A 72089-nucleotide genomic window follows, 5' to 3' on the forward strand; every position below is an offset into this window, starting at 1 on the left:
GTAAGAAACATGTGTTTGGCTATGGTAAGTGAATTGGAAACGTTAGAATTGTTTTGACAGGGGCTGGGGATTTAGCTCAGCGACACAGCGCCACCTGGAAAGCGCAAGGTCGTGAGTTCGATTTCCAGTACCGGAGAAAAAACAAAAAAAGAAAAAAAAAAAAAAAGAATTGTTGTGACAAATAGTAGAGTATTAAAAGGCTTAAGGAAATGGGCCTGCTGGAATGGTTACTACTATGTACAGCCATAAGACCCGCTAAAATATATATTCTATGGGAGAATCCCATAGAATTCTATGGGATTTTTAAATGTGCTCTATGGGAGCACAGTTTAAAAAGGCCATCAAGAATGCGTTGGTTAGAGGGCTATTAGTATCACTCAAACTTTAGTGGTGAAGGAGATGGAGGTATGCTGTGTGCACCAGTACACGGCTGTAGTCTGAGCTATTTGGGAGCCTGATGCAGGAAGATTTCTTGAGTTCAGGAATGTGAGGCTATCTTGGGCACCATAGGAAGATTTTATCTCAAAATTTTTTCAATGGTGGCCTCCTCTGAATGCCAGGACTGTTATAAAGGGCTGGGCTACAGCTCAGTGGTTAATTGCTTGCCTAGCATGTGCATGCCTAAAGTCTGAGTTCATTCCCCACCTCTTGAAAAAAAGCTGTTATACATGTAGTTCACTGATAGCACTGTAGATGATAAGATCCAAAACAGCATAGGCTAGGTTTTGGTGCTTAATAGCCAGAAACAAGGAAGTTGCAATTATTAAAATAAGATAAAATTTGTGTAGAAGTCAAGAGAGTCCAACCCAAGAGAGTTATGCAGATGATTACTAGAACATGGCATCTCTCATGGACAGAATTTGTGGGCAGCTAACCAAATGTACTAGCTTATAATAGAAAAATCTGGAAGGCTAACAGTGGACACTGTCCTTCAATAAAAAGTTACGAACCTCTGTGCATGTTCCAAATATGTGTAGCTTTCCAACTCAGAATTCAGACATAGGAAGGGTAACTGGATCCTTATGAGAAATGATCGTACCAAGATTCTCTTTTTTCCCTTCTGAAAGATAATTCTGGGTATTTATATGTGCAACTTTGCATCAGACAAAGAGAACTTTACACTTGGACATTTTGAGGACTGTTGGAGCTAGAGTCTGAGTTGACATATATACCCATAGATCCAAAGCATCATGATGGCTCATGTGAGACTGGGGACCAGGTAATAAAGTGAGTCCTGGCCAAAGCCCGTATTACAGGAAGCCCGCTGGATGCACAAACCAGTGGTGATTACCCCAAGAGTGACTGGCGCAACTACTTTGTGTCTTTGGTCAGTGAGTTAACAGCAATATCAGTGGGAAAGGCCAGATGAAAGTATCTGATACGAAATCACTCCCCAATCCCTGGCCAAGATAGTAAATCATCACATCCCTTGGGGTGGGGATGTGTACAGATTAGTGCCATCGTTAAGGATCTGAAGGATATAGAGGTAGTAATTCTCATCATATCTTGATTTAATTTAATTTTTCAGTCTTGAGTCTTCAAACACCAGATAGATCTTTGGACAGAAATTTAGACTACTGAAAGGTCAACTAACTAGTATCTCTGACCACAGTAACTGTGTCAGATCTGGTATATTTGTGAAGCCGATTAATATATCTTCAAATATATGTTGAGTGGCTGTTGATTGGAGGAACTTTTTTTCTACCTCTACCAGAAAAATGAATCAGGAGAGCTGGCATTTAGATAGAACAAACAGGAGTTTATATTTACAGTTTTGCCTAAGGGCTACATTAGCTTCCTTCACCTCTGCCATAATTTAGACTGAGGAGAGCAGGGCCATCTAGATATCTTATAGAACATGACAGGAACCTACTACACCAGTGATGTTTTGTTGATCAGATCAGATGAACAAGAGGTAGTTAATTTTTTATTTTTTTTGGTACCAGCAATCGAACTCAGGACCTTGTGCTTGCCAGGCAGGCCCTTGTGCCACTGAACTATATTCCCAACCCACAAGAGGTAGTTAGCATGCTACATGTCAGGAAGACACATAAACTCTGAGGGTAGGAAAGAAATCCCAGGAATATTCACAGGCTTATCAGACCCATAACCCTTTTGGAGGGCCTGTGGTCAAGGCATGCTGGGGCATTCCTTCTGAAGTAAAAGACACATTTTTGCACATTGTTTCTCCAGTCACAAAGGAGAAATCACAATACCTCGTGAGCCTCTTAAGGTTCTAGATGTAACATGTTCCAATTCGTCGGGCTTCTGTTCCATCCCTTATACCCAGTTATGAGAAAGGCTGCCAGCTGTGACTGGAGCTCAGAGCAGTAAAGCAGTCAGCGTCAAGTCCTGGGTGTCACTTGAACCACATAACCCAACAGATCATGTGATGTTAGAGGTATGAGCGGTAGAAAAAAGTGTAGCGTGGCATCTCAGGAGGATCACAATTTAGGCCTGAAGGGTTCTAGAATGAGACTATATTGTTTGTTGAAGAGGAGTACATACCTTTTGCAAAAGAGCTTCTGATATGCTACTGGGTCCTGGTAAAAATGGAACACCTGAACACAGGCCGCATGCAACTGGAACTATCTGTCATGAGCTGAGTCTTAACAGCTCTAGCAAATCATAAAGCCAGGTGGACATAGCACCAATCTATCAGCAGATGGAAAAGAGCTAGGCCAGGGGTGACCATGATCAGGACTAGAGGGAACAATTAAAGTGCAATTTCAGATAGCCTAGATCCCCATGGCGTACACCATTCTTTCGTCAGAGCTTGTCCTTTAATATATACTCTTTCTTTTAACCTGGTGTTGTTGTTGATGTTGTTGTGGTTGTGGCGGTGGAACTTCACCCATGAACCCAGCAGTGGATCAGCAAAGAAATCTTTTCTCTCTTACACACTACAGGATTAGAGGACTTGGTCCCCAAAGGGGATGCACCTTCCCCAGGGGCATAGCAGAGGACCCACTGAATGAACAGCTACACTGCTGCCTGAGAACCTTGAGGTTCTTGTATCCAAGGACCAGCAGGCCAGAAGAGGGGTCTCTACATAACAGGAGTAATTCACCTTAATTATCAGAAGGGGGCATGGATGCTTCCACAATGGGGATAAGGAGAAATATGCTACTTGGCCGATCTTAGTACTACTAGGCCCAATTGTGACTGTAAGTGGACCAGCACGGTAGCTCTTGCCTGAGAAAGGGCATACCGATCATGTAGCTCAGTCTCTTCAAAAACGAGGGTCTGGGTCAGGCCAGCCAGAAAGCTACCGAAGCCACCAGAGGGCAGTAGCTATGGGTAAGAGTGACCTGGACTGGACAGTGGAGGAGGCAGGTGCTGAGCATTAACTGCAACCCAGAGACCAGTGCAGCAGTGAGGGCTGTGTTTATCTCTAATGTCATCCTTCTAAGTTTCCCTTCTGGGAGAGAGGCTTGAAGGAATCCAGCAGGAGGAGACGAAGAATGAACTGTGGCCGACACAAAGATGTACCACCAAGGTCTACATCAAGGACTTGTTGCCCAATGATGGGGAGCGAGGATGACAGTCTCCATCTGTCGGCTCCTTCAAGGTCAGCCTGATCTGTAAAGAATCACTTGATCTCAACTTGCACCCTGCCAGAGGCGTCTGCATCTGGTCACTGAGGGAGGCAGAGGTATCCAGGCCAGGGCATTTCCACCCATGCCAGAGCTCCCTGATGGGGTTTTTGGAGCTCCACTGCCCTTGTATGATAAATCAGTCTCTCTGTGTCTCTGTGTCTCTGTCTCTCTCTGTCTCTCTGCTACTTCTTCCCCCTTTCATTCACAGCTTTGGATCCCTAATGAATCCCTCTTCCCAACAAACTCCAACTCAGTATCTTCTACCAGGGAATCCAGCGGGGCAAACTTGACATCTCACGCTTTTTATGGCACAACACTGCCCTGTGGCTTAAACATAGCCCTTTTGCTTGGAGCAATTTATTTGTAAACATGCTTTAATATACACTCAAAGGAAAAGATTTCAGATAACTCATGTTTTATGGGGGATGGAGTTCTTACACTATGTGCAAATATATTTTGTACTCATTAAAACCACATAAAAGTACATTATGAATTTTAAAAGGTTGATTACCTCAAATGCAGAAATGCCCTCCAGGCTCTCTGCTGACATAACCCACATTTATGATTGTCAAAATAGCTCTGCAGATTTTCTTCTATTTCATTATATGAAAGAGCAGTGTTGCTTTGTACAATCTTGAATAAATTTGTAAATTGTAACAAAAATATTTTGTCTTGTTATTGAAGATGTTTTAATAAAAAGATCCTGAAATATTGTTTTCAAGAGTTGCTTCAGTTAGGCGTGAACAGAATTAAATTCCTTTATTAGAAGTGTGAAAACTTACCAAGGAATCCAGGAAAGAATGAATGAGGAAAACATACAAATCATCAGGTATAATTAACAGTTTTTAAGTGGCAGTGGAGGCTTTAAAGTATTTCTTTTGCTCAAAAACTAATTGGCTTTCAATAACAACACCTTTGGAGGTAAAGATTCTAAAGAAACAATAGTTTTTGTTGACGTTACTGTCATGGTTCTTTTAGTCACTATATGAAGACAATGCTCTGCCCTACTAAGCTACCACCAGAGGACATGTATGCTTTATGATTTGTCCAATAAAATGCACCTTCATGGCTCATCTCAACCATTTGTGAGACAGCTAACTTGAGTCCAGGTTGCAGTGTTAAACCAGCTTGTCTTTGAGAACATTAAATAACTTCTCTGGTGATTGAACTTTGACCCATTAATTTTAATGCTGGTTTTTTTTTTTTTTTTTGGTACCAGGAATTGAACTCAGGACCTTGCACTTACCAGGCAGGCGCTTGTGCCACTGAGCTGTATCCCTGGCCCTGACCCATTAATTTGAGCAGAAAATGTGATCTGATATAATGGAACAAGCATCATAATGGAGTTGGACAGGCTGAGTTTGAATCCCAGACCCAGCACTTATTAGCTGTGTGATATTGATAACTGATTTAGGATCTCTGAGCCCCAGTTTCCTTATCTGTAACATGAAGAGAATCAGGGATTTTTATGCATACTGTATGAGATGCTGTACATGAAAATGTGTGATATAATAGTTTTGTAAGTCAGTTCCAATTCAATCAAAGTCAGTACAAATTCAATCAAAGGTATGAGTGTCATAAGTAAAATCTCTAAGACATACAACATACATGACAACACCTGTTTTGGGGTCAATAGTCATGGGCTAAAAGACAAGAGAAATGCTTCAAGAACACCCCAGAGCACATCTTCAGAGAACCAGATTTCCTGGGAAATGACAGTCTCCTGGGAAGTGACAACCCGAGCCCAGTGAAACATAGTCGTCATCAAAAGACTGTGCATGATCAAAGGTGTCAGAGATGTGGACAGACCTTGTGAGCAGTATTCTGACCACTAAACTGGGGAGACAGCAGCGTGACACTCAGTAGGGAAAGTAGTCTACCCTTGCAATATGTAGCTAGCTGCAGCTTCCATATCTTGGGAGTACAAAGAACAAGACAATGACATACTTTGATCAGAGCAGCTATCGTAGTGGCTCCCCAGCAGCACAGCTCCCTGTGCCAGCCCGAAATGGAAACCAGTGTAATAGCCACTCTTGTGGCCATTCCTTCTCCTCGATGTTTTCCCCACTAGACCACTAGAACAAAGCTTTCTTTCCTCTTCTGGTAGTCTGCCTTTTAGGGCCAACGGCTAACCTTATACAAACCTGACTAGACAGGAGCTGGGTAGGTTCTGACCCAAGAAACTCCCTTGACAGAATGAAAGGCCATCCAACAGATTCATTACTTTGGATTAAATTCAGCAAACTCAAATTATCTTCCCTGTAACTTGTTCTACCACCCTGAACATATACACATATTATCAATATACACATTATGAATGAGTCGACTGTATTCTCTCCAGAGAACCCAAGTTGAAAACAATAAGTGCAAAGAGCTTAGTAGGAGTAATAGCCAGGAGAAGACAGATGTTCTTGGTCAATTTCCCTTTGTCAGGCAGTAATAATGATAACAACAAAAGAGACATTTATTGACTCTATGTGATCTCCCCAGAATACTATTTATTAACCCCATCTTACAAGAAGAGGAAACTGAGCCGAGGGAATGATGCAATTTGCCCAAGGTCGCTCAGCTAATAAGTGAATAACCAGTTTGTGCACTTAATCTCTGTGCTGCAGTGCTACTTTGGAGAAAGGATCAACTGTGAAACAAGACTGCTCACAGTGGACTTGGTGGAATATTGCAACTGAAATTCCGTATGTCTTTTGTTTCCAAAACAAAAATGATGGCTTGCAAAGGTACAGTGAGATTAGCAAAATTGTTTTCTGTTCTTGTTATGTGAAACCTGGGTTTTATATCATGAGAACTTCATTTTCCAGTCTATCTTCAAATGAGCAGAAAAGTTGGAATTCGCAGTAATTTTCAGAATAGAACTTCAAATGAAATTTTAAAAATCAGTACCACATAACATCCCAGTATTCTAATACATCGCTGTGAAGAGTTCACTTCGAAGCCAAGCACACCTTCCTCATTCGCATTCCAGAAATGTGCCTGCCCCCCAACCCCATGCTTTGCCTGGAAAAAGTCCTCTTACTATTCAAGGACCAGCTCCAATGCCACCTCTTTTATGAAGTCGTTCTCAGTCCCACAGGCTGAATTAATTGGCCCTCCTCTGTGCTTCCGCAGCCCTTACATTATTATTGCTAGCATAGCTCTCACCACACTGTTTAGGTAATTGCTTAAGTAAGGTCCTTGAGACCATAAAACCTTTATTCCCATGCCCTTAGCCTAGAATATTTCATATTTTACCAAATCTAAACCTGCACTGATTAGCTGGGTGTGGTGGCTCACACTTGTAATTCTAGCACTCAGGAGGCTGAGGCAGGAGGATTGCCACAAGTTTAAGTGCAGCCTGAACTATGCAGCAAGACCCTGTCTCAAAAAAGAGCAGAAACAAAAGCAAAAACTGCATTCATTGTAAAATACATTATTATATTAGTTCATAAACTACTAAGAAAAAACACAGACAAGTGTGCTATAAGAAACTGTTAATTTTAAGATATATCCCAAATTCAGGAATACCCAAAATATTTTTAAAATACATTTATTAGAACTAATGAACTTGGGAATAAGTGATCAGCAAATGTTTACAGAATGAGAACCCAAGGTGAGGCATGGAGTTCTCTAAGAGCCCAGTCTTCTTAAGTAAGGAGTTGGGAGTTGAGAGGGAATAATGTGTGCTTACACTGCTGACTTCAAATATTTTACCCAACAGATTAGTTAAAGGGATGAATGCCCTCAAGTGCCACCCACATTAAAAAATAAAACACATCCATATGCCTCACTCAGTATTGGAAGGTGTTATAGTTTGTACCTAGATGCACCCCCCCCCCAGTCTCATATAGTCATAGGGCTTTTTCAGAGGTGGCTGAATCTAGAGTGTGTGGCTGGAATAAAGGCTGGGTGCTTCCTAAACGAGTCCTCTGATTGGTTTGACACAGCCCTAATTCCAGTAGTCTGGATAGGATAAAAGGGCAGAAAGACGCTGGTAAGTTCCCTGTCTTGTTGCTTTTACTGTCTTCCACCAGAATAAATAGTTGCCCCTGTGATATGCCACCCTGCCTTGGAGCCAGCCAATTATTGACTGAAATCTCTACAAACTGCAAGCTAAATAAACCTCTCCTCTCTTAAATTTGGGCAGCAGGTATTTTGTGTCAGCAACGAGAGAAAAGCAACCAAAACAGAAAGTATGACGACAATATATTCTGATCAAAATTAGGAGATGAGGGCCGGGGATACAGCTCAACAGCATAGTGCCTGCCTGGTAAGTGTGAGGTTGTGAGTTCCATTACTGGTATCAAAAAAAAAAGGGAGATGGCACCAAAGGCATAAAGTGAGAGCAGTTATAGAGCCAATGAACTCTGGTTCTTTAAACTGGTTCAACCCACCACTGTTTCCATCTGCCCAGGAAGAGGAGCACTCACTTCCTCACTTTACCCAAGACTACTCCAGCCCTGCTTTTATTTTGATGTGATTCCTTTTCCTCTGTGCGTTGGTGCAGTGACCTTGGCTTCTCTTTCTACTTGGCCTTCTGAAGTTGGTGACTGCATATCACCTCCCTGCTTCGTGTCTGGACCATGGCTTCCCATAGGGTCCTTCATTTAGGCAAACCTTGCTGGGTTTCGGTGTCCCAGGCCACTTCATCAAGAATCTGTACTCCAGTTCCATCTTAGAAATACAGCACCCCATGCCAAGGTGGGCTAGGCCGTGGACTTGTCTTCTCTAGACCTCCCTCCACACATTCCTTCCTAGCTTCCCAAGTACACAACATGCTGGGAAAGATAAGAAATCCTAAAGGTATGATTGGTGAATAGAAGTTCTCCTGGAGTAAACGTTCCTCTTTAAAAACAGAATTAGTGGGTCAGGGGTATAGCTCAGTGGCACCACTGCCTGCCGGGCAAGGGTAAGGTCCTGAGTTCGATTCCTGATACCAAGAAATAAAAAATAAAAATAAAATAAAATAAAATTAGTTCTAGGGGTGTGGCTCAGTGGTAGAGCATTTGCTTAGTATGAGTAAGGCCTGGTTTCTGACCCCCACCACCCTCTAGTGGCTTAATACAATGTGAACTATTTTAACCATCTAGGTAGCGTTTAGGGAATGAGTCTTTATGGGTCAATTTCAGGGATGGTTAAGGACGGCAGTGAATCGAATAGAGCAAAGAGTCCCCACTTTTTGCTCTTGTGCCTAGACCCTTGGTAGATGCCAGTGACCACCACCAACTTGGAAGTCATCTCCCTCTTTGAGGCACACGGCCAGGGCCAGTGTTAAGTTTATGAGGACTAAATCAGAAAACTCCAAAGAGTTCTACCTTCCAGGGGAGCTCAATCTCAGCTGCCCCGCCCAGTCCTGCTCAGTCTGCAAGTCAGCTTAGTTTATTTTCATTCAGTGCCTTCCCTAATCCTGATGAGTAAGGAGAAGAAATGACCCCATTTACTCACTCTGCTGATTTATTATTGACACAGTATTTGGAGATGTCAAAACTATCCAAAGAGCCTGTTTATACTTCCTTTGAAAGGGATATCTGCAAAGTAGGTCCCCTAAGATATTATAACTGACTGCACCTGATGCCACAATTTTATTTCATTACAGGTACAGTTATAGTTGAGTATTAACTCACTGAGGTGAAACAACTGAGCATTAAAATGGTTTACTTTTAAAAATTTTTTCATACTAGGAATCAAACTCAGGACCTTGCCCTTGCCAGGCAGGCGCTGTGCGGCTGAGCTACATCTTCAGCCCCTCAAATGTTTAAGAGACAAGGTTTTGCTATATTACCCAGCCTGGCCCCGAACTCCAGAGCTCAAGCAATCCTCCCACCTCAGCCTCCTAAGAAGTTGGGACTACAGGTGTCTGCGACCACGCCTAGCTCTGAATAGAATCTTGAGCACAGTTCTGCTCCCTCGGTTTACAGATGAGGACTTTTATGGCTGGAAGGCTAATTAACTAGTTAATCGAGGGCAGGTACTAGGAAGCAAGTGTCCTGGCTCCCAGTTTGGGAAAGTTCGCATCAGGGTAGATACCTAAAGCCCGAGAGTTGTGTAGTCTGTGATTACATTTAGTTAGTTGAGCTTTAAAACACCATGCACATAGAACTCTGATTATACGAAATCTTGACGATACAAACAAATAAAAAGAATCACCTGCCCCATCACTTCCACCATAGGATGGAGGCAGTATATTTCTACTCTAAGTATAAAACAAATTGTCATTGCCTGAGTCCCTTACAGTGCCATGTGACCATATAAATCAAGCCAGCTCAGCAAAAGTTTACCTAGATGACATCCAACACCCTTCACTACAGTCCTAGCCTGATGATATAAGCCAGGCAAAGAGCTTAGGAATTCCCCCCCGCCCCGCCCCCAGTTCAATTTGGGAAGACCTTTGTAACATCGCCCCTTGCTGGTCAACATGAGAAAATGCAAAAGCCACTGCCCACCAAAGCAGGTCTCTTAGGCAAGTTGCAGCAATATCTCTCAGTCCTCTTCTAGTCTATGGGAATAGTGGCCAGGCCAAAGGAGAAAGCAAAAGGAAAACAACAAGGAGGAGAAAAAACTGCATTTTTCCTGAGGTGTTTACATGTTCCCAATTAAGGTTAGACCCCAAAGAAAGCAGCTACATTTTAGGTATCCCATTGAGTTAGAACAGGGAGCTACAAGAGTCACAGACATATCCTATGCTTATACACCTAAACAAGATTTTCATTGTTAACATCAATGAACACAAATGGGAAAATATTCGTGGGTCAGGAACATATTGCTCACTAGATCACAAAATGACTGTTGATTTGTACTCATAAATGTCCTGGCCAATGACTATGTGTTTTTGAGTAAAATATATATTTACGTGTATATAAAAAGATTTCTGAAACTTCATTTACACTTGGAGCTTCTCAATGAGTTCATTAGAAAGAAAACACAGTAACTTTGTAGTTTACATCTATATGTTTTACAGATCCGCTGATTCAGCAAAAGTGAAAATTATATTCTATTACGTACATTTCGGGTAATACACAAAATAGTACAATAGACATTGGTTTGGCTCAGTAACTTGCCTGATGAAAGGCTTTATTCAATTTAGAGCTCCTCAGAAAAGTCATCAAAGGTACTTGATGAACCGACCACCGAAGCACAGTGTTTTCGGAGCAACTCCAGGGCTCTGTTGTTTCTTGCCTGCAGGGTTTTCTCAGCTGTCACTTCATTCTTGATGGCATTTAACTCACCACGAATCTTTTCCACCTCGACTTCATAGCACAATTTCATTTCTTCTTTCAGGAGTGCCTTTCGGAGTTCGGTTTGACGCTTTAGCTTCTGAACTTTCTTTTTTAAATCTCGGTTCTCTAGGTCCAATTTGTAGATGGCCTCTTTGGCTTCTTTGAGTTCTTCAGTTAAGTTTTCAGCATCTATTGCTTTTTCATGCAGGTCATTTCTTAAGGCTTGAAGTTCCCAGGCCATTTTCAAATCATCAGTCTCTGTTTCTTCAAAATTTAGGGATTTTGTAGAGCCTTCTTTTTTGGAGTCCAAAAATTCTTTTTCGGTCTTATCAAATTCTTCTTCTATTTCTCTGTATTTCTTATTGACTTCCTCCAGTTCTTCATTCAAAAGGCTCAGGCTAAGTTTTGGGGACATTTGTTCGGTCAGTTTCTTCTCTGTATCTTGTTGTGATACAGTTGGGAATTCTTTTTCGTACCAGGCAGATGGTTGTCCGATTCCGTTAAAACTTTCTTTGCTCACAACATCCACATTAAGTGATTCACAGGAGGCAGAATTTGTGACTGCTACATTCTTTGACATGTTAATCCCTCTGTCTCTTAAATTTGATTCTTGTTCTCTTTGATTTAGCTGGGAAATGTATTCTTTCCCCTTAAATTCATCTTCTTCTTGAAACTTTCTACTGGAGACATTATAAATCCCTTCCACTTTCTTGATCTTACCTACAGCTGTGTGTTCAGAGGAAGTTTTAGCCTGGGAAGCCTCTTCTAGAACATCCTTTGCATTAACCAGAGGCACAAACGTCTTTTCCTTCCACGGTTTTCCTTGAGTATCCATTTCTTTAGGCTCCTCTTCCAGTTCCTGAAAAACACAATTTAGAATCAAGACACATTATTTACTCTGGCAGAAAGAACTTAGAACTAATAATGCTTGCTCAACAACAAAGGGACTTCAACGCTTGAGGGCTGGCTCTCCCTTTAACTCAGAAGTGGTATGGGCCTCAGTTTCCTCATTTAGAAATTGAAAGAGCTGAACTACCTAAGTTCTGCAGACAATTCTAGCTTTGAAATTTTTCCATCCTATAAATGAACCAGCAAGTTAGCACATTTGGTTGTTCATTTTAGACAAAATAATTCTATGAGAAAGCAATTGTACCTATGAAAACAGCTTTGAAATCATGAGTGATTTGAAATTAATCAGCTAATGCTAATACCTGTATTTTCAGTGTGTCCAATTTTTCCTATGTCTTTTGGATAGAACTAATATTGAGTCATTCCTTAAAGTGAGTAAAACATTGGGGCTTAATGTAATGTGAGTTGCTTTTGGTAAAGTATACTAGGAAGATATCCTTATGACTAACTGCCAAATGTCCTTCTGCCTTGACCTATAAATTCTTGCTATTGCAGTCTTGAGTTTTGCTTTTAAGCAAGACTGCCAAGTGTAGAGAATGCTATCCACTTTGACAGCAATTTCAGGATGAGAACCTAATGTTAACAATTGAAAATATTAATGGCATCAAATGTGTTTTTCTCAAGATATTGACTCTGAGCTGAGTGCGGTTTTCAGGGGAAAACATTATACTAAAACAAAACTGGTATATAAAGTTATAAAACTTAGAGGAGGATTATTTGGTTTTAAAAAGAGCCTTCCCCATTCAAAGAGAATCATTAACATACAGCTTTCTCAAAGCTTGGAAATATTTGATTAGTAACTCCTCTGCAGGAGGACAGAAAGAAGGATCCAAGGAACATATCTAGGGGCTAATGAGCACCTGAAGTAACCAAGTGGGTAACTGCAATTACCCTGAAAGAGTGAGAAGGATGGGGTCATTGACCCAAAAACTCCACAAGAAGACTCCTTGAATTGATTGACAAATTCAGCAGTGTAGCTGGAAACAAAGTCAACACCCAAAAATCAACAGCATTCCTATACACACAGCATTCCTGTATACACACAACAGACAGAGTGAGAGAGAAATTAAGGAAACCATATCTTTCACAACAGCATCTAAGAAATTGAAATATATAGAAATCTATCTAACAAAAGAAGTAAATGATCTATTCAGTGAAAACTACAGTACTCTGAAAAAAGAGATGGAAGCAGAGTTCAATAAATGGAAAAACATTCCTTGCTCATGGATAGGAAGAACCAATACTGTGAAAATGGCATTACTGCCAAAATTGTTGTACAGATTCAATGTAATTCCCATTAAACTACCATCAGCATACCTCACAGATCTTGAGAAAACATGCCTTAAATTCATCTGGAACCAGAAGAGACCCACAATAGCAAAGGCAATCCTGGGCAACAAAGGCAAGTCACGTGGAATCACAATCCCTGACCTGAAATTATACTACAAGGCTACTGTTATGAAGTCAACATGATACTGGCAAAAAAAAGACCAGAGGATCAATGGAACAGACTGGAAGAAACAGCCACAACCAAAAAACACACTCAGCCACCTAATCTTTGACAAAGGGGCCAAACAAACTCACTGAAAGAAAGATAGCCTCTTTAGTAAATGGTGCTGGAAAAATTGGCTTGCCACCTACCAAAGACTGAAAATAGACACAAGTCTATCACCATGCACCAAACTCAAGTCAAAATGGATCACAGATCTCAATATTAAAACAGAAACACTAATCTATTGGAAGAGAAAATAGGTAAAAACCTTGAAGACATAGCGGTAGGCAGAGAGTTCATGAACAAAAACCAAACTGCACTGGAAATACTTCAAAGGATCAGCAACTGGGATCTCATCCTACTGAAAAGTTTCTGCACATCTAAATAAATCGCTAGCAGAGTAAAAAGAAAACCCATAAATTAGGAAAAAATTTCAGCTGACTGTCCCTCAGACAAAGGTCTTCTATCTAGAACATATAAAGAATTAAAAAACATCAGCCCCAGTGAGCCACTCTGGTGCCTCCCCGACTACTGTGTGAGGCACGTGGATCCCTGGACAGCTTCTGGGGCCTTGGTGGTCACTGAGAGAGCAACTCACATCCTGCCCTGGAAGCTCAGCTGAAACCTGAACATAGTCAGCAGCCTTGGGGAGCTCACCCTCACCCCTCCACTTCCAGTGTGGGAAGCAGGCTCTCTCCTGGGCAATATCTGAAGCCTCAGTGAACTCAACCTTCATCCTCCCTACTCTTGTGGAAGCTGGACCGAAACCCAGACAGTCTCAGAAATGCCGGCAAGCCTCCCCCGCCCTTCCCACATACTCCTGGGAGCCAATTGAATGCAAGAAAGGTTGGGAGCATCTGGGACTCCAACTTGCCACCACTCACCAGCACAGGAGCTGCACTGAGCATTGTGGATCTTCAGACTCTCGCCCTGCCACTCACACACAATCAGGACAGTGAGACTGCACTCCAGGGAGCCTCTGGATCTTCAAAAATGACAAAATGAAGGAGCAAAATGCAATCCCAGAACTCCACATCACCCAAAACAAGTCCAGGAGACATCAACATAGAAGAGCCTGGAAGTCATACACCAGAAATTTTCTAAAATGATAGCAATGGAAGTAAAGAAAGAAGTCTATCAAGCCATAGAAGAAATCAGATCAGAAATAATGTCTCAGGTAAGAATTGAAATAACAACAATAATGAAAGAAATGTTCAGCATATCCAAAGATGACAAGGATAAGAAAATAGAAGAGGATAGACAACTCATGGAAAACTTCAGGGAACAATATAGAAAAGAACTAGAACTAGAAGGTATGAAACATAAGCAAACAGAGATCCAGGAAATTAAAAATTCCATTGAAAGCTGGCAAAACTGCCTGAACGAAGCTGAAGATACACTTTCAGACCTTGAAGACAGCATTGCCACTAATAAACATGAATGGCAGGATCTCTTAAAAACAACAAGGAACCAGGAAATAGCAATTCAACAACTGCAAGACGAAGCAAAGAGAAACAATGTCAGATTAATAGGTATTAATACATTGCAGGTGCAAACACAAATGACATAAAAAGACTATTTGTAGAAATAATAGCAGAAAATTTCCCAGGCATGGAAAAAGGATCAGACATCCAGATGAGTGAAGTATATAGAACTCCAGTTAATCCTAACGAAAATAAATATACACCCAGACATACAGTGATCAACATCCTGGAAACTCAACAAAAGCTCAGAATATTAAAAGCTGCTAGAGAAAAGAAACAGATCACTTATGAAGGAAAGCCTATCAGAATCATGGTAGACTTTTCAACACAAACCATCAAGGCAAGAAGATCTTCGAGTGAAGTATTTCAGGTGCTAAAAGAAAACAACTTCCAACACAGACTGACATACCCTGCAAAACTATCTCTCCAATTTAATGGAGAAATAAAATATTTTCATGGTAAAGAACAACTGAAGAAATTCATGAGTGCCAAAACAATCCAACAAGGAGTACTAAAAGATACTCTAGAATGAGATAAAACAGGCTGCAACTTCAAGAATAACAACAGAAAGGAACCACCAAGCAGAGCAAGCAATAAAACAGAGGGAAAAAGGAGGATCCAACAGCAGGAAAATAGCATGACAAACATAAGCCAGTACATATCAATTATAACCATCAATGTAAATGGTCTCAATGCACCAACCAAAAGAAGCAGACTAGCAGAGTGGATTAGGAAACAAGAAACACATTTAACTCAAAAGGAAATTCATAGACTGAAAGTCAAAGGATGGAAAACAATACTCCATGTGACAGGAACCCAGAAAAAAGCAGATGTAGCTATTCTGTTTGCAGACAATGTGAACTTCAAAGCAAGAACAATCAAAAGAGATAAAGAAGGTCACTAGATATTTGTGAAGGGGAAGCTTCAAGAGGAAGAGGTAACAATCATAAACATCTATGCACCAAATATATGAGCATCCACCTATATAAGACAAACTCTAGCTGACATGAAAAATGAAATAAGTAGCAACACAATCATAACAGGGGACTTTAATACATCGTCACAAAGAGATAGATCAACGAGACAAAAAAAATTGGGAAAGAAATAACAGAACTTAAGCAAATGTGTGAACATATGGACTTAGTAGACTTTTACAGACTGTTCCACCCAACAGCATCAGAATAAACATTCTTCTCAGCTGCACATGAGACGTTCTCTCAAACATAGAACATGTTAAAATGCAAAGGAATTGAAATGATCCCATGCATACTATCAGACCGTAGTGCAATGAAATTGGAAATTAATGACAAAAGAAAACACAAAAATTCCATTAACAGTTGGAAGTTACATAATATCCTCCTGAACAACCAATGAATCACAGATGAAATCAAAGTAGAGGTTAAACACTATTTACAAACAAACGAAAATGTACATACAACCAACAGGAACCTGTGGGATGCAATGACAGCAGACCTCAGAGGGAAATTTATAGTGGTGAACTCCCACCTCAGGAAAACAGAACAATCACAAATAAACAATCTTATGCTGCACCTCAAGATTCTAGAGAAAGAAGAGCAAGTCACACACAGAGCCCAAAGAAGACAGGAAATTATAAAGCTCAGAGCAGAAATTAACACAATGGAGACTAAAAAACAATACAAAGAATTAATGAATCAAAGAGTTGGTTCTTTGAAAGAATAAATAAAATAGATAAACCCCTAGCCAAGCTTATCAAATAAAGGAAAGAAAAATTGAAATACACGCAATAGGAATGAAAGGGGTGAAATCACTACAGAGCCTGGAGAAATTCAGAAGATCATCAATACCTACTTTGAAAATCTTTACTATCATAGGATGGAAAGCACAGAGGAAATGGACAGATTTCTAGATACATCTGAGTTACCAAAGCTGCATGAAGAACATATAAAAATCCTAAATAACTCAATATCACTCAATGAAATTGAGACTGTAATTAAAAACTTGCCAATGAGGAAAAGTCCGTGTCCTGAGGGATTCACAGCTGAATTTTACAAGAAATTTAGGGAAGAGTTAACACCAATTCTTCTCAAACTCGTTAATGAAATTGAAAGGGAAGGAATTCTCCCCAACCCACTCCTGGAGGCAAGTGTTATCCTGATACCAAAAGCAGAGAAAGACCCAACATAAAGAGAAAACTACAGGCCAATCTCCTTAATGAATATAGATGGAAAAATTCTCAGTAAAATACTAGCAAACAGAATACAACAAATCATCAAGAAGATTGTACACCATGACCAAGAGGGATTCATACCAGGAACGCAGGGATGACTCAATATACACAAATCAATTAATGTAACACACCATCAATAGAGCCAAGGACAAAAATCTCATGATCATCTCCATCAATGCAGAAAAATCCTCTGATAAATTCCAGCACTCATTCATGTTGAAAAACGTACAGAAAATAGGAATAAATGGCCTTTACCTCAAGCTGATCAAAGCCATCTATGATAAACCAACAGCTAACATCATACTAAATGGTCAAAATTGAAAGCTTTCACTTTAAAATCAGGAGCAAGACAAGGAGGCCCACTGTCACCACTCTTATTCAATGTAGTTCTGGAAATATTAGCTAGAGCAATTAGAAAAGAGAGAAATAAAAGGAATAAAGATTGGAAAGAAGTGAAGCTGTCATTATTCACAGATGACATGACACTCTACATAGAAGACCCCAAAAACTCTACCAAAAGGCTCAAGGATTTAATAACCAAATTCAGTAGCATAACTGGATACAAAGTTAACACTCAAAAGTCAATAGCATTCCTGTGCACAAGTAACAATGAGACTGAGAGAAATTAGGGAAACCACGCCTTTCATAATAGCATCTAAAAAGATGAAATAATGAGGAATCAATCTAACAAAAGTAGTAAAAGATCTATACAGTGAAAATTATAGTACTCTGAAGAAAGAGATCAAAGAGGATATCAGAAAATGGAAAGATATTCCTTGCTCATGGATAGGAAGAGCCAACATTGTGAAAATGGCCATACTCCCAAAATTGTTGTATATTTTCAATGCAATCCCAATTAAAATACCATAAATATACCTCACAGATCTAGAGAAAACATTCTTAATGTTCATCTGGAACCAGAAGAGGCCTAGAATAGCAAAAGCAATCTTGAAAAACAAAGGAAAGGCAGGAGGCATCATAATTCCTGACTTAAAATTATCTTACAAAGCTACTGTGATAAAATCAGCATGGTACTGGCACAACAACATACCTGAAGATCAGTGGAATAGATTAGAAGATACAGATACAAATGCAAACACACTCAGTCACCGACAAAGTGGCCAAGCTTGTTCAATGGAAGGAGGATAGCCTCTTTAATAAATGGTGCTGGAAAAACTGGCTTTCCACATGCCAAAGAATAAAACTAGACCCATGTTTTTCACCATGCCCTACATTAAATTCAAAATGGATCAAAGATCTAAATATTAAAACAGAAACACTAAATTTGTTGGAAAAGAAAGTAGGTAAAAATCTTGACAATATTGGGGTAGGCAGAGAGTTCATGAACAAAAACCAAACTGCATGGCAAATACTTCAAAGAATCAACAACTGGGATCTTATCTTATTGAAAAGTTTTTGCACATGTAAAGAAATCACCAATAAAGTAAAAAGAAAACGCATGAATTAGGAAAAAATTTTAGCCAGCTGCCCCTCCGACAAAGGGCTTCTATCTAGGACATATAAAGAATTTTAAAAAGTTAGGCCCCCCAAATTCAAAGTCCTAATCCAAAAATGGGTATCTCAGATGAATACACACTTCTCTAATGAAGAGATACTAATGGCAAATAGATACATGACAAAATGTTCAACATCATTACTCATTCAAGAAATGCAAATTGTAACAACACTGAGATTCCATCTCACCCCAGAAAGAGTGGCTATCATCAAGAAATCAACCATAACAAATCATGGAGAGACTGTGGGGAGAAAGTAACCCTACTCCACTGCTGGTGGGAGTGTAGATTGGTGAAACCACTGTGGAAGTCAGTTTGGAGATCCTCATAAACCTAGGATTGGAAGTCCCATTTAACCCAGCTAGTCCCCTTCTAGGTATTTTCCCAGAAGAATTAAAGACATCATACCACAGGGATATATGTGCACCCATGTTTACAGCAGCACAATTTGTTATAGCTAAATCTTGGAAACAACCCAGATGCCCATCCACTGAGGAATGGATCACAAAGATGGGATATTTTTATACAATGGAGTATTACTCAGCTATTTAAAAAGATAAACTCGAAGCTTTTGTAGATAAATGGATGCAACTAGAGACCATACTCTTAAGTGAAATAAATTGGACCCACATGTGTAAACATTATATTGTCTCCTTGGTGTACGAACCTGAAAGACTAGGTAAAACTGAAAACGTACAATAGATGATAGGAAAGGGAAAGAAATTGCTCCAAGGAAGGAACGACTGGGATGAGGGAAAGAAGAAAAAAGAAGGAAGGAAGGAAAACATAAATATATATATGAATAGCTGGGATGACTCTATTGCTGTTGTCTGATGGTGTATTGAAATGAACAGTTAATGCTCACAATTTTTTATGCTCTGATCAACTTTGAGTGCTCGTGTCTGGTGGTCTGAGCAACTGATTTGAAGGTAACAATATGCAGTGGAATTACAATGGTGAACTCCTACCATCTGGTCTAGTGAAACTCTGTATCATCTCTAATGCTTTACTGAAGAATTATTTTCTTATTCTCTTTAATGGTTTGAGCAATCTTTCATTTTTACATCTGGTAATCTGTGCAATGTAATTGTGGATAGCTGCATGTAATGTAACAACCACTATTGATTTGTATTATTTTGTCTTGAGACCCTGTGTCACTTTGAATGTTCTTGCTTTGATTTGTTTATGTTCATGACACTGGTATGCTGCTACTGTTCTATTTTTTTGTTTGTTTGCTTCTCATTTAGTACTCTCTTTAAAATAAAAAAAAATCACATCAGGACCCCCACATTCAAAGACCCATTCCAAGAATCGGCGTCTGAGGTGAACACACACTTCTCAGATAAAGAAATACAAATGGCAATAAATACATGAGAAAATTTTCAACATCATTAGTCATTTGAGAAATACAAATTAAAGCAACACTGAGATTTCATCTCACCCCAGTAGGAATGGCTAGCATTAAGAATTCAACCAATAACAAATGCTGGCGAGGTTGTGGAGAAAGAGGAACTTTTCTCCACTGCTGGTGGGAATGCAGATTGGTGAAACCACTGTGGAAATCAGTTTGGAGATTCCTCAGCAAACTGGGACTAGAGGTCCCAAAACCCAGCTATTCCCCTTCTGGATATTTTCCCAGAAAATCTGAGAGCATCATATCACAACAATATATGTGCACCTATGCTTAAAGGAGCACAATTTGTAATTGCTAATTTGTGGAAGCAACCCAAATGTCCATCCACTGTGGAATGAATAAAAACATTGCAGTACTCTTATATAATGGAATATTACTCAGCTATAAAGAAAGATAAACTCAAGTCTTTTACAAGTAAATGGTCACAACTAGAGACCATACTCATATGTGAAATAAACCAGACCTCCATGTGTAAGCAATGTATTGTCTCAGTAATGTAAGAACCTGAAAGAGTGAATAAAAATTAGGAGGTATGACAGACATTGTGAAATGAAAGGAAAATGCTCAAATGTAAAGAGCAGGTGGTGTGAGGGAACAGAGGAAAGAAAGAAGGGGAAATTATGTATATATGTATATACAGGATAACTATCATAGTTGTACTACTGATTCTATCGCTTTACTGAAAGGAACAGTTAATGGTTAATTATTTCATCAGTCTTGCATGTCTCTATTTGTTTTCCTGAGAAACCATTTTGAAGATAATACAACAACCATTATTAGTTGCCTAACACTTTGTCTGTAACTCTGTATTGCTTGTATTATTCTTATGCCATTTTGTAAGTGGATGTCTGTTTGTTAATATGTTTTCCTTCTTTTATTTTTAAAATAAATTTTTAAAAAGGGATGGGATCATTGTGCTCATTCTGCACATTAGTTTACTGTAATATATTTGTAGCATCACTGCTGAGAAACATCAAAGTGTTCTTGCATCTCTTTTACCTATGTACACAAGTATAATTTTCTCCTGGTAGTGAGACATAGTAAGTGTTGTATTTTTATGTAATTTTTATTTTCTTTGATTCTTTATAGCAATTTTAGAGAATACAGAAAATTATAAAAAACAACAATGAAGGGGAAAAAATGAATCATTCTCATAATCTCATGGCCTGAGATAACTATATTTTGGTATATTTTCTTGCCAGTGTTTTCTTTTTAGCACAGAAGTCTACACAACAGATTTTTTTCCTGCTACAGGCAATGAAAGAATAAGGGAACAAGAGGAGGGATGAGGAGGCGGAGGGAAAGGAGACATGAGAGGAATAAAGATGTGCTTTGTACAGGATCCTAGTAACTCTAAGCAATGTAAACATTATATGCCATAACATGTGCTGAGACCAATAATATCAACCAGTACAAAAAAGGTGAGGGAGAACCAGAGGATGCGGGAGAAGGAGGGAAGGGAAAAGGGGTTAGAAAAATACAAGCTATAGTATGTACTTGTTACCACTCCCCAGGATGACTGTAAACTGCGTGAACTGTAAACTTGTGCTAATAAAATAAAATTGAAAAGAATAAATAATACCTATAGGCACTGAAGGTGCTTCCTCTACCCCTTCCTCATGAAAAAGCAAACAGAAGGAAAGGAGTCACTATCCCAAGTGTTCATCCCTACTGCCCATTTCTTGGCTTTGAGGAAAGAGAAAGGCACAAATTTTCTTAAAATGAAGTCTTTGGAAGTGAGTGTTCCTTGAAAGTATTCAAATGATTAGTTCAAAAAGAATAAGCCAATCTTTACCAAGGTTTAGTCAAAAGAAGGAAAAAGTATAGTCAATCAGATCATAGTGATAAAGTCAGACATAAAATTGACAGTATGTATTTACCATCCGTTGGCACCTCCTCTCCTTTCTCTTGAGATAACTCTTCCTGCCTTTGAGCATTCTATTCATCACAATCCAGAAGTATTTATGATCTATCTTTTCTTAAAGGGGAAGATTACCATAATCTGGTTTCCTCCCTCTCCAGAATTATGAACACAAATGAGTACAAAATATTAATAGCAGTCATAAAAGGACACAGACAGAGGAGAAGCGGGCAATGCTATTTGTCAGTAACATTTTTAGCAGTTAAATTTTTGCCTATTCTGTAAAGGATTAAAATGCCCCTAACCAGGTCACAATACCAGGGAAAGTATGATTCCTTCTGTGTGCTGTCAAATTCGGTGTGAAAGACATGGGTAGGGTGGATCAGGAACAAGGTAAGCACAGGAGCAAGTAAGGTGAGGCCACTCATGTTGTACATGAAGACAGCAGTAATGAAAAACCTGGAAGGTCTAGTTGGTAATTATATTTAGGTATATTTAGGAGTTAACATAGACAACTCTCTGCGTTAATAATTTCACTCATTGAAAAAATGACTCGTGTCCAACTTTCCCATGAATGACTGGGGACACACACACACACACACACACACTGCCTTTCTTCCTGAGTTTCCATAGTTTCCATACCCAGTTTTCCTGGGTATCTAGAAGAAAATGCTATTTCAGCAAGCCCTCTAAAGGCAGTGCTTTCCCACAGAAGTGAGAAGGGTCCAGCTCTTTTCTAAATGAGGCTCAGTGAAATCAAGTGATTTGATCAAGGCCACACAGCCTGCAGTGGAAAAAAATTGGGATCCTATCTCCCAGGTCAGTGCTTATTCTAAAGCTGTCCTTTGTTCATCTGCTAGGTTTCATTCCATAAACTGAAAGGAAACATCCCACTTCTCTAAGAGCTTAGGTATCTTTTAAAGGGCCACAGAAAGAAAGAGGAAAAATGAAAGGGGGAGGGTAAGGAGAATTGCATGTCACATTTCAAAGGACAGAAGAGAAAGATTTGAAAAGCCTTTTGGAATTTCCCTCCTATGGCTTAAGGGCAGGGTCAAGGGGTCTCTGAGCTGCCTGCATCTCTCTCTCTCTCTTTCTCTCTCTCTCTCTCTCTGTGCGTGTCTCTGTCTCTGTCTCTCTCTCTTTCTCTCTCTCTCTTTCTCTCATTGGCAAGATAACTTTTAAGGGCGCTTTCTCAAATTTACTCACAGAGTGTGGCAAAGCCTAGACTAGGAGTAAAAGCTTCCAAGTTGCATTTTCTCTGCCAACTCCACTGTTTGTTTCTTATGCAGAACAAGTATGGCATTTGTACTTGCTGGCAAGGACAAGGAATATGCTTTAAAATAATGACATTCCTCTACTCTGGCCTAACAGCCATCTTGTTCTCAATAAACTTAACTAGGTAATTCATTGTGGCAGTAGGCAAATCAAAGCAGAAGCCATTATTGAAAGTTGAGTGTGCTCTTTCATCCAGGCAATTGTGAACATTGGTTATTATAAGTGCCTAACTAACTCAACACTGCACACTGAATAATGGAAGGGTAGGAGAAAAAGAGACCCAGGAGAAGTGAAAAATGTAAAGAAGTAAGCCAGAATACAGAGAGGAAAACAATATAAATTTGTGTAACAAAAAATAAAATAACAACAAAAAAGAAAACATTAGTGATTTTTTTTGCAGTAGCAAAGTAGTAGGATATTTTTGTGGAGTAAGGGATTTCTTGTCCCAAGAAAGTTATCTACATTTATCTAAAGAATTTGGTTGCTCATGGGCTGAGGTAGGAGAACCACTTCAACCCAGGTCTACAAAATAACTTGGGAACCACCGACAAAATGAATTGAAAATGAGTTTGTTGTGTAATACACTGTAACATAAATGTTAAGAACTAAGCAGAGTGATCATTAATTATGAATCTGTAGGTATATCATTCCATAAAAATCTTAAGTGAATGCATATCTATCCTCAAACAGCTCCAGAGAAAATAATACATTACTATTTATCATGAAAGGAGAAATCCACAGAACCATCACACTTTCTTTTTCAAGTTGAAAAGCTCCAGAATATACTTATATTAAGGTGGAGGTGAACTTTAATTATTTGTTTTCTAAAATATTTTACTTTAAATGACACGCTTTGGGGAAATCTGCTGCCATAAGTCAAAGATGTTTTCTCTGTTGCCTTATCCTATTTACCTTAGGATTTGGTTTCAAGTTTCAGGGCTATCTCTTTGCATAAATCTAAACCTATCATTATTTCAAAGACAGAAACAGTTCTGCAAAAACGCCAGAGGCCTTTTCCCACCTCCCAAGGGCCCTTGCTCTCAAACTTTGTAAACTGGGAATGATGGTTGGAAAAGGTCAGCTCCAACCCTTGTTGAGCCACCTTCTGTCACTACCCTCAGCCACTCAACTAAAGGCTTAGCTTTTAGTCACTGCCTGGGGGCAGTCAGGTGAAGACAAAGGGCCTCTCTTTACCCAAGGAATTGGCTCCCTTTATTCTTGGATGTTTTCAGTTCTCTTGACCCTCAGAAAAACTGTTCGGTCTAAATAGGAAAGAAATCTGCTACAAAGGAAGCCACACTTCACCCTCTTCTACTGACTTGCACAGCGCTGCCTGACACCAGAAGGAGGACCCAGGTGAACTCTCTGAAGTTAAATATGTTTTACTGGGAAAAGTTGTGGGAAAGAAAAGGAAATTCTAGAGAAAGGATTGTGCATGGATTATGGTTGGAAAGAAAAGACTTCAGAGGTCAGATATCTTGTGTCTCACATTTTAGAATTACTGCACTGAAGACTTCTGAGAGACTCAGATTCCTCAGTAAAATTAGAGGGAAGACAGCAATTTTACAGGCGATTATGAGAAAAGAATTAAAGTGGACATGATTTTTAGGGCCCTAGAACAATGTTTTGTTCTTTTTCAGGTTTTCCTTACCCTCCTTTCTAACAAATCAGTCAGTTAAGGGACCCAATATTTTCCAAAGATTCGTACTCCCAAGTGGCCTGCCTGAAGTCATCAGATTTCAGAAAAATTCAATTTGGAAAAAAAAAAAAAAAAAACAACTGCAGGCTCTTGTCTCGGGGTGGAGCTCAGCAGCAGAGTACGTGCGTAACATATGCAAGGCCCTAGGATCAATGTCCAGTAACATACAAAAAAGTAGGTACATTAAAGTAAGCAGAGGAACCTAAATTCCAACTTTAAATTAATTCAATCTGCATTTCCAGGGAAGAATCAGCCATGACTACCATACTCTAGTTGTTGATATGCCCAAATATCTAATGGTAAATTGACTCTATCTAAGCAATAAAGTGGTTGTCTTCCCTACCTCCCAAGATATTTGCATTTTTCACCAACAGTTTTACCAAGAAATTTCTAAAAGTCCCCGTTTTGAAAGCCACAGATAACTTCTTTGAAATATTACAGTTGGAGGAGTCTGGGGGAAGCAAGGAGGACTTTGCACTTTGACTTTTTTTTTCTGTGCTTTTAAAACATTTCCTACAGACCTTTAGCATATACATACCAACATGTTGTGATCGCCTGGCATCTTTTGTTTTCCCCACCTTGTGTCTTATTTATCTTTGTATCCCTATCACCTGACATGTAGTAACCCTTCAAGAACTTTGTTGAATGAATGATCCTTAGCTTACTTCCTGAAAAATATATAACACTTCGATTCTAATTGATATTTCTGTTGTTTTGGTTTTTGTCCTTTTGAGACAGGGTCTTGCTATGCAGTTCAGGGTGTCCTGAACTCACTTTGTAGCCCAGGCTGGTCTCGAATTTGCAACACTCCTCCTGCCTCAGCCTCCAGAGTGCTGGGATTACAGGCGTGGACCACCATGCCCAGGTCTAATTGAGGTTTTTAAAGAAAAAATATTGTTAATTTCTCCTGTAGCTGATGAAGCATTTGGAGTGACATTTTAGGGAAAGGATTATTTTGTCACCGAAGTGTATTTGGCTTAGGGACACTTTGGCTATTGGACAAATGGGCCACCAGTGGCAGAGGCAGGAGCATGCTTGTAATTAATGAGTAGGTCAAGAGCCACGTTAGCTCCGATATTTGGTGCACGTTACCTTTGCATTTTTATGAGACCTTCTTAAACAGTGCACTGAAAATGCAGATTGATACTGTGATTACAAATTTGAAGGTGTGTGCGAGGTAAGTCTCTGTCCTTAGATACAAGACTGCAGCCAATACTACTATACTTACCCTTCCTGAGCCAAAGGTCTTATACTGTGTTCTTCTCCAGCTTGAACTAAAAAAAGAAATTCCACCCTGTTAGTATAATCAGGAAGTATAAATAATCAGAATGCCCGAGCCCATGTTTATGCCTGAGATGTACACTAAAGTCACAAGTGATATGCTTAGAATATCTTTTGTCTTATTATTAATGTGCTAGACACTTAAGCGGTAGTTTTTTTCTTTTAAATTGTCAACCTGTTTTCCAACTATTATGACACTAAGTCTTCCTTCCCTGAGCAATGCCAATATCAAATGGGACAAGAAGCATGGTGACACTTTTTCCAAACCCGATATTTCCTCACTTTAAAATCTATTGGACAAATGGATGTCTGTTTGTTAAATAAATAAATTAATTAATTAATGCTATTGGACAAATGGGCCACCAGTGGCAGAGGCAGGAGCATGCTTGTAATTAATGAGTAGGTCAAGAGCCACGTTAGCTCCGATATTTGGTGCATAGATGTACTGATCCTTTGCTATTTTGTAAAATGTTGTCTGTCTGTTAGTATTTTCCTCCTTTTATTTCTAAAATAATAAAAAAAAGAGCCACGTTAGCAAAAAGCCCAAGCCTAGGTCTTGGCCCCCTTCAGTATGTAGTTGATTTGGGGAAAAAATTGAAAGGGAAGTGATCCTGAATTTTGCCTTAATCATTCAGGGTTCTAACATATGGGCCAAGTGTTTCTGTCCTGGACAAATTGTCTTCTCTATTGTTTGGCAGATAGGAAGAGGGAAGCAAAGTACTACTGAAAAATGGGTCCCCTGGATGGTTATTACCCCCCATCTTTTGTCATTAGTGTGAAATTATTCCCTACTAGAAGAAAAGATATGGAGTCACCTTAATTCTAAAGACTGAGACTTTATTCGTATGGGAGTCACATTCCTGTTACAAAGCTGTATCTTTGTATGCATAGTTCAAGGGTTTTCTCTGTGAAGGGTTACCTGAAACTCTTGTCGTCAGTGCTTCCAGCAGAGAAAAGGTGGCCTGAGTTGGGGCTCTGCTGAAGCCCCCACTGCAGGTGACATTTCCACCGCCCCAGCCTGGACCCTGTCCCTGGTGGGAGACTGGCCAGGTTTGACCCACTCCTCCTTCCATCCCACCCCACCCACTTACCCTCTTCCTTCTTCCAAAAGCTCAAAGCTCTAACGTGGGGCTCTAAAGAGAAAGGGAATCTGCAGCGGGGTCTGCCTGGCTCCCCACCCTCTTGAGCCCCAAGCCAGGGGAAGAGTGAGGAGCCCGGGGAAGCCCAGGAGTTCCCTTCTGCAGACGTACCTGGAAGTGCGGGTACGGTCTTGGGAGCTCTGTCTTCTCTTCCCTGAAGTCCGCCGCCGCTGGCAGGCGGCAGCCCCTCCTTAGGCTCTGTCCACAGCGACTTGGCCCGGCCGGCTCCGGGAAGAGCCTCTGCAGTGCAGCTCGGGCCGCACCGTTGCCTGGCAACCGGCCAGCCCGATTTAAAGGGACCCGGGCACTGGGGACTCCCTGGGCTGGTAGATTACTGCCTGTCCGGTGGTCAAAGCCTGACCAGAGCACTGAGCATGCCCGGAGGGGCGGGCACCTCAGTGGCTTCTGGCTGGCAAGAAGTAATAACACTCCTGGAGGGAAGGGGTGACAAACAGCAAGACATCCCCACCCACAGGTGGGGTCTGTGTGACTCATAAAGCCACCTGGAAACGGACTAGACGGGTGGAGAGGGAGTAGTATGGGGTTAATCCCGGGCTTCTTGTTAGTAACAGGACATTCAGGAGGTTTGCTCTGGAAGGTCACCTGGATTTGGTCCAGGGTTCCTAGCAATGTGGGAGACATTCCCCACCTCCCTACCCAACATACAGTAGGCAGGTCAACACAAGGGTTTCCTTCAGTTAACAAAACTCTGCCCTGGAGCTGTGCCCCAATGGGTGATGGGGCTTCTATCTCAGTCCACAGTCTTTACCTATTACTCGGGAATTTCTCTAAACCACTCTGGTGGCTATTGGAATGTAAAACCTATAGGGGACACAAGTTCAACAGTAAGGGGAGTGTAAAATTGTTTGCTTTTATTGGTCTCCCAAATAATCCCTTCATGCTGCAAAGTTTGCTTGCAACTTCCAGAATAAGGTTGGGTGACAAGTTCACATTTTCGTATTATATTGTTGGTTTCAATCACGGTGTTTCTTTGAACAAATAAATGATTTCAGACTTTCGATTTACCTGTTTACCCAGAGATTCTTCAGTCATCACAATGGATCTGGTCAAGGCTATCTGACCTGAAATAGATTGAAATGGGATATCTGAAATAGTAAGAAAAGAGATTTGAGAGGGCCAGGGATATAGTTCAGTGGCATAGGCACCTGGCTGGCAAGCACAAGTTCTTGAGTTCGATTCCCAATACCAAAATAAAATAAAATAAAATAAAATAAAATAAAATAAAAGAGATTTATAGGAAAGCTAGTATTTTCTGGAAGCATGAGAATGAAAGAAAATTTGGCTCTGGGATGTCAAGTAAAAGGAAGTTTAAGCATATTAAAGAAGTGACAATCTAATTTATCAAGCCCTAACAAAGGAGTGGCCTAGGACAATACCGGGATACATTTTAAACTTCTTGGGAACCGGATCTAACAGGCATTTGGGAGCTGGCATGGTTGCATTGGGTACTCTGAGGTCTGATTTCAGTCTCTTTTCCTCCTTAGAGAACCAAAGTCAACAAGGGCTGTAGAGAGGAAGAGCCCTAACATCAGCATGTGTTTTATTATGGGCCCTGTCAGAATCAGTTTCTGAGATTCTGACAAAACTTTCCTTGATGCTAAACCTCCACGTTGTTTCCCGTTTATCATTTAATTATCTCAAAATTTATCTCTATTTTTGAGTGATGTGAGATTCCCTTACTGATATTTGAAGGAATCTTTTTTAATTGCTCTGTGCCTCAGTTTCTGTATTTCAAAATGGAAATAATAATTGTATGTGACTCACAAGAGTGTTGTGAGGATTAAGTTAATATTTGAAAATTCTTCAGAAGAGTGTCTGACACAGTAAATTCTATGTACATTTTTTCTACTATTATTATTACCTGACCCAATAGAGTCATTATTCTCTCAAATCCTTAATAAAGACACACTGGGGACTGGGGATTTAGCTCAGTGGCAAAAGCGCCTGCCTGGCAAGCGCAAGGCCGTGAGTTCGGTTCCCGGTACCGGAGAAAAAAAAACAACAAAAAAAAGACACACTGATGGTGATAATTCAAGGTATGCTCAAAAAGTGTCTGGAATTCCAAGGCTCAGAATTCCAAATCTTTATCTCCAGTAGAGTTCCAGACTCCTAGTGAGCAATCCCATCCTAGACCCATGTTGCTGAAAAATGGCACAGAAGACTACCTTGACATTGCTACAATTCTATTAAATGCAGAGGGTCACTCCTTCATCCACTACAAGTATTAAGAGGAAGGGAATCAACAGCAATTAGGACAGAGAGTTGTATTATTCAAAGTTACCACAAACTTGGAACAATATGAAAGTCAGAAAATCCTTTATTCTTCTCTGGGACCTTTATCAATATTACGGCAACAAGACGCTTGATAATAATAGAATCACACAGTTATACAATGGAACATGATCTTCTCATGTTATCATGCAAGGGATTAAGACACAGAGAGATGAGGTGATTTACTCGATCACACAGCCGAATAGGCTTATTGTGATTGCCCTGGCATATGATCCTAGTTTAAGTAACCTCAAACCTGGGAAACTTAGAGCAATGGAAAAAACATACATTTATAGGCATATATTACATGTGGGTAAATATCTGCACAAGCCATACAGATAAGAAGAGCCAACATGTACCATAGCCCATATCTTATCATCAGCTGTGTCTTCTTGATGTATCTAGACTCTGACAGCTGCTCACCATCTCTGCCATTACCAACCTGGTTTTGACCCTCCTCATTCCTTGACTGGACTATGACAACAGCCTCCTAACTGCCTTTATACTTGATCTGCATTCATATCCAAGGATTCTTGTAACAGAGTATCACAAACTGGCAAGCTTAAGATGACAGATATTTATTCTCTCACAGTTCCTTTTTTTCTTTTTTGGTACCAGGCATCGAACTCAGGATCTTGGGCTTGCCAGGAAGGCACTGTGCTGCTGAGCTATACCCTCAGCCCTCCCTCACAGTTCTGAAGGCTTAGAAATCCAAACTGAAGGTCATTGGGACTTGGTTCCTCCTGCAGGCTGAGAGATAATCTGTGTGTCTTAGTTTCTGTTGGCTACCAGCAGTCCTTGTTCTTCCACAGCCTGCATATGCATCATTCCAATCTCTGCGTCCCTGTGTCTGTGTCTTCACATGGCTGTCTTCCCTCTGTGTGTGTCTGTGTGCCTAATTCCTCTCATCTTATGGGGAGATCAGTTGTTGGATTAAAACTCCATCTTAACCTAATATGACCTTATCTTAATTTGATTACATTTGTGAATACCCAATTTCTAAATAAGGTCACATTCATAGGTACTAGGGTTTAGGATTTGAACACATCTTTGGGGAAAATACAATCCAACCCACAATACCTACTCATTGCCATTTGCATGAAGGGAGGATTGATTTGTTCACTGATGCATTCTAAGCACCGAGACCATGCTTGGCACTTGGTAGGCATTGAAGAAATATTTGTTCAATGGATAAGTGGATGAATAAATGAATGAATTATGCTCATATCATGTATCAAGAGTGTTTCATTTCAGCTCCACAATTTTACGATATAGCTACTATCATCACCTACATTGCACAGACAAGAAAAATAAGGCATGCAGAAGACAGACAACCTGCCTAAATTCAAATACTTAGTAAGTGATGGAGCTGAGGTTTGAACTCAGGCAGGTCTGGCTCTGGAGTCTTTCAGTTGCTGGCCAGCACTAATGTGTAAAGGACACGTTTAATCATTAGTGTCAATAAGACCCGAGATCCAGGTATCTTTTGCTTTGACATTTATATTTTCCAATAGCGGGGCATAACAGTAACCATTTTTAAGCTGCTGATGTCATATTTTGTTAAAATTTATGTAATGATGTTTGTGCATTGCATTACAGAGAATCTGAAGACCATCTGTGTACAAACACCAGCTCTCCCACTTAGCTGCTCAATGTCCTTGAGCAGCTTGTTTAACTTCCCTGTATTCCAGCTTCTTCATTGGTAAACTGGGAATAATTATAGTATTACTTTTCAGAGTGGCTATGAAAATAAATTCGTTAACACATGTAAAGCAATTAGAACAGTGCTTATTAAATAGGAAATACTCAATGGATCTTCGCTATTAGTAGTAAGAGTCTTGTGCAGGTAACAAGTTTTGATTCAGTCTTGCCTATAATATCGAAGTTATCAGGCAGGCAAAACTTATCCTTGGTATTAAAGTCAATAAAATGGTTACCTTTTGTGTGGGGAAGTATAATGACCAGAAAAGAGAATAAGGCAGGTTTTCTGGTGTTTTGGTAATGTTCAATTTCTTGATCTGAGCATTGGTTATATGGATGCATTTAGTTTGTAGAAAATTATGGAAATGTACACTTAGGATTTGTACATTTTTCTCTGTTTAAGTGCCTTAATTCTTCTATTTAAAAGCAACTTCTATTTAAAACCACCACGTCCGAAGCCGGACCTGGTGGCAGGCACCTGTAATCCCAGCACTCGGGAGGCTGAGGCAGGAGGATCTTGCGAGTTCCAGACCAGCCTGGGCTACAAAGTGAGCTCAAGTTCAGCCTGAACTGCATATTGAGACCCTGTCTCAAAAGGAGCAAAAAAAAAAAAAAAAAAAAAAGCAACTGAATTCAGTCTCATATAACTTTCTCTTAATTTTTTTATTTCTTGCCTTAAATTTCTCCAAACTTCCATACAGTCAAGTAACATTTCCTGAGCATTTCAACGTGCCCGGCACTGGACTAAGAACAATAAGTATTGAGATAGACAAATGTATTAAGTGCAATGATGGAAATACAGTGGCATACCACATAACATTTCAGCCAAAAATAGACCACATATACAAGGCTATATCGCATAGTTCAGGTGTATTGTAGTCTATACCATCAGGGTTGTGTAAGTACATTCTATAATGCTCATACGCTAATGTGGTGACCTGATAATGCGTTTTCTAAAATGTATATTAGCTGTCATTGAGTGACATATGAGTGTACTCATAAGTAGGAAAGGGATTTGAGTCTAGGAAGTCTCAAGTTCCTTGGAATATGAACTATCTGAGCTGGCGCTTAAAGAATGAGTAGTTCTCCAGGCAGATAAGGGAGGTAAGAGCAGAAGGAATAGCTCATGCAAAGGCACAGACGCACAGAAGAACATGACAAACTAGAAAACTTAAAATAATTTCAGTTTACTGGAGTTGAAAGTGCAAGGCATGGAGGTAGGTGAAGATTGGGTGAGAGGAGCAGCCCACAGAAAAACATCTGACTTGTAGGTGAAATTATTTTGGTTTAAAATATTAGAGGGCTGGGGGTAGAGTGCAGTGGTAGAGTGCTTGCAGGGGCACTGGGTCTAGTCCCCAGTTTTCTTAGTTACTTCTCACCACTGAGGCACAATGCCTGACACTCACAAGTTAAAGTAGGAAAGATTTATTTTGGCTCATAGTTTGTAGAGATTTCAGTCCATAATCAACTGGCTCCAAGACAGTGTGGCATGGCAGAAGGGCCTGGAAGATGAGAAACACTGTATGGTGTGGTGAGCATGGAGAATCAAGCCTTCCTTCTTTCTTTTTTTATTCTGTCCAGGCTACCGTGGGCCAAAATCTCTATGAACTGTGAACCAAAATAAACCTTTCCTCCTTGTAGGTATTGAGTATTTTGTATTTGTGTTGACTATTTGAGAAAGTAACTAAGACAATACTTAAATGGTTTAAAATCAGTGGTAGAAAATAATCTTAGTGGGAAGAAACACTGCATAGAGAAGATAGATTTCTTATAGTGGAATCACATCTTTAAAGTATTAGAAGTAAAAAAAAAAATCAACTTAGACTTCTTTACCCAGTAAATATATCTTTCAAAAATAAATGCGAAATAGACTTTCTCAGATATACAAAAACTGAGAGAATTCCTCACTAGAAGACCTGCACCACAAAAAATGTTAAAGGAAGCCCTTCCATAATGAATCCAGATTTTAAAAAAATGGTACTATACAAAGGAATGCAGAGCACTAGAAACAGCAAATATTTGACTATTAGACTATTTCCTTGTTGCTGAAATCTCTTAAACTGTCTGAAATCATTGCTATTGTATGGGCTTATAACATATGTAGATGTAAAGCATGTGACAAAAATAGCACAAATTTGGGGAAGGGGGAAAGGAAGTATAATATTGAAAGATTTCCATATTCTATGGGAAGGGTTACGTACCAATCATTTCAGGGTAGAATCTAATAAGTAAAATATGCATAGGGGCAGTTCTCACTTCGCGTCATTCCAATATGCACAAATTTCAGTTAGCCCAGTTTAGTTAAATAACACCAGGCCCTCAACAACACAGTTCAAATTTTAGTTGTCACAGTATATTAACTGTAAGTAATTGCATAAAGTACAGAATTTCCTGCAAGCCACAAATAACTAAATCAATAACAGATGAGCACCCTGATAATCAATCAGTCATATCACATCTTCAAAATCTATCAATGACTGGTCACTGTGTATCTCTTATTCAGTTGATGCACAGACTGCAAAACTTGCAGCTGTGTTGATTCCATGAATCTCAGGGATAAGCCCAAGTGGCATTTGATACAAATTAATAAGAAAAGGAGAGAACTGCCCAACAAAGATGATGCAATAAAGAAACATAAAGTGAGAATACTGAAAGCGAAATTCCTATAGGATGTATATGGAGCCATAGAAGAAACAGTTGATCATGGGACTGTTGATGCCATTCCAAAAACTCTAGCTAGGGGCTGGGGATTTAGCTCAGCGGCACAGTGCTTGCCCGGCAAGCGCAAGGTCGTGAGTTCGAACCCCGGTACTGGAAGAAAAAAAAAAAAAAACTCTAGCTATACAGCCAAAGGAACCTAGTGAAAGTAAATATATTCATTAACACAAGTGGGAAAGTAATTGTGATTAAAAAGATGGAGTCCCAGAGTGATGCTAGTAAAACAAATGAAAACAAAAAAATCAACACGGCTGGGGATTTAGCTCAGCGGCACAGCGCTTGCCTGGCAAGTGCAAGGTCGTGAGTTCGTATTCCCGGTACCAGAAAAAAAAACCAAAACCAAAAAAATCAACAAAAGTAAAAGGAAAACTCTTCACATTAAAGGGACTCTTGAAGATATTTCATGATATTCAAAATACAAAAGATAAAATATGAAAAGTGTGAACTCAAACTTAGAAAATACCACAACAGGGCTGGGATGCCATTCAGTGGTAGAGTGTAGGCTTAGCATGTAGGAGATCCTGAGTTCATAGCACAAAGTAGGTACCCTGGCAAATGAACATCACATAGAAAAGATGCTCAGTCCATAAGCTGTATGAGACAAGAGGGCAAGTGCTGTTCAAACTACTTTTTGTAAATTCTTAAATCAAACTTGAAAGCATCTCTTGTGTGCTGTTTCCCTCTAGTTTTCATCGCCTGAAGGATCCCTCACATGGCCCTTTTATAGTTATACTCTCTTTTCTCCCATGAACCCTTCACTCCTGGGAAGCACTAATCTTTCCTCTGTTTCTGTAATTGTGTCATTTCAGGAATGTTATACAAATGAGAACATAGTATAGGTGGCCTATTGAAATTGGCTTTATGTCCGGTGGTGTGCACTGTTGCTGCTGGGAGTCAGTTGTCCCTTCTTTGAAAATAATCCCCCAACCCCCACCCCACTGCACCCCTAGTTGCTCTGCTCTGGTGTTATCTCTTCGGTTCTGAAAAACCCTTACCTATTACCTCTTAAAATATTGACTGTCCTTTTTTTTATTTTAAAGAGAGTAGTACATGACAAACAAAAAATAAAAGAATAGAATAGTAGCAGCATACCAGTATCACGAACATAAACAAATCAAAGCAAGAACATTCAAAGTGATACAGAGTCTCAAGACAAATTAATACAAATCAACAGTGGTTGTTACATTGCATATGGCTATCCTCAACTACATTGCTCAGATTACCAGATGTAAGAATGAAAGTTTTCTCAAACCCTTAAAGAGAATAAGAAAATAATTCTTCAATAAAACTTTAAAGATAATAGAGAGTTTCACTAGACAAGCCTGTAAGAGTTCACCATTGCAATTCCATTGCATATTGCTGCTTTCAAATCAGTTGCTCAGACCACCAGACACAAGCACACAAAGTTGATCAGAACATACAAAATTGTGAGCATTAACTGTCCATTTCAATACACCATCAGACAGTAGCAATACAGTCATTGCAGCTATTCATATATATATTCATATTTTGCCTTCCTTTTTTTGTTCTTCTTTCCCTCATCCCAGTCGTTCCTTCCTTGGAGCAATTTCTTTCCCTTTCCTATCATCTGTTGTATGTTTTGTGTTTTGACTCTGTCCTTTATCCTTCTCCTTTCCTTCTAGAACTCTGATTAAATGTTTATTTTGACCTTCTGACTCAATCACTCTGAATTCCAAATTTCTTTTCCTATTTGACCTCTCTTATCTTTTCTTTACAAATAAAATGTATACCAGGATATCTACTATATGTCATATTATACACATTGATTTGAAACTTACGACACTATAGCAGCTTATTTAAAAATGTATTTTGTACCATCTTAAATATTTGGCCTTTATGTAATTCTGAGTGATTTCTTCTGAGCTGTCTTCCAACTCACCAATTCTCTAATTAGTTAGAGTCAACTTGCTCCTGATCTCTTCAATTTACTGAGTTCTTGATTTTAATTAGGATTTTTCTACTTCCAGAAGTTCAATAAAGTATTTCTTTCAAATATGTTTATTCTTTAGACTTTCTGTTTCTTTGCACATATTTTTCTTTAAACATAATAAGAACAGTTCTTCATATTCTGTGTTTAATAAATTCCAGGATCTAAATTACTTCAGGATATGAGTCTGCCATCTCTTACTTTTGTTCATTCTCACTTGGGATAATTCATTCCTTTGTTTGATTAATTTTTTATGAACTGCTCACTTACCTTGTAAAAATAATTTGAGTAAGTTCTTTGAGATCTAAGACAAAGAGGAGTTTCTTCACAGAGGAACTATTTGCTTTTGCTAGGTGTCTGGGAACATTAACAGACCAGGGTCGCTTTAAATTCATGACTAGCGGCTTATGTAGGCTTATTCACTTGGGCAAAATGAATCAGGCTGCATGATTTAACTGCTAGACCATTTTCCCCCTCTCTGTCCTGCTTGGCACCACCAGTAGGCTATTCTTTTCAATTATCTGTGGGAGCAGGTGGAAAAGCGAGTTAAGTCTTCTCTGAGGATGTATTCCTTTTGGATGTGGATTTAATCAGGAAAGGATTCCCTATCAGGCCTTCTTCTTTTAGTTGATCCCAGTGAGCTTGTCTTTACACACTGTTTCAGGGGGCTTCTGCAGAGTTGAAATCTTCAAATTCTTCAAATTCTGCAGTGGTCTTCAGAACAAAACTAATTTCAGTGTTTTGAATCACTACAATCTCACAGTCTCTTAGGTTGTAGCCTGTTGATTCCTTACCTTGCACATCTTTGAGACTTTTAAGTAGATGTTTTCTCATCTGTTAATCAGTACTTTTTTTCCCCAACAGTGATGACGTGTCAGAAGGAGAAAGCTTATACTCCCTCTTTGGTCCACTTCCACATAGCTTCTGGATCCACTAAAATTTCTCTTCCCGGGGTCAGAAAAGATCACCAAGCTGCCATATCAATTTGACATGCTTTTCATTCCTATCTAATTCAACCTCTCCACGGTTTCGGACACCTGATTATTTCCTCCCTCTTGGAACCAGTTTTCAGCTTCCAAAACACCTCCCTTTCCTCAGAATCCCTAAACGACCATTCCCCAGGGGTCATATCCTGATCTTTTCATTCTGTGCAGCTCTGCCACCACTGTGCCTTAAACTACCAATATCTATATTTAACATCACTTCAGTAACCTCTTCAGGGGATGTTTTTCTGCCTACTTTTTTCCTCAAGCAATCTATTCTCTCCACAGCAGAAAAAATGGTCTTTTAAAATTGAAAATTAGATCACATAATTTTACTGGTTAAAACCTTTTAAGGTACTGTACTGAAAGATTAAATAAATACCAAACTATTTAACATGGCCCACAAAACTTTGCATGATCTAATGCCTGCTTGTATACTCATAATTATCCTCCTGTACAATATTATAGACAAGCATTTCTTCAGTTTCTCAGACTTGTCAAATTCTTTCTCATCTCAAACTCATGAAACGGGCTGTTTCCTCTTCTTGGAATATTGTTTCCAGGCTTTTGCATGATCAAGTCACATTCCACACCTCACTTTGACCATTAGCTCCTCAGTTTTCCTTGACTGCTTAATGGAATGGAATCTTCTCCTTTTTCTTTAGAAAATATATCATAATTTGTGACTATTTGTTGTGAGCTTATTCATTTTAAGCCTGCCGCCCCCCCCCAAAAAAATCTTTAATGTCAAGCATATAAAACCTCTGTGTATTACCTTACCACTCAATGCCCGGGACTTAACATAGTGTTTGAGGCCCAACTGAAGTTCAGTAAACATGTGCTGAACAATTGCCTTCCCTCCATTTAAGCAGTCCTACAGGAAAAGTGCAATGAAATAAGTACAGTTATGACATGTTTGACACAGAGTTAAAATTAAGGGGCATAAGTTTGACAGCAGTAGTACTCATAGGGTTGAAGATAAAAATAAGACATATCTGTACATAAACTCAATGTTTAAATCCATATAACCTTGATTGCATTCTCCTAATTAATAATTAATGGGCAAAACCATCACTTTCATCAATACTTTAACTCTTGGCTTTTTATTATTTTTATCTATACTTTAGTGAAAGAAAATAAACGATCTCCTATGAATAGCTTGTTTTTCCCATGTTGGCTTAGATGTTTGTTATTTGGAACTCTAAAAACATTTTCTCAAGGATCTAATATCATACACAGTAGTTGGGTTCCTATGGTTAGTTCGTAATGTTTAATTCACAATTCATGTACCCATTAAAACTATGAATTATAAAACTGCTTTATACTAAAAATGTTCTAGCCCTCAGGATATAACAATAAACAAAAGAGACAAGAATCACTATCCTCATGAGTCTTTTATTCATATCATCAAACAGAAATGAAAGAAGTAAAATATATAGAAAGAAATAGTGATACAGGGTACAATGAGAAGCAAAGCAGGGTACAAGGATAAGCGAGGAATTGCAATTTTAGCCTAATATGAGTAGAATTTATTTTTTTGTTTTAAAGAGAAAAGAACAAAACAAAATAACAAAAGAGGACAAAAATGAAACAACACAAAAACTATAAAAATGATACAGAATTTCAAAACAAGATGATAGGAAATCAACAATAGTTGTGTTTCTTACTGCCATCTTCAAAGTAGTTGCTCAGATTACCAGATATAGGTATGCAGTGCTGGTCAAACAACTAAACATTAACTGTTCCTTTCAATAAACCAATAGAAATTAGTAGTGCAATTATCTTAGCTATCTTCCTTCTTTCTTTCTTTTCTTCTTTCCTTCATTCCAGTTCTTCTTTCCTATTGAGCAGTTTTTTCCCCTTTCACAATATTTATTGTACCTTTCAGTTTTATTTACTCTTTCAGGTTCTTACACTAGGGAAACAACACAGTGTTTACACATATGGGGTAGCAAAATCTTGGAAACAACCCAAATGCCCATCAACTGAGGGGTGGATAAGAAAATTGTGGTACTTTTATATGCTGGAATATTACTCAGCTCTAAAGAAAGATAAACTCAAGGCTTTTCTAGGTAAATGGATGAAGCTAGAGACCATACTCATAAGTGAAATAAATCAGACCCACACCTGTAGAATTTATTTCTATCCCATATTGGTCCCTAAAAAGGACTTAAGGTAGATAGTATTTATAGAATCTACTCATCACAAACAAAGTAATAATATTTATACAAGTAAAGACTTTCAGTTGTGGAATTTTATCAGTACAGGCTTCCTTCTCCATAGCCATGGGACAAGCAGAGAAATGCTCAGACTCTAAATAATTGGCAAATGATTGCAGCCTACAGCCAGGTTTCTTAAAAGGCTGTGACTGAAATCAGTGACAGAAACTGGAAGAAAAAAGAAGTGAGGAGCTAAGAAGGACCGCACACTTATCTCTGATAATAGAAACTTCTGTGCAAAAACAGTCCCCACTATTCAATGGTTCCTTAACCATCTGTACTTTTACACCTGGAACTATTTCTGACCACTCCTATTTGGCATAGGGTAGTACATAATCTTGTCATTTGTATTCTATCTTCAAAACAAATATTTAACTTTGGGAACTTTTCTGATAATTTGTCAATAACATGAGAAATGGCAGGAAAAGTGATCCCTTCCTATCTTTACCTGTATCATAAAAATTTAAATAGAAGGAATGCAGGTAGCTAGTAGATTACACTCACCATAATGTGGGATTAAAAAGCAAGAAGATAAAAAAATATTGAGGCAATGTTTCACATATCATGGCTAACACTGCAGTAATGACTGGATGAGGAGAATCAACCAAACTCTGACATAGCATACCCACTATAGAATATGGAGGGCAAGATGGAAGGGACAAGAAAATTAAGCCTTCTCTAGAGCCACTGTTGCATACAGCTGGGATGATTATATTCAGGTAAATAATGAGCATATAAGGTAAGCCTGTCTGTAACAATTTCCTTCTATGGGAAGTTTTTATTTCTTCTTATGGAAAAAGGCCTTATTTTGAAGAGTTTATAGAATTTCACGTGAAGAAAAAGGGTTTTAGTCAGTGAGTGCTAACATATTTTGTAATTAAAGTATTAATTTGCTGGGGATTTAGCTCAGCGGCAAAGCGTCTGCCTGGCAAGCGCAAGGTCGTGAGTTCGGTTCCCGGTACCGGAGAAAAACCAAAACCAAAATAATAATAATAATAATAAAAATAAAGTATTAATTGCGTGAACATTTATATAAAATAAATTAAATGTGAAAATTTCAATGCATTCAAGGTGCAACTATCAGGAAGCATATTTAAGGGAACTTTTCAAATTTAACATTATTTATGTTCAAATTTCAGAGCTAGAGGTATAGCTCAGTGGTGCAGAGCTTGCTTAGCATATGCTAAGGCCATGAGTTTGATTCCTAGAACCAAAAAAGAAACAGTCAGAAAATTAACCCTCAAGTTTAAGAAAATAACAGCAGCAACACATACTTTTTCAGCAGACAGATGTTGGCCAGAAACAATTACCTGCCTTTATGGCTGTGTTTATTTTAATTCTCTTCTACTCATAAATCCTGTGCATGATATTAGCATTGATATATCATGTTGATACACATTGACATATGATAATAATAGCATTGATAACTTTAGCAAGTTCAGATGTATATACATATATTTGTGCATAAGAGCAATAAAAATAGTGGATTTTGTTGTGACATATTTATACCTGCATATAACATACCTTCACACTTTTCACTTGCTGCAATTACTGCTTCCCCCACCCCAATCTCCTTCCCTTTCTCAGTCTCCTTTCTACATTTATTTATTTATTTATTTTTAGATTTTACTTATGAGAGAAAACATGTGTTATTTGACCTTGTGTCTGCCCTATTGCAGTCAACATGATCAGCTCCAGTTTCATCTACTTTCCTGTAAATGACACCATTCTATTCTTATTTATGGCTGAATAATATTCCATAGATTATAGATATCTTATTTTCTTTATTCATCTGTTAAGAAACATCTAGGCCAGTGGTGGTGAACCTATGGCACACCTCCCGCAGCGGGCTATTTGTTATCACTGAAAGCTCTGAGCGGTTCGCCATCACTGACTGGCTGTTTCCATTGATACCTGTGTGAATCATGCAGCAGTAAACATGTGTTTGCAAGGGTCTCTATAGAATGTTGACTTTTATTCTTTCAGGAATATACTGCGGTGTGGAAAAGCTGGATCAAACAGTATGTCTATGTTTAGTTCTTTGAAGGAGCTCTATATTGATTTCCATAGTGGCTGTACTAATTTACATTCCCACCAAGAGTGTAAAATGGTTCCTTTTCTTCCTACTCCACATTCTAAGCAGTATTTATTTATTTAAGACAGAGTCTCACCACATAGTTCAAGCTGAACTTGAAGTTGGTATGTAGTCCAGGCTAGCCTCAAACTCATGACAATCCTCCTGCCTCAGCCTCCTGAGTGCTGGGACTAGAGGTGTGTGTCACCAAGCCCGGCTATTTTTTTATATTCTTGATGATAACCATTCTGACTGAGTGAGATGGAATCTCACTTTAATTTTGATTTGCATTTTCCTGATAGCTAAAGATAATGAATATTTTTTACATGTACTGGCCATTTGTACTTCTGTTGAGAAAGTATCTATTTAATTCATTTGCCCACTTGTTGATGGGATTGTTTAGGCAGGTTTTTCTTATTAAATTTTTTGAGTTCATACATTCTCAATATTAATATTCTGATGGGAGAATAGCTGGCAAAACTTTTTCTCCCACAAGTTTTGCTTCAGACCTATAGCTGCTCATTTGATACTCTTCAGGATATTTTCCCAAGTGAGGCATAGTGAGTTGAGTTACAATCAAAATCTTGTTTAAATTCCAATCATTGGTTCTTTAATCTGAATCATTATTGCACCAATCAGTAAATGCATCCTTCATCCTTGTTTTATAGATTTAACTTCATCCAAAAAAAATAAGCTCTTCTCATTCTTACCCTTCTGGAGGAAGTAGTTGACTCCTCGCTCATCAGGTACAGACATGATTCTTTCCATGTCACTGGGAGTAGATGGCATCTCTTCTTTACTTCTAAGTGGTGTGGTCTGGACGTTTGTGCCCCCACCCAGCAGCCCCCCTCCAAATTAATGCATTGAAATTCTCACCCTCAAGGTAATGGCATTAAGAGCTGGGACATTCAGGAGGTGATTTGGTAATTGGGCAGAATTCGCAGGAATAGGACTAGTGCCCTCATGAAAGAGGCCTGAGCCAGATCCTTCACCTCTTGTATCACATGAAGACACAGCAAGAAGGTGTGATGTATCAACTGGTGAAAAAGCCCTCCTAAAGAACAAATCTGTCCAGACCCTGATCCTGTACTTCCTACCTCTAGAACTGTGAGAAATAAATTTCTATTTTTACAAGATGCCAGCGTAGGATATTTTGTTAAAGCAACCTGAATGGAATAAAACACTAATTACTTAAACACACACCAATGCTCTGAGGCCCAGTTAATCAAAATGGTGGGCAACACTCTAAATATAACTTGAAGATTACTTCTTCCAGTATTTCTGTGGACTTCCAATTATTGGAGAATATGGAACAGATTCTTTATGTGAGACAAAAAGCTTAGTGTCTTAACCACTTTTATGTCACTGGACAAAATACCAGACACCCACAGCTAAAAGGAGGAGAAGTTTATTTTGGCTCCCAGTTTTTAGAAGATTCAGTCTACAGTTGCCTGGCTTCAGGGCAGGAAGAACAAGGTGGGAGGACCTAGCGGAGGAAAGGTGCTCATGTCATGCAAGTGAGGAAGCCGAGAGAAGGGAAGAACCTAGGAGGGCAATCCCCTTCCCAGGTCACATCCCCAGTGGCCCACCAAGTCCCACCTCCTAACAACACATTCAGTTATGATCTCCTCCACAGCCTCACAATCCAGTGGAATCATATGAGTTCACTGATGACACAGTACTAGCATGATCAATCACCTTCCAAAACCCCACCTCTGAACATATGACCCTTTGGGGGACATTCTAGATCTAAATCATAACACTAGGGATGGTGTGAATTTTGAGCAATCAATCAGTTGAGCAAAGTCTGTTTGGGGCATAGTGGGTACAGGAGAGTCAGAAACTGGCCTTATTTGGCTCTATCATCTGTCTCATGTTCCCTTCTACAATGTCCATTTCTGTGCAACCTTTCAGGGCCTCTGAAATGAGATTCAAGTATATACTGAGAGGTTGAACCTGGTGGAAGCCAGCAATCAATCAGGAAAATAGACAAGAAAGCATGTTCATATATCTTTGTCTTAAGATAGTACTTCTCCAAATTTTCTCCACTAGCCAATTTGCTGGCCTACTATGCCATGCTATGCTATGCTATGCTGTGCTGTGCTATGCTATGCTATACTATACCTGCATGCCTGCATTATCCTTACACTAATTCATTATCCTGGTATTACACTGTTTGAAATGATTGATCACTCCTTTCACCATCTTCTTGATAACCATATGAATGACACAAGTTCATTGAAGGATTTCCTCTGCCTCTTTCTTTCCCCTGTCTTTGACCTGGCCGCTTTCTCAGCCTTAAAAGAATTTAACCACCCTCATTTCTCATACTGGAAACTTCATTTTGATGGTCTCTTTTCTCTATCTCACCTTCAGTTTTGTCTATTGTTTTATGCTAATCTGTTTTCTTTAGGCTCCAGGATCTTCCAAGTTATTTTAGGATTTTAGACTTTGTAATTATCTGATCCTACATCATCTCAGTAAAGTAGTGATCCCTTGTGCTTATTAGATTTTTTTAATTACTTGACTATGTCTCATCTCTGATATTTTCACCATTGCCATCTCATTTTATTTCCCAGTTTTCTTTCTTTTCACTGTTACTTCTCTTTTCAATCTTTCTTTTCTGTTTTGAAGCTTAATTTTTCCCTTTGTGCATGATACTGACATGCAGTGTTCACCAAATCTTTATGTGTTGTTGTTGCTATTTAGGTTTTTTCAGGGGTTTTGTTTTGTTTTGTTTTGAGACAGGGTCTCACTGTGTAGTTCAGACTAACCTTGAACTCACTTGTAGCCCAGGTTGGCCTTGAACTCACAGTGATCCTCCTGCCTCAACCTCCAAAGTGCTGGGATTACAGGAGTGCACCACAACACCCAGCTATCGATTCTTTTTTTACATAGTTTTTTTAGAACCTGTTTATGATACATAATCAAAACATTCATCATAGAGAGTTGGTCCATATACATATTCCATTTTAGTCCTTTTTACTTCCCTCACCAATTAGTTTTATGCTGGTCAATTTGCTGTATCACTGAAATCATTAGTCTCATTGCTATTTCTTGACTTTGCCTCTTTTAATAATTTTGGTGGAACAGATCTCAGCTACTGCCTTTGTTGGGCCACCATCCATAGTAGCTGAAGAGCCACCGTCCTAATATCTGACCCCAGACCCATGTTAATTTTTGTATACAATATTAGGTAGAATTCCAACTTTATTCTTTTGCATATGAAATTTATTTTTGGAGTATTCATAGTCAGTATATAGAAATACAAATTTTTTTGTATATTGATTTTTATATCCTGAAATCTTGCCTTACTGGTTTATTCACTCTAAAATTCCCCTTTTCTGGTAGGCTTTTAGGCTTTTACTTATATAAGATAAATTTTTAATTTTAAAATTTCCTTCAACAGAGACTTCAGACCCAGATTATTTCATGGAGAATTCTACCAATGGCATGGAGATTTAATTCTAAGTCTACACGATTCTATCCAGAAAACAGGAAGAAAAGGAAGGTTTCCCAATTTGAGGAGGAGAGCTTTACCTCTGACACCACCTTAGCAGAGAAAGGAAGTCAGTACTGCCAGAAGTGGCCAGTCCAAGCTCTCTGTGTGATCTCCATTGTTAGCCACAATGGGGAGAGGAACTTGATACGGGTCAACAGAAATGGATCTCCTGTCTCCTGAACTGTCATTTTCTGAAACCACCCTCCTTACTGCCTTCCTATTATGGAACTCCAAATTCACCACTTATTATTTTCTGGTAGCTTGGGACATGGTGGTACAGGGAGAAGGACCACAGATTTTTCTGTGGTGTCTCCCTGGAATATGGTAGTTATTGCAAATGTCTTCCCTGCTTGTTTTGTCACCAGATGAGGTCCAAGGATGTTCCCCAAAGAGAAGGTGGGGACCTCAACTCATCCATACATGGAATAGGTTATAGCTTCACTCACTTTTGTCACAGAAAAAGAATGGTTAGGATGCGTTAATGCAGGCATAAAAAGCTTTACTAGGAGCTGCAGATGTGGCTAAGTGGTATAGTGCTTGCTAGCATGCATGCAGCATGGATTTGATCCCAAGCACCAAAAAAAAAAAAAAAAAAAAGAATTCTGGCCCTCAAGAGAGGTGTTTGTTTGTTTTGTTTTTTGTTCTTTGTGGGTTTTTTTGTTTTCTTTTTTTTCTGGTACCAGGAATCGAACTCATGACCTTTTGCTTGCAAGGCAGGCGCTGTGCCGCTGAGCTAAATCCCCAGCCCCGAGAGAGGTGTATTATGTAGTTGAGGGGTTTCATGTGGTGTGTAGAAGATGAGCGCTCTAGTGTGTGTATTCCTACTGTCTGTCAGGTTACGAATGGGTGGGCCAGGTTAGAATGCAAATCATGTGCACATGTTTGCCTTCAGGATGGAGGTTCATGGGTAAAAGCATGTAGGATCAGTGTACACATGAGAAGCACCTAGGGTCCAACTTACAGTCTTATATCATCTTCAAGACCTTTAGGAATCTTACTGGAATAAATTTCCTGGAAAGGAAAAGGCACTATAAACTTGGGTAACTTTTTATGTCTTGAAGCTGCAGGTTTTGTAAAGGTTCAATTTTTATTTTAAAGAGAAAAAAAAAGAAAAAGAACAATAAAACAGTGTTAAAACAAGCTACTAGGAGAGTAACAATAATTAATACATTGCATATTGTTGTCTTTAGAGTAGGTACTCAGAGTACAAGATATAGGCATGAAATATGTTTCAAACAATATTAGCAAAGTATGATTATTAAATTATGGTTCTCCTTGTCTCCTTTCTACCTAGATTTATTTTTCCTATCCTACCTTACCTTGGCTAGAGAGCACAGGTTTTACTGGCCCTTTCTTGGTGTCCATTCCTGTTGCCATTTGGGGGTTGCTCTTTTCTTCATCTCTGTATGTGGACTATACAAAGCAGAACACCCAAGGAACTCAACACCGCCTTAGACTTTGTGTCCGAGGATCCTAGCCGGTCCAGTTTATCTTCTCCATCTTTTAGAGTCTTCTTATGATCATTTAAATATAATTTATTGAAGTTTGAGTTGTCTACTCGAGTTGTGTCTACTCCATATTGTTGTAAGGGAAAATTTTCTTGATAATTTTTTAAACAAAGAAACAAAGTACTGTACTGTGATATTCACTATTTCTAATGTTTAAATTACAGTGCACTACTGTGGAAATCAGTTTGGAGATTCCTCCGAAAACTAGGTTTAGAGGTCCCATTCAACCCAGCTATCCCCCTGCTGGGTATTTTCCCAGAAGATCTAAAAACATCATATCACAGTGATATATGTGCACCTATGTTCATAGCAGCACAATTTGTAATTGCTAAAATGTGGAAGCAACCCAAATGTCCATCCACCGAGAATTGGATAAGAAAATTGTGGTACTTTTATATAATGGAATATTACTCAGCTATAAAGAAAGATAAACTCGAGGCCTTTATATTTAAATGGTCACAACTAGAGACCATACTCATAAGTGAAATAAATCAAACATACATGTGCAAGCACCGCATTGTGTCACTAGTGTAAAACTTGAAAGAGTTAATTTAAACTTGGAGGTATGATAGACACAGTGAAATGATAGGAAACCACTGAAGAGTAAAGGGCTTCTGGGATGTGGGAAAAGAGAAGGGAAAGAAGGAGAAATTTTGTATGTATGTATATACAGGATAGTTAACATGGTTGTTCTTCTGTCTTCTATTTCTATGCTGAAAGAAACTGTCAATGAGTCTTTGGTTGACCAGTATTGCATGCCTATATCTGTTTTCATGAGAAGCCACTTTGAAGATATCAATATGTAATACAACCACCATTGTTAATTCCCTACCACTTTGTTTGTAACTCTGTATTGTCTGTATTGTGCTTGTGATATGTTGTAAAATGTTGTATGTCTGTTAATGTTTCCCTCCTTTTATCTTTAAAATAAATAAATAAATTACAGTGCACTAGTCATTTCATTATGTTTTTAATTTTCCTATACATTTGTAAATGATAAGAATTTTTAATATTTTGAGAAAGACTTCCATGGTCATGGTACAATTTTAACTTTTCTCATTAATTATTAACATCTCTTTGCAAAGTTCAGCTTGCAAGGTCATTTTTATAATCTAACATTACCATACAAAGTGAGACTTTCTTGAACTATAATTTTTAAAAAATGCAATCACTAAAATAACAACATAAATATTTATAACTAATTAAGACAGCAAAGGAAACAAGAACTAATAAATGAAAAGTACTGTTTCAAAAAAAGTCAGAAAAGATACAAAGGAACATAAAAGACTGAACAAATAAAAGATACACAGAAAGTAGACCTAAACCAAAGCATATGAATAATCATAGTAAGCATCTATAGGTAACAAACTCCCATTAAAAGATTCATCTACATGCTGCCTTCAAGAAATTCACTTGATTGATTGACTGATTGATTGATTGATTGATTGATTGATTTGGTGCTGGGGACTGAATCCAGTGCCTTTTACAAGCTATGCACATACTCTACCACTGAGCTATACCCCAACCTAAGACATTCACTTGAAATATCAATACACTATTATGTTAAAACTAAATACATGGATAAAGACAAAGACACTATTAGGTTAAAATGAAATCCTTGGGTAAAGATATGTGTGCTGATGTTAGTAAAAAAAAAAAGCTGAAGTGATTATATTATTATCAGACCAACTAGGATGCAGAATAAAATCCACTGGTCAGTGATAAAAATTTTCATTTCTGCTTCCTCAGAAGAAGCCTAAATACTTATGTGCCTAATAACATAGCTTAACAATTTTTGAGTTCTTATACACAGTGGAGTAGTCCTCTGTGATAAAGCAGGATAAACTTCAAATCACTTATAAGAAAGACTATGTCTTTTGAACCCATGTTAGGTGAAATAAAGCAGACACACAAGCTTAAATAATGCACGATTTCTCTTATATGAGAAGCCTAATATCAGTGAAGAGCAAAATAAAAGATAATACAAAGTAAGGAAGTGGAGATAGAACTTTTTCAAATACTAAGGGAGTAAAGAAATGGGAGGAGGGGAGGAAAGAGGATGAAAAAATAATGGAGTTGTGATATGTACAAGTACTAACTCCCCACAGGGAATGTGATAATTATGTACTGCATACACGTACTACTAAAAAATAAAAATAGGATGGGCATGGTGGTACACAACTGTAATCCCAACATTCAGGATGCTGAGGCAGGACAATCACTGCAAGTTTGAGGCCAGCCTGGGCTATGTACTGATGTCAAGATCAGCCTGAACTGCATAGAAAGACCCTGTCTCAAACAAATAAAACAAACAAACCCAAATAAATAATAAAAGTAAATGAAAAAATTACATAAAGCAAAACTCACAGAACTAAAAAAAACTAGACAAATCCACAATTATTGTTGGGAATTTCAATGCCATCTTTCAATAATTAATAGAACAAATAAACAGAAAATCCTTAAGCATATAGAAGATCTGGAGCCAGGTACAGAAACACAGGCCAATAGTCCCAGCACTCTGGGAAGCTGAGGCAGGAAGACTGTAAATTTAAGCCCAGCTTGTGCAGTTTAGCAGCTTAAAGAGACACCATTTCAAAATTAAAAATGAAGAAAAGTTTAATATACCCATACTACTATATGGCTTGGAAATTATCTTCCTAGGTATTTATCTGAGCAGTATGAGAACATATGTCCATTCAGTTTTCTATGTGAATATTTATGATAATTTTACTTGTAATACTTAAAAACTGAAAAAACTTAAATGTCCATTCACATGTGGGTGAATAAACAAATTCCAGAACACTCATACAATGTAATATTATTCAGAAATAAAAAGAAATGAACTTATGTCATATGCAACAACATGAATGAGTCTCAGAAAAATTATCATAAGTGAAAGAAGCCAAAGTGCCCACATATTTTATGATTTTTATTATATAAATACTCTGTAAAATGCAAACTAACCTATGGTGATCCAAATCAGGCCAGATGTTTGGGGCGGTAGGATGGGCAGGAAGCAAAGTCTATAAAAAAAGGTGAATTTGGGATGATGGCAATGTTCACTGTCATGATTGTAGTGATAGTTTCATGGGTATATATATATATATATATATATATTGCAAAAATTAGGAAATGATACACTTTTTACATTGACAAAATTGCATAGATTTATGATGTATTACATGATGTTTGGAAATATATATATGTATGATTAAATCAAGCTAATTGACATATGCATTACTTCACATACTTTGCACTTTTTTAAGGCAAAAATACAAACTCTAGTTTCTTAGCAAGTTTCAGGAATAAGATTGAGCACCAAGATAATGGAGTGGTAAGCATCAGAGAAAGAACCTGAGAGTAACCACCCAGATGCTGGAGTATAGCAATGTGAAGAGGACAAGAAGGAGGGAAGTGGGTCCCTTGGATCAAGGAAGGATCTGAAGACTGAAATGAAGCCCATGGAGAGATTGAGGAGAGAAACTTCAACGAAGGCAAAGGAGGTAGCAGGTAATGCCTTCTTCCTGATATGGGACTCACTACACGAGAGGAGCAATGGAAACCTGCAGACACACAATGGCTACTGGTAACCTGAGAGGCCTCCACAGAGAGATGCAGCAGTGAAAGACTGAACTAGCTGGCAGTGAGCGCTAAGGGCTCAGTAGTTTCATGCAAGAAAGTGGGTAGCCAGGAGCCATATTGGAGATAGGCTGACTGAGCTCAGAACTCAGAGCAGCTGTGGGCTGATCTAATGACTCCCAGCTGGGCTCAAGCCTGAGGAAGGTGCACTGACAGCTGCAGGACAAATGAGTCTGATCTCGGCCAGAAGATGCAGTCTCACCAAGATTATCCAATACTCAGCTAAAAAGTTACTCCTTGCTTTCTGGGATAAATCAACGTGGATCAGAACTCTCACCACACACTGTTTACAGGTGACACCAGAGACATACCTGGAAGAGGACATTGTTTTTTTCTCTTTCTTTTCTCTCTCTTGTTTTTTTTTTGTTGTTGTTGTTGTTACTTTTTGTTTTTTGTTTCTGGTTTTTTCTCCTTCATTGTTTGATCTTGCTTATGATTGTGAACATGGTTTCTAGCCTCTTTGGGATTGTTGTTTTGAGCTGTTCTTCCTATTATCTCTTCCTTCTCTCTTTCCCTCCAGTCTTCTGCACTAGTTTTCTCAATGTTAATCTGATTCCCTTTGTCTTTGAGCCTTAGTTCTAATCTCTTTCTCTTCTTGCACTTCTCCATTTTCTTCCTAACCTATTTTAAGTTTTAACCCCTGAGAGCAAAATTGACATATTAAGGACTTGTATACTGCATAAAATTTTCTGATTTGTTTTAGATTTTGTTACATAACCACAAATCTAGTTCATAACGTTAAAGGGGACAAATAAATGGTTAACTCAGTTTGTCATCTTCTAGGCTTTGTTTGAGTCTATTGTCATTGCTGATGGTACCAGTATAACCAAAACTGACATAATTGTTCTAAACAGCTGTTCTTCCTGGTATTCCAAGACTGAAACCGACTAAGGTTCACAGAAAATACTGTGGCACAGTGTCAAAGAACCAGGGGCTGAGTTCTTTGGCAAAGACAAGAACTACTAATTTCCAACAAATTGAAAGTGTAGGATCTTGCATCAGACTCAAAACCCAAAAAAGAGCTATACCTGGACGATATCTCATAGAAGTAATTGTTTCCTAAGGGTTTTAAATATGAGCAGTAAAGCACTCACCACAGGTAATTTACAAGCATCAACCCAGGAATTAAACTAAAAAAAGAAAAGAAAATCAGAAAACACTTAAACAAGGTGTAACCCCAGATATGCAGTTCACCAAAGGCAAATATAAGGGCTAATGAGGTGGGACAATCTGAAAGCCACCCACCTGGCTTCTTTGAAGTGGTAACAACAAAGCAATTGAATCGGGCTCTAGAAAAACTCCAATTAGAAATAATTTCTCAGATAACTGCAGAGATGGTGTCCACAATGAAAACCATGCTTAGTGACTGTAGAGCAAATACAGACAAAAACATACAGGAGCTTAAGAAAATTGTGGAAGCCACGAATGCTAAGCATAGGAAAGAAATGGAATCCATATTGCAGATTCAAGCAGATATCCAGGAGAACAAAAATTCCATTGAAAGTATATGCAGCATGTTAAACCAATGTGAGGACAGGATCTCACATATGGAACACAGGCTTGCAGTTAGAGATCATGAAATCAAAGATTTCTTTAAAATATCATGGAAGCATGAGAAATCAATAGAGCAGCTGCTGGATGAGGCAAAGAAGAATAACTTAAGGTTGATAGGAGTCAATGAAAAAGCAGCAGATAGCACAAGTGATAAAAAATATCTGTTCCAGATATCATGGCAGAAAATTTCCCTGGTAGAGAAAAAGAATTTGACATACAGGTAAGTGAGGTATATATAACTCCAATTAGTAACAATCAAAAAAAAAATTTAAAGCTAGGTACATCATAGTCAAGATTCCAGAAATTCAATGCAAGGATAGAATGTTAAAAGCTGATAGGGAAAAGAAACAAATCACCTATACAGGAAAGCCCATCAGAATCACAGCTGACTTCTCAGCACAAACTCGCAAGTCAAGGAGAGCTTGGAATGAAGTATTTCACATGCTAAAGGAAAACAGCCTTCAACCTAGATTGATGTACCCTGCAAAACTATCTTTCAAAACTGATGGAGAAATAAGATACTTCCATGACAAAGAACATCTGAGGAAATTGATAGCCACCAAACCAGCACTCAAAAATATTTTAAAGGACATTCTAGAAAGAGATAACAAGGAGTACATCTCCATGAACCCCAACAGAAGGAATCCAACAGGTAAGGCAAGCAATTAAACAGAGGGAGGGGGAAAAAAACAGGGAGCCAACACAGGAAAATAACATAACAAGGATAAGTCAATACATATCAGATATAACCGTTAATTTTTATATATTAAAGACAAAAAATAACAAAATAACAACACCAAAGACAAAGACAAAACAACACAAAAACAATAAAAACAATACAGAATGTCAAAACAAGATGAGTCTATGGCCATACTATGCTGAATGTGCCTGATGACATCAAAGCAAGATAGTAGTAATTAACAATGGTTATTATATTACATATTGTTATCTTCAGTGAAAGTGCTCAGATTACCATAAGTAAGAATGCAAGATTGCTCAAACAATTAAAGAGACTAAAAATAACAAAAACCATTAGAAATGATACAGAGCTCCACTAAAGAAGATGGTAGGAATTCAACAATGGTTGTTATATGCATATTGTTCTTTCGAATTGGTAGCTGTTCACATTACCAGATATAAGCATGAAAAACTGGTCAAAAAATTGAAGCATTAACTGTTCTTTCAATAAACAAATAGACATCAGCAGTACAATTATCTCAGCTATTGTTGCATATACATATATATTTTTCCCTTCCATCTTTCTTTCTTTTCTCCCTTCTGTTATCCGTTATTCCTTCCCTTTGAGCAATTTATTTCTCTTTAAAATGTCTATTGTCAGTATTGGGTTTTACTTACTATTTCAGGTTTTTACACAAGGAAGACAATATGATGTCTACACATGCGAGTCTGATTTATTTCACTTATGAGTATGGTCTCTAGTTGCATCCATTTATCCATAAAAGCCTCTGGTTTATCTTTTTTATGGCTGAGTAATACACCATTGTATAAAAATACCACATCTTTTCTATCCATGCCTCAGTTGATGGCATTTGGGTTATTTCCAAGATCTAGCTATTAAAAATTGCACTGCTATAAACATGGGTGCACATACATCACTGTGATAGGATGTTTTCAGTTCTTCTGGAAGAACACCTAGAAGGGGAATAGCTGGGTTGAATGGGACCTCTACTCCCAGCTTTTGAAGAATCTCCCCATACTGATTTCCACACTGGTTTCACCAGTCTGCACTACCACCAGCAGTGAAGTGTTCCTTTCTCCCCATAGATCCAACAGCATTTTTTATTGGTTGATTCCTTAATGATAGCCATTCTTTCTGGGGTGAGATGGAATCTCAGTGGTGTTTTAATTTGCATCTCTTGAATGACCAATGATGTTGAACATTTTTTCACATATTTATTTGCCATTTATATTTCTTCATCTGAGAAGAATGTGTTCATCTCAGATGTTCATTTTTGGACTGGGTCTTTGAATTTTGGGGGCCTGATGTTTTTTAAGTCTTTATATGTTTGGGATAGAAGGCCTTTGTCTGAAGGACAGTTGACTAAATTTTTTTCCCTTTTTTACCCCGTTAGTGATTTCTTTTGATGTGCAAAAACTTTTCAATAAGATGTGATCCCAGTTGTTGATTCCTTGAAGTATTTCCCGTGCAGTTTGGTTTTTGTGCATGAATGCTCATGTCTTCAAGATTTCTAGCTACTTTCTCTTCCAGTAGATTCAGTTTTTCTGCTTTAATATTAAATCTTTGATACATTTTGACTTTAGTGTAGTGCACGGTGATAGACATGGTTCTAGTTTTAGTCTTCAGCATATGGAAAGCCAGTTTTTCCAGCAGCATTTACTAAAGAGTCTATCTTTCTTCCAGTGAACATGTTTGGCCCCTTTGTCAAAGATAAAGTGGCTGAGTGTGTTTATACTTGTGTCTGCATCTTCTAATCTGTTCCACTGATCCTCAGGTCTGGTTTTTTACCATTACCAGGCTGATTTTTATCACAGTAGCTTTGTAGTGTAATTTGAAGTCAAGGATTGTAATGTCTCCTGCCTTTCCTTTGTTGCTCAGGATTGCTTTTGCTATTCTAGGTCTCTTCTGCTTCCAGTTGAATTTTAGAAATGTTTTCTCTAGATCTGTGAGATATGCTAATGGTATTTTAATTGAGGTTGCATTGAATATATACAATAATTTTGTGAGTATGGCCATTTTCACAATGTTGGTTCTTCCTATCCATGAGTAAGCAATATCTTTCCACTTTCTGAAATCCTCTTCAATCTCCTTTTTCAGAATAGTGTAATTTTCACTGTGATCGATTGGTTGTTTGGGAGGGTGTTATTTAATTTCCATGTGTTTATGGAGTTTTTGTTGTTTCCTTTGTGAATAATTTCCAATTTCATTTCACTATGGTCTGATAGTTTTGATGGGATAACTTCAATTCCTTTGCATTTACTAAAGCATTTTCTGTGGGCTAGTATATGGTCTATTTTAGAAAACATCTCACATGCAGTTGAAAAGAATGTGTATTCTGGTGTTGTTAGGTGGACCATTCTGTAAAGGTCTACTAAGTCCATTTGTTTACAAGTTTGGTTTAGTTCTGTTCTTTGCTGATTTCTTGTCTAGTTGATCTCTCTTTGTGACAATGGGATGTTAAAGTCCCCTTTTATGATTGTGTTACTGCTTGTTTGATTTTTCATCTCTGTTAAAATGTCTTATATATTTGGATGCTCCTGTATTTGGTGTATAGATATTTATCAATGTTATCTCTTACTCTTTCAGTTTTCCCCTAACAAGTATGTAGTGACCATCTCTATCACTTTTGATCATTCTTGGTTTGAAGTTCACATTGTCTGAAAACAGAATAGCTACCCCTGCTTTTTTCTGCATTCTTGTCACATAGAGTATTATTTTCCATCCTTTAACTTTCAGTCTATAAATTTCCTTTTGAGGTAAGTGTTTCTCTGGCATATATCATATTCTTGGATTTTGTTTCTTGATCCACTATGCTTCTTTTGATTGGTGAATTAAGGCCATTTACATTAATGGTTATAACTGATATGTATTGGCTTATCTTTGTCATGTTATTTTCCTGCTGTTGGTTCCCTACTTTTCCTCTTTATTTAATTGCTTGCTCTGTTTGGAGGTTCCTTTCTATTGTTATTCTTGAAATTGTTGTCATTTTTATCTCTTTCTAGAATACCTTTCAGTACTATTTGTAGTGTTGGTTTGGTGCTCATGAATTTCTTCAGTTGTTCTTTGTCATGGAAGTATTTTATTTTTCAATTAATTTTGAAGGAAAGTTTTGCAGGCTACATCTGGGCTGGAATTTGTTTTCTTTCAGGACCTGAAATACATCACTCTAAGCTCTTCTTGATTTGATGATTTATGTTCAGAAGTCTGCCATGATTCTGATAGGTTTTCCTTCATAGGAGATCTGTTTCTTTTCCTTAACAGCTTTTAGTATTCTGCTCTTTTGCTGAATTTCTGGAATCTTGATTATTGTGTCTGTGTGTAGATCTATTTTGGTTATGGCTAATTGGAGTTCCAAATTCCTCACTTAAGTGTATGTCAAATTCTTCTCCCATGCTTAGGAAATTTCTGGCTTTTACTGTTTTGTTTTGTTTTGTTTTGTTTTGTTTTTGTCTTTTTGAGGCAGGGTCTCATTATGCAGTTCAGGTTGGCCTTGAGCTCACTTTGTAGCTCAGGCTGGTCTTGAACTCAAAATGGTCCTCCTGCCTCAGCCTCCCGAGTGCTGGGATTACGGGCATGCACAACCACACCCTGCTTGTCTGCTATTACTTCTGCAAATAATCTTTTTATGTCATTTGTGTTGACATCCGCTCTTTTGTTGACACATATTAGTCTTATATTGTTTTTGTTTGCATCATCTTGCAGCAGTTGAATCATTTCTTCCTGGTTCCTTGTTATTTGTAAGAGATCTTTCCTTTCACACTCAATAGCTACAATGCTCTCTTCAAGGTTTGAAAGTCTATGTCCAGTATCATTCAAGCAGTTTTGCCAGCTTTCCGTGGAATTTTTAAATTCCTGGATATATCTTTGAATCTATTTCATGCATTCTAATTCTTTCCTATTTTGTCCATTCAAGGTTTCCATCATTTTCCAAATGTTCCCTATTTTTATCTATGTCTTCTTTAGATGTGCTGGGAAATTCTTTCATCACTGTTGTCATTTCTTTTTTTTACCTAAGAGATTATTTCTAATCTGATGTCTTCTATGGCCTGATGCAGTTGGTTCTTTACTTCAGCTGCTATCAGTTCAAAAATTTCAGGTGGGTGACTTCCAAGCTCGTCTCAGTCAATGTCTCCTGGACTTATTGTGGGTGGGATGGAGAGCTGAGATTGCATTTTTCTCCTTTGTTTTATCATTTTCAAAGATCCTGAGGTTCTCCAGGGCTCAGCATCACTGCCTTGATTGTGTGTGGGGGAGGCAAGGCTCCCAAAGCTCCCCAGGGCTCAGTGTGGCTCTCACAATAGTGTGGGTTGAGTGAGGCATAGCTGATCAAAATTTCCAAAGCTGTCTGGGGCTCAGCATAGCTCCCACAACAGTGGGATTGGTGGGCTGTGGCTCACCAAGGCTCCCAAATGTGTCTGGGGCTCAACATGGCACCCAAAATGGGGGGTGGGGCAAGATCACTGAGGCTCTGGAATCTCCCCAGGGCTCAAAAATCAATATTATTTGCCTCAATTCACCAATCAAAAGACAAAGACTTGCAGAATGGATGAAGAAACAAGATCCAAAAATATACTGCACACAAGATACATATTTAACTCATAAAGAAATTCATGGACTGAAAACCAAAGAATAGAAAACAATACTCCTAGTGACAGCAACCCAGAAAAAAGCGGGGGTAGCTATTCTATTTGTAGACAAATTCAATTTCAAGTCAAGACTGATTAAGTGAGATAAAGAAGGTCACTAATCCTTGTAATGGGAACAATCCAAGAAAAAGTGATAACAATCTTAAATATATACGCAGCAAATACCAGTGTGCCAAACAATATAAAACAAATATTAACAGTCATGAGAAATCAAATAAGCACTAATCCTAATGTACTGGGGGATTTCAATACCTCACTGTCTCAAAAAGACAGATCAACTAGACAAAAAATCAACAATGAAATATTAGAAGTGAAAAAATTTTTCAACAAATGGACTTAGTAGATGTCTACAGAGTGTTCTACCCCACAACATCAAAATACACATTCTTCTCAGCTGCACATTGGACATTCTTTAAAATAGATCACATATTAGCTTATAGAACATGTTTAAGTAAATACAAATGAATTAAAATTATTCCATGCATATTATCAGAGCACAGTACAATGAAATTGAAAATCAATAGCAAAAGAAACCACAAGAACTTCATAAGCACATGGAAATTAATTTCATCCTCCTGAACAACCAATAGGTCACAGATGAAATTAAACAAGAATTTAGAGAGTTTCTATAATTAAATGATAATGACAATACAACATACTGCAACTTATGGGACACAATGAAAGCAACCCTAAAAGGGAAATTTATATCAGTGAATACCCATATCAGAAAAAGAGAGCAAGTGCAAATAAACAGCTTAATTGTGAACCTCAGACTTCTAAAAAAAGAAAAACAGGTTCAGCTAAAAGTTCATATGATGGAGGAAATTATAAAAATCAGAGGTGTAATGAACTCATTGGAGACTGAAAAAACAATACAAAGAATCAATAATAGAAAAGTTCATTCTTTGAAAGATTAAATAAAATTGACAAATCCTTAGGCAAACTTATCAAAAAAAGGAAAGAAAACACTCAAATCCCTGCAATTAAGAATGAAAAGGGTGAAATCACAATGTACCCTGGAGAATTCCAGAAGATCATTTATACCTACTTTGAAAACTTTTATTCTAATAAGATGGAAAATGCAGAAGAACTGACAGTTTCCGAGCTACATAGGAATTACCAAAGATGAATCAAAAAGATGTAAAAGTTTAAATAAACCAATATCATTCCGTGTAATTGAAGATGTATTTAAAAACCTTTCAACCAAAGAAAGCCCATGCTCTGATGGATTCGCTGTTGAATTCTACAAGAAATTTGGAGAGACTTAACACCACTACTACTCAAACTGTTTAAATAAATTGAAAGGGAAGAAATACCCCCAAATTGCTTCTTGGAAGCAAGCATTACCTTGATACCAAAACCAGACAACAATCCAACTAAAAAAGGAAATTACATGCCAATCTCCCTAATGAACATAGATGCAAAAATCCTCAGTAAGATACTGGCAAACAAAATGCAGCAAATCATCAAGAAGATTATACACCATGACCAAGTGGGATTCATCACAGGTATGCAGGGATGGCTCAGCACATGTAAATCAAAAATGTAATACAACATATTAACAGATCCAAAGACAAAAATCACATGGTGATCTCAGTAGATGAAGAAAAATCTTTTGACAAAGTCTAGCACCCATTCATGATAAAAAAAAAAACCCTACAGAAAATTGGAATAGATGGTCGTTATCTCTTTTTTTCTTTTTTTGGTACCAGGAGTTGAACTCAGGACCTTGCACTTGCCAGGCAGGTGCTTGTGCCACTGAGCTATATCTCTGGCCCAGTTTGGTTTTTTGTTTGTTTGTTTGTTTGTTTTTGGGTTTTGGTACCAAGAATTGAACTCTTGACCTCAGGCTTGCCAGGCAAGCACTTATACCACTGAGCTATATCCCCAACCTGATGGTCTTTATCTCAATCTGATAAAAACCATCTGTGGCAAACCAATAGGCAACATCATACTAAATTGACAAACATTGAAATCTTCCTTTCTAAAATCAGGAACAATACAAGGATATCCATTGTCTCCACTATTATTCAACATAATGCTGGAAACTTCAGTCAGAGCAATTAGACAAAAGAAAGAAACAAAAGGAATAACGATAGGAAAGGAAGAACTTAAATTATTATTTGAAGATGACATGATATTCTACATAGAAGATACCAAAAGTTCCACTAAAAAAACTGGTAGATTTAATAAGCAAATTCAGTAGCAGGGTTGGATACAAAGTCAACATTCAAAAATCTATAGCCTTCTTTTGCATGAATAACAAACTCACTGAGAGAGAAATTCGGGAAACAATCTTTCACAATAGCATGCAAGGAAACAAAATACCTAGGAATCCATCTAACAAAGAATGTAAAAGAACTCTACAATGAAAATTATAATACTCTGAAAAAGGAGATTGAAACAGATATCACAAAATGGAAAGATATCCATTGCTTTTGGGTAGGAAGAACCAATATAGTGAAAATGGCCATACTTCCAAATCCGATTTACACATTTAATGCAATCTTGATCAAAATTACAATAGCGTATCTCACAAATTATGGAAAACAATCCTAAAATTCTTTTGTAACCAGAAGATACCAAGAATAATAGCAAAGGCAGTTCTGGCAACAAAGGCAAGGCAGGGTTATAACAGTTCCTGACTTGAAATTATGCTATAATGCTACAGTGATAAAAACAGCAAGGTGTTGGCAAAAAACAGACTCGAAGATGAATGGAACAGATTAGAAAATGCAGAAACAACTCCAGACATACTCAGCCACCTTATCTTTGACAAAGGTGCCAAACATGTTCATTGGAGGAAAGATAGCCTCTTAAATAAATGGTGCTGGAAAAACTGGCTCTGCACATGCCAAAGATTAAAAATGGACCAATATCTTCCACCATGCAGTAAACTAAATTTGAAATGCATCAAAGATCTAAATATTAAAACAGCAACATTAACTCTGCTGGAAGATAGAATGGGTAAAACTCTTGAATACATTGGGGTAAGCAAAGACTATGACTAAAACCCTCATTTACAGGAACTATCAGAAATAATTAACCACTGGGATGTCATCTTATTGAAAAGCTTTTGCACAGCAAGAGAAACCACCAACAGAGTGAAGAGACAACCCACAATGTGGGTAAGATGTTTGTCAGCTGTTCATCTGACAAAGGACTATTATCAAGAACATATAAAGAATTTTTAAAAATCAGCCCTCCAAAATTTAAAGACCAAATGAAAAAATGGGCATCTGAGATGAATACACACTACTCAGATGATGAAATACAAACAGCAAATAGATGTATGAAAAAATTTCAACATCACTATTAATTCAAGAAGTGCAAATCAAAACAACACAGATTCCATCTCACCCCAGAAAGAATGGCTATTATTAAGAAACCAACCAATAACAAATGCTGGCAGGGCTGTGAGGAAAAAAGAACCTTTCTCCACTGTTGGTGGGACTTGGGCAATTACTGTGGAAATCAGTGTGGGGGTTCCTCAAAAACCTAGGATTGGAGGTCCCATTTGTCCCAGCTATTCTCCTTCTGGGTATCTCCTGAGAAGAATTAAAAACATCATACCACAGTGAGCAATATATGTGCACACATGTTTATAGCAGCAGAATTTGTAATAGCTAGATCTTGAAAACAACCCAAATGCCCATCAACAAAGGAATGGATAAAGAAGATGTGGTCTTTTTATACAATGGAGTATTACTCAGCCATGTAAAAGGATAAATTGGAGATTTGCATAGGTAAATGGATATAACTCTAGACTGTATTCATAAGTGAAATAAACCAGATGCACATGTGTAAACATCATATTGTCTCCCTAGTGTAAGAAGGTGAAAGGGTAAATAAGATCCATAATGTACAATAGATACTAGACAATGGGAAGAAACTTCAAAAGGAAAGAGAAACTCAGAAAAAGGAATGGAGAAAAGAAGGAAAGGAAAAGCAAAAAAATTATATATACATATATATGTATATATATACACAAACATATATGATAGTTAAGATAGTTTTACTACTAATTTCTCTCAATTCATTGAAAAGAAAGATTTGTGTTAATATTGTTTGGACAATTAAATGCCAATATGTTGTACTCTGAGTAACTAATCAAATATAACAATATGCAATGTATTAACCATTGTTACCCTCCTATTATTTTCTTTTGAAATTTTGTTTTATTTTTCTCTTTAAAATAAAATAGCAAAAAGATTACAATACATTGTTATTAATCATAGTCATCACATTGTACAATAGATATCTTGAATTTATTCATCCTAAGTGGAATTTTTTTATGTTTTGACCAATATCTCCCCTTTTTCCACACCTCAATCCCTTGCAAATGGCGTAACTCTGGTCTGACTTTCTAAGATTCTATATATAGTCCAGCATGGTGGTGCAAGCCTATAATCCCAGTTACCTGGGAGGCTGAAGCAGGACAATGGCAAACTCAAGGCCAGCCCAGACAACTTAGTGAGACCCTGTAGCAAAATAAAAATAGTGTAGGGATGGAGGTGTAGCTCAGTAGTAGAGTGGCTCCAGGGTCCCCAGTACTGAAAAAAAAAAAAAAAGCAGCTTCTATATATAAATCAAATTATGTGGTATGTAGTATTTGAGTTTCTGTAACATGTTCTCCATGTTGTCACATCCCTTTTGTGACAAATGACAGAATATCCTTTTTTAAAATTCCTTTATGTGTATGCCACATCTTCTTTATCTATTCATGTATCTATGGACACTTAGGTTGACTCGTATTCTGACTATAGTGTTGGAATAAACACAGGAGCCTAGATGTCCCCTTGACACTCTCATTTTGAGATGATTTGCTTCTTTAAAAATTAATTTTATTGATACATTTTTGCCACATATAATGATCACATTCATCATAGAGAATTTTTTACCTGTACATAATATAACTTAATTTTTTTCCTAGTCCTCTCCCTTCCTTTAAATAATGTTAAGTAGAATAAATTAGACACACATGTTTAAATATCAGGTTGTTTCTCTGAGAAACCCAAAGGGTACATAAGAAGCATAATGGAGCATAGATAGTGGAAGTAGGAAGAAAATATTCAAATGGGAATGGGAACAAGGGAGCGGGAGGGAAGACACGGACTAGGAAAGATTCTCTTATAATAGGCACTTTTAAAAAACTCTGCTAGGGTCAAAACCCAGGGCCTCACGCATGCTAAGCAAGCATTCTGTCACTGAACCATATCCCCAGCCCTACAGTTCATCTTATGTCAACTGTACCTCAATAAAATTCGTTTTTAAAAGGCATTGTAATAAACGGAATATTGATATGGAGCACTAGGAAGAACTTGATTCTCTTAAGGGCAATTGTAGAAGATAGTATTAGAATCTCTAAGAGACACATGTGTGTTTTGAAAACAAAATACTTTTTGTTGCATTGCCATAATTCATTTGTAGTGAAAATATTTAACTGATTTCAACATGTCAAATAACCTATAAGAGAATGCGACATTTTTAGATGTATCCAAAGAGAAGCCTAGAATTTTAAAGATTACAAAATTAGCATTTTAATATCAAGTTTCTTTTTCAGCCTCTCCTTTTCTTTGTTTTAGAGATAGATGTGGTTTTCTTTTAATGTCAAACTATTGGGTACAGCAAAAAATAAAAGAAGAAAGAAGTCTTTCACCATAATCTTGCTCCTAGAAGTTACCATCATTAATAGTTTCCTTTAAACTCATCCCCACATTTCTACAATATACAAATAGAAAAAGAAATTTTTGTGTAGTTTTATTTGTTTAGACATCAGTGGGACCACACTGAACACAGAGTCCATACAAAAAGATCTTCTTTATTCTTTTTTACAGCTGCATGTTACTCTTTTGACTGATGTACTTTCAATTATTTAACTAGTTTCTCATTCATGGACATTTAAGCTGGTTACAGCTGTTTGCTATTTCAACATTGCAATGAAGATTCTCAATGTTTGCTGTTCTTGTGGGTATGTATTTGTAGAAAGTCATTTCAGAAATAAGTTTGAAAAAGTCATTTAGCTAAGAATAGCGGGGTGGTAAAAAGTAGTCAAGTGCATGGACCTTGGCCTGGAAGAGATTGCAGGGATTTTGAGAGAACTCATCCATTTCTCCACACCTTGCCAACATGGGTTAAGTGAGTAGTGCTGTTTTAAGGTGTATTGTTTAACTGTGAGTGAGGTTGAATATTTTAAGATGACTTACTGGTTATTGGATATTTGTATTTCTTTAAAGAAGCAATTTGCTAAAATGAGCTGAAAATAAATGTCTATATATGCCACTTTAGGGGAACACAGCTATTATGATAAATGCAGTACACTTTTATGTGACTAGCAGTTTCAAAAAATGAAACTTTTCTATTGCTCATGTAAGTGCTAAGTGTGTAAAGACAAGAACAATAGAAATACGGTTTTCTGTCATTTACAAAAATAGGCCAATGATCTGTAATGTGCCATGAGCAGTAAAACATATGGTGGGAATTAAGATTTTCAGAAGGATAGAAAGGATGGCTTGTTTCTTTCACAGGCTAAAAGGTTATGACCCACCATGCACCACGTGACCTGTCAGGACCTACTGACCCACCAATTATCCTGTGGAAAATAGAGCTCACTAACTCTTCCTAACTTTTGCTGAAATCTGCAGCTCCTGCTGTGCTCCACGTCTCTGTTAAAGGCATCACATCTACCTAGCGGGCCAAGCTAGAAATCTGGGGGTCATCACCACTTCAGTCTCTGTCCCATGCAGCTGCGCCCCCACCTCCAGCCCTCACCCTTTTCACTGAGTCTTTATGAAAATGAATCTAGGTAACAGGTTTGCAAGTGCCCAGCACAATGTCAGGCAGGCAGTTGGTCAGAGAAGGAGGGTTCATTCTTTCACCTTTTCAAGCTTTTGTTCCATCTCCAGCAACAACAACACACCCAATCAGCAAGAGCAACACATTGTTAAAAAGCAGTGCCCTACCATCAGTGATGTGCAGCTTTACACACCGCCTACCTCAGACTTCTGCGCTACTTGTTAAACTGTATACCTGGAAGAATTGGTGTACAGGATACTCACCATTCACTAGGCAGGAAGAATGGAGTTGTCCATGTGGAACATATTAATTGAAAAATACCCTAATCTTTTTACTTTATAAACAGAAAGGATGCTAAAGATTTCTTCTCTTCTTACACATCAGTATTGTTATTTCACACTTTGGTTCGGAAGGAAAGATAGAATGCTCTCAGAATGATTTTGGAAGGGAGGTCATAAGAAGGCAAAGCAGAACTCTAAATGGTGGAGGGAAGTGAAATAAAAGTCTACAATCCCCACCTCCTGACCTAGTTATAGGTTATCAGCATCTCCTCCACCACAAAACATATTTCTGGCCCATGTCCTCCACCACCTTCTATGGGTGGGTATGCAGAGATGACAAATTTACTTTAATATGTCTATTATCTTCAGCAAAACATAATTAAGAACATAAATAGACTCCTTCTAAAATAATATTGTGCAAACTAAAAACAAAATATTATGAAGTTTGGATTATCTGCTGTTTTGGATTATCTCTGCCACTGCTGTTAGAGGGTCAAATTTCCTCTGAAGCTTAGTAGCCCTTGAAAACATGTGTTTAGTTATAAACATAAGTCCCTCTGGGGAATCTCCAAATGGGAATGTTTCTCTCCTTTGTGAGTGAGAAATGCATGTATTTCCTTTGACACAAAAGAATACCTTAACGCTTACCGATTTGCAGATAATTTCAAAATGTGCTCTAACCTCCCCAATTTTTCTACCAGGCAGCAAAAAAGAATTCTAATACCTATTCAGCAACAAGCATGAGTCAGTTCAAGAATTGCAATTCTTAATTATCGGTCTGAGTTATTATATTTTAAAGTGCTAATCAATTGAAAGTGTTTTTCTAAATTAGAAAAGTAGTTAATGCGTCTCTCTCTTACACCAGTCTCCTGCAGCACCCAGCCCTCTTTCCAAGGGCACCCACTCTTGGCAATTTCTTAAGAATACTTTCAGAAATAACTTACAGAAGCACATGTATATGAGTGTATATTTACTCCTTTTACATAAATGAGAATGTATTATTCATATTGTTCTACAGTAGTTTTTACTTGCTATATCTTGAAGACTATTATATGTCAGGAGGTAGATAACTATATATCATTATTTTTAATAATATTACAGTATTCTATGGTGCGGCTATATGTGAACCTATTTAGCCAAACCTTATTACAGATATACGGGAGCTTTTTCTAGGTTTATTTCCTATTACAATAAATATTTCCAACATCCTTCCCCTCTTTATAGTGGAAAATGTAAAAGGTACATGAGGTGGAGATAGCACAATAATCTTTCAAATTTAATAACAACCAAATAACTCATGGGCAAAGTTGTCACTGCCTCTACCAGGTTATTTTAAGGGAAATTTCTCCTGTAGGTATTGTATTATGTATCCGTAAAAGTTAAAAATTTTTTTAAAAAATTATACACAAAATTACCATACCTAAAAAATTATCAATAATTTCTGGTTATCAGTAACATCCTGTTAGGATTCTTACTTATTTGCCTTCTGGGCCTTTGTTCAAATCTGATTTGTGGAAATCAGATTCCCAACAATGTCCACATGTTGCATTTAACTTTACTTGCCTCTTAAGTCTCTTTTAATTTGTAAATTCTTCCAATCTTTTTTTTTCTTGCAATCTTGCTGACAAACATTTGCTTCATTTTTCCTAGTTTTCCACATTCTGAGTCCTGCTGAGCTGAACTGTATGGTGTTTGATATATTCTTCCCTGTTCTGTGTGTCATGCAAACTAGTGATTTCATCAAGAGACCTTATCAGATTCAGGTTTAATCCTTTGCGAGAATAGTGCCAGCATGATATTGTGTACTCCCTTCAGGAGATGATAGGCCTTCTTATATATAGGTGGGAGTGTGGCTGTAAAATTAATCCCTCTGAGTGAACAAACTTACTTCTTCCATTTTGCCTTTTGGTAGGTATTACCAAATTTATCTCTGCTGAAATTGTGCCAACTTACATTCCCACCTGAGATAAATAAGATCTATATTTTCTCATATTGACAGTGCTTTATCAAACTCTTTTTAGTCATTGCTAATCTGATATGAGAAAAATGTTATCCTGTCAAGTGCTAATACAGTTTATATCTGACTGGAGCAAGATTTCATATTGCTGCCACCCAATTTCTTTTCATATTAGCTCACCTGCGTGTGATCCCAAAGGTCAAAATTCTCTGCAACTGTGTAACATTTCAAATTATCTATATAAGTCAAAATAGATTGACAAGGGTAAATATCTGTTAAAATTTAATATAAGGCATGTGTGCAGTGCTACTTGATTTGGCTTGTCTGTGCAACTGCAGTTCAAACAAACCTTATGTGTACAGTTAGAAAACTGGTAGAATGGATTCATTTCAGCACCCATGTTTGGAGCACTAGCTCAGTGCCAAGCATGTGGAAGGAACCAAGAACAGACTAAGAGCTTCCAATCCAGTAAGGAGATGAGGCACACAATCATAACACCTTAGGGGCTGGGGATTTAGCTCAGCGGCACAGCGCTTGCCTGGCAAGCACAACGTTGTGAGTTCAATTCCTGGTACCTGAAAAACAAACAAACAAACAAAAAAATCATAACACCTTAACACTGAGAGGAAGGGAGAGGTCACTTCAGCTCGGGGGAGCTGGAGGAAGTAGCATTTCCAAAGGGCCTTGAAGAATGGCTAAGTCTTAGAAAGGTTTATCAGATGGGGATAATGTTCCAGATAGCAGGAAGGGCATAAGCCAAGGTTGGAGATAAAGAAAATACAGGACAAAGAATCCCCAGAAAGCCACTTTAGCTGTGGAGTAGATAAAGGACCTGTAAGGACTGGAAGGACCACAAGCTTGAGAAGCATAGAAAGCCAAGGTATTTAGCATCATTGTTTATGAGACACAATGTTTTGAATAATTAAGAAAAAAATGTGTGTTACCATAAAAATTAAAAGACTTAACTGATCATGGTGGCACAAGCCCATAGTGCTAGCACTTGGGAAGCTAAGGTAAGGGGATAGCAGTTTCAATCCCAGTCTGGCAAATTACTGATATCCTGCCTAAAAATGCAAAATAATAAAGGTCTGGGGATGTAGCTCAGTGCAGAGTAACTAGGTTCAATCCACAGCACAAGAAAAGGAAAGAAAGAAAGAAAGAAAGAAAGAAAGAAAGAAAGAACAAAAGAAAGAAAGAAAGAAAGATCTAAAATATTAAGATTTTTAATAATATTTCAAAATATTATTGCATGGCTAGTTTGAATAGCAGCCAGCACATGTTACCATTATTGCTTTTCTAATGATGTTCTATGATAATTTTATGTGCCTTTAATAAACGCCATTTCCACACAGTTTCTATAATACTCTACATAGCCTGATTAAGAAAAAAATACATGAAACCATATTTCTTCCTCACTTAATCAATGCTAAACAGCATTGAGGTGCACAAGATTTTTATGTTATAATTTAATGTAACAAACAAGTCTTGAAATTTTTCAGATTTTTTTCTCTATCTTGCAGTGATGGGGAGTCTAATTCAGGACTTCATGCATGTTAGGCAAGAGCTATAGCATGGAGCTACACCACTATGATTCTGAACTATCACATCAACTTCATGACTGCCGTGATTTTCTCTACACTGTTATGGGGAAGAAGAGATAGCAAACATCTTAGAAAGCTGGAATCCTTCAGATGGTAAACAATGGTCAGCATTTTCTGTTGCCCAGCAATAATATTCATTTCAAAGAACTGGTACCCTCTGCATCGGTGCTGTGCAATAGAGCTTTCCGCTGTGATAGAAATCCTCTTTATCTTCACTGTCCAATATGAAGGCCACTAGCTACACGTGGCTATTGAGCACTTGAAATGTGGCTACCACATCTGAGGAAGTGAATTTTTCATGTTATTTAATTACATTTTAAATATAAATAGCCACATAAAGCCAGTGGTGTAGCATTTAAGTAAAAATAGTTATTCTCTTTCCCCAAAATAGCAGTTATAGATTAAAATAACATACACCAATACAACATGAACTCACAAAGCATTTCATGTCTCTTCGAGGACAAGATGCAGGCTGGAGCAACATAACTTTACACACTCTGAGAATTCTACTAAGGGGCAAAAGTGATGGTAATTTATTTCATTATGCAAAGTTTACTGAGCCCTATTCTTTTAACAAAAGCAAGGAGCCCTATGTTGCCCACCTACTTGTAGGTATAGATAAAGATGAAAACTCTTAAGTGACTATAATCAAAGTAAGAACACTGCTGCTAAATATTTTGTTTTAGTTTAACCTCGTTGAATTTTCTTTTTTCCCAAGTTTCTTCCAGGCTAACCTCTCTGGATATTTCATGGAGTGGAAATATCCCTTAAATTGTTCATAAACAATTCTGTCTGCAGACTTTTAAAAATGGAATCTCAGATTCATTAGTACAAAAGGATGCATTTTTCTCAACCTTGGGAGCTTGTGACTATTTGGAGATGAAAAGAGTAGTGACACTAAGGAAAACTATTGTCCAGTAAAATAAGCCTCTCCTAGGGGCACCAGGAATCCACAATAAAATCCCTGTTTCCAAGAAAATCCAGGCATTTCCATCAAAAAAGCCTGGAAAGATAAACAGAATGTCCTCATAAGCCACAGGTTTTTAATAATACAAAATGTCTAAGTCCAGGGTAAACAAAGAGCTAAGAAAAACTAACATCTACTAACTCAAGTTTCTCAAGACCCAGGTCGTGACCTAGAGCCTGATCACAAGGTATTTTCAAAAGAGCTGCTTTTCCTGTGCCTGTGATGAGTTTATTTTGTGAAACTTATTTGGCTACGGAGCTCTACAACTGCCCGCAATTTTAAAGCCAGGTGAATTATGAGGACCCTTTCATTTTACACCAGAAAGAAATGGGATTTGGGGGTTAACTTAGAAAGTGATGTCACTGTCCTTCCTATAATAACCAAAACAAACCAGGCCGGTTTGTTGAATCTGAAATTAACGCTTGTTTTTATCGTTATCAGTATTCTAACACATTAGTTCCTTTGTTACCTGATTCCCCAGTAGTGATTAGTGAAACTTTTCAAAATGTGATGAATTCTTCATTTTGGATATTTCCCGAATGAGCTATTTAAGCATTGTTATTTCCAATTTCAACCCTCTAGGAGGCAGAAGTCAACAGATGTCTCTTCCCTTTGTTGCACAAGTTATTTAAGCTTACTGCTACACACCACATCCTTTCTCTGGCAGGCTGACTTCCAGGAACTAACCTGTGGTTTTGAAAACAGTATTTTCTATAGCAGGCTATATTAGTTATTACTGACAGTATTCGTGTATTCAGGAGTTGGGCCCCAGGGATTTTACAATGGGTTACAAAAAAAAATCAAAAAGCAATAAACTAATACAGAAGCCTTGTTCAATCACCTAAAAGTTAGTTCTTTTGTTTTTTGTTTGTTTGTTTGTTTTTTTACTTCTCACATTGTTCATGGAGGTAGGCTTTAACAATGTTGAATGTAAGAACAAAATGAATTGCTCGTGATCCCTAAATTATTTGCCTCATGATTTTATAAATCATTGAACAATATGTAGCTTTTCATTTTAAAGTTTTGTGAACAGCTCCTGAGAATGACGCTGTCACTACTAAGTCACTTTTCTGCAGTGGAATGAGCTTTGTAGGGTTTTCAGCCTTTAGCTACCAAAGGGTGAGACCACCTTCTTTCTACCTGGGATTCATTCGATGTAAACTATTTTGATTTTTCAGTGATTTAGAATAAACTGTGTAGGCTGGCAAAAAAAATCATTAAAGGGTGCGCTCTCGGCATGCTTAGAAGAACATTTTTCTGAGCACTTTCAGAAAGTCCGGTTGAGGCTGTGTGTCAGGGCTCAAGTTTCACAGCCATCTCCACTTTGAAACGTAATATATAAAAGCCTGTGGGGTTTTTTTTAAAATAAGAAATCAAGTGTGTTTTGTGCTTAAGTGGGAAACATTTCACCATTTAAACTACAGTCAAGCTCTCCACTTTGAAATAGAAGGATCCAAGGGAAGAGTGAAGGCTAGTTTGCGGCTGAAAGAAAGAATCTTTGTGAGATGTTACTGCTGTCCCTTTGGCTGAAATGGTGATCAGCGTTAACCCTAAAGGTCAAGCTGGTAACCACACAGTGCAGTAGTGCGTCTCAGCACTATCTTAAAAACGAAATCTATAAAAGGAGAGGACAAAGCACTGCCTGACCTAGCAATAACTGGACAGTTTCAATTTTTTAAATTACACATTTATGAAGGGCTGAAAATTAGGTAAGTAGGGATTTTAATTGCATGAGAGTGTCTTTATCCTTAAAGAACTTCGTATGTTGTTGGCCTGGTGAGTCATTTAGAAAACAGCATAAATGCTTGCCTCTAAGGCAAGGGCAAGGCAAGGCATGGGAAATTCACTTTAACTCTGAGGTGACCAATTATAAATTAATAAAAGCCGTACCTTTTTTATAAATAATGCTGGGACAGTAAAAGTGATATTTTGGTAGGAAAGATAAGCATTTGATAAAGCATATATTAGTAAGAAAAGACTAACTACAGAGTTGTTTCTTGCATTTCAAGAAGAAAGGACTATGTATAATAAATATTGAGTAGCAGGGTGTGGTGGAGCAGGCCTGTAATCCCAGCACTCAGGAGGCAGAGACAGGAGGATTGCTGTGACTTTGAGGTCATCCTCAAAGTGAGTTCAAGGCCAGCCTGAATTACATAGCGAGACCCTGTCTCCAAAAAAAAAATGTATTGAGTAGATATTATATTACCAGAAGTTGGGTTATCTGGGTTCTAGTTCAGCTGTGTAACCTTGTGCAAGTCTCCCGAATATGCTAAATTGGACATTTTAAAACTGTCCTTAAGAGCTTTCCAGATTTACAATTCTGCGTAATGAATATTGTGGAGTTCATGCACGTGTGTACGTAGGTACAACCCTACACAGACATACACTCAGGATACATGTGCATACATATTAGTTGCTTTGGGTTACCATCACAGAAAAGGAAAGTAGTTTTGGCAAAATTTCTTACAGGTCTGGAGGGCCTGGGAGGAGCTGAAACCAAGTTGTACTTTTGTTGCTGCACACATGAAATGCTAGCCAATTCTGCAGGGCCCAGGTTGTAGGGCATGGCACTGGATAGGGGTTAGGTGAAGTAGTGATTGAGCTTGTGGAGTTGGAATTATAACTCTTCTACTTGATCACTGTATGAGCTTGGGACTACAGTTCTCATGTGATTTTCTCTTCAAAATTCATGTATTGGAGACGTGGTCCCATGTAATGGTGTTACAATGTTGTGGGACCTTCAAGAGGCTTTGTTAGGGAGCTCCACACTCATGAATGGGTTAACATCTTCATAGGACTGGGTTAGTTCTCATGAGAGTGAGTTTTTCTCTTAGGGATGGTTTAGTTACCATCCATTACCACCATGTTACAGAAAGTCGGGCACCTCCTCTTGGTCTCTCTTACACCTGTGTTCATTCCATTTTCTGCCATGAACTGAAACCATATGAGGCTCTCACGGGAGGCTGAGCCAATGCAAACACCATGCTCTGGGACCTCCAGGACCATGGGCAAAACTAGAGCTCTCCTCTTTATAGATCACCCAGCCTAGAGCATTTTGTTGTGACAGAAGAAAATGGACTAAGACACTTTGAGCAGTTAAGTAACCATAGCTCCCTCAACTGTGAAAAGGGGAGATGGTTCAAACATTTAGCTCATAGGGTTGTTGTGAGGATTTTATGATTTAGTATATCTGAAGCCTAAGTACTGAGAAATGCATCTGGTTAATAATATACATTTAATAAACATTAGCTGTCTTTGTGAGATGGATACGGTGTGAACTCTTTATTAACAGAGACGATTTGATGCCCTGGAAACACTGGCAAACAATATTAACAGCCAATAGCCACCCTGCAGATGATTAATAAAAACGGAGAAGGACAGGAGGTGCAGCTCAGTGGTAAAGCACTGGCTAAGAAGGTGCGAGACCCTAGGGTCAATCCCTAGCGCTGAAAAAAAAAAAACAGGGAAAGGAAGTAGTTGGTGTCAAGGTAGTAGGATAGAAGTGGCTATCCAATGAGATAGCCACCTGTCACAGGTGCTACTTAGCACTTGAAATGTGTTTAATCTAAAATAAAATATGCTGGAAGTATTAAACGCACACTAGATTTCAAAGACTCAGTACCCACAAAAGGGTAAAATATCTCAGTAAAAAAAGTGTTTATACTGATTACCTGTCCAAATGAGTCCATTGTGGATATATTGGGTTAAATAAAATACTATATTGAAATTAATTTCACTTGTTTATTCTTAACTTTTAAAATTGGCTGTAAGAGAGTTGAAAGTTATGTGCACAATGTATGCTATCTTTCTACTGAAACATAGACACTGATCTAACTCTCAGCACTGATCTAACTCTCCTGTCTTACAACTATTTTCTCCAATCGTCTCTCATGGGAAGTTATGCCGCTGTGTGACTCTCC

General features: G+C 38.0%; 1 protein-coding gene across 2 annotated transcripts; it reads right to left on the minus strand.

Moving 5' to 3' along the window:
- Positions 1–10630: 10630 nt before the first annotated feature.
- Positions 10631–27507, minus strand: Ccdc160 (coiled-coil domain containing 160). Of its 2 annotated transcripts, XM_005401203.2 has the most exons (3): positions 27196–27507; positions 25893–25938; positions 10631–11666 (listed from the first exon to the last, which is right to left on the minus strand). In XM_005401203.2, exon 3 carries the CDS (start codon positions 11640–11642, stop codon positions 10671–10673), a length of 972 nt encoding a protein of 323 aa, XP_005401260.1. In that variant the 5' UTR covers positions 11643–11666; positions 25893–25938; positions 27196–27507; the 3' UTR covers positions 10631–10670. The 2 variants fall into 2 exon arrangements, with proteins under 2 accessions (XP_005401260.1, XP_005401259.1); XM_005401202.2 differs by lacking the exons at positions 25893–25938; positions 27196–27507 and adding an exon at positions 21710–21741.
- Between the last annotated feature and the right edge of the window lie 44582 nt (positions 27508–72089).

The sequence above is a fragment of the Chinchilla lanigera genome, unplaced genomic scaffold (assembly GCF_000276665.1).
Source record: "Chinchilla lanigera isolate Chin_1 unplaced genomic scaffold, ChiLan1.0 scaffold00072, whole genome shotgun sequence".
In the NCBI taxonomy this organism is placed as follows: domain Eukaryota; kingdom Metazoa; phylum Chordata; class Mammalia; order Rodentia; family Chinchillidae; genus Chinchilla; species Chinchilla lanigera.